Raw genomic sequence first — 72,089 nt, 5'->3', positions numbered from 1 at the left:
TTTTTGTCTACTTCCTAGTCGACACTTGTAACTGTGTGTCTTTGATTATAGCTATTCTAGGTGGTGGTGGTATAAAGTGGTATCACATTATGATTTTGATTTGCATTTCTTCGGTGATTAATTATGTCGAGCAGCTTTTCATATGCTTTTTGGCACATCTTCACTAGAGAAGTGTCTATTCAGATCCTTTGTCCATTTTTAACTGGTTTATTTATCTTCTATTACTGATTTGTAAGAGCGCATTTTATATTCTGGGTATTAGTCCCTTATCAAATATAAGATTTGCAAACTCTTTCATTCTGAGGTTGTCTTTTCATCTTTTATTCATGTCTTTTCAAGCACAGAGCTTTTTAATGTTGATGAGGTCCAGCAATCTATTTTATCTTTTGTTACTTGTGCTTTGGGTGTCATTTTGAAGATACCCAAGGTATCTAACCCAAGGTTATAAAGATTTACTCCTAAAGTTTCTTCTAAGAGTTTTATAGTTTTAACTCTTACATTTGAACTTCTGACCATTTTGAGTTGATTTTTTAACATGGTATGCAGTGGAGTTCTAGTTTTTTTTTTTTTTTTTTTTCTTTTGCACTGGATATCCAATCATCCAAATACGATGTTTGAAAGGACTTTTCTTTCTTGGGAATGTGACAGTCTCCTTGATTGCCAGAAGTGGTTTATTTGGGCATCATTAAATTTCTTTCCCTGATATGCCCATTAAGTTTCTGGCTGGTCTGCCTTTATTTATTGGTATCTAACCTAGATGCTGACTTCTGCTAATTGTTAGTTCTATTGCTTTGATACTATCTTGGTATAGTTCGACAATACTTCAGTATAAATTGTTCCATGGTCTGATCTGATTAAAGTCCTGTTTCTTTTCAGAGGTAGGGTGTTCCTAGTCTTTGGGTCTCACTCTGACTCCAGAAGGGCACTTCTTGGCCATCTCTTTCCTCAGTTCTCTCTGTTGAATGGCTAGCTGGTATACCATTTTCCTTGCTGCTACTAGCATCATGGAGCTACCAGCGTTTTCTTACCATTAAGATCTCCATTGTTTTTTTTTTAGATTAAATTTTGTATTCATGAAAGACACACAGAGAGAGGAAGAGACATGGGCAGAGGGAGAAACAGGCTCCCTATGTGGTCCCACGACCTCGGGATCACTACCTGAGCCAAAGGTAGATGGTCAACTACTGAGCCACCCAGGTGTCCCTCCATTTTTTATTTTAAAACAATGTCCTTAGGCATGCTCTTCCTAAACTATGTTATAAATGAAGTTAATTGTTTTAGGGAGAGATGAGGACCTCTGTGTTCTTAAAACCTGCTTCTCAGATCCCTGGGTGGCGCAGCGGTTTGGCGCCTGCCTTTGGCCCAGGGCACAATCCTGGAGACCCGGGACTGAATCCCACGTCGGGCTCCCAGTGCATGGAGCCTGCTTCTCCCTCTGCCTATGTCTCTGTCTCTGTCTCTCTCTCTCTCTGTGTGTGACTATCATAAATAAATAAAAAATTAAAAAAAAATCTGCTTCTCCTACTAGACAGAAGGTCTGTGTTACTAAACCAGAGCAAAGGCTAAGGATAGTAGCCCTCTTTTCCCTCAGAGACATCCCTGTTCTATGAGCAAAAGGCCTTATCGTCTTGTTCCTCCTGGCATGGGCCTTTCTTCTAAAAGTCATCTGAGGCAGGGGGATCAGGGCACTGTATCCTTGGCCCTATGAGTGAGGATTCAGTGGGAGAAAGGAGACTCAGTACCCTTTGGCATGGCTGCCTGGATCAGAACTCCTGTGGAAGGAAGCTAGGAAGGAAATAAAATTTGCTGACAACTTCCTCATTTTGGGGTGAAGCTGTAATCTTAGACTGAGATCTTGAGGAGACCCATATCTTCTTGGCAATACCCACCTGGAGTAGAGTTACTATTATACTGAGCTGACGGATGAGAGCTGGTTGTGACTTATATGCCACAAACTCTCACTGTTATTATTGAGATTTAGTAGATTTTCATGAACAAATATTTTTCATTTATGCCCTTAGGACAATCCTCAGAGACTTTAATAATTGTTTTATATGACATTCTCCAGTTGAATGGTTGCTTTGTTGGAAAGAGAGTCTACCAATGCTCTCATACTGCTATTTTGCATATGTTTCACTCACTGAAGATGGATCATACTCTGCCCTCTTCTCTATCTTTCAAATACCATTATCACACAGTTCCTCTATTGAATGTCATGGGTTTCTTCTCTGACATTATATGGCCTTAGAACTTTGTAGCTTGAATTTCACAGTTTTCACTTCTTCACGTCCCTTTGACAGCCAGCCATTTCCTTTTATTTCAATAGCCTACATGTCTGTCATTACCCTCTTTATGCTTTCTAATTTTCAGATTCAAAGCTGATCAGGAGACGGTCAGAGTGATGGACAATTCTAGTGAAAACATACTGACTGAGTGAGTGTCCAGAGAAATCACCTATGAACCAAATGTCTAAACTCTAACTCATGTCACTCCATGAAGACTAGCCAGAGTAGCCTTTGTTTAGTCTGTTGACTTCCTGGTGTTGATGACCTTCCAGCCAGGAGGGGCTCCTGAGGGACCTCATAGACTGCTTCCAGCTTTAGCAGTGATGATTGAGCCAAGCAGTCAAGAGGTGAGTGTAGTTACACAGTGACCATCAGAGAGAGCTGATCATTTAGGATAGAAAAGGAACACCTTGCCTCAGAGCTCATAGCATGCGACAATCAGTTCTGAGGTAAAGCAAGAAGAAGGGGAGACATTCTGTCCAACACTAAAGGGACCACCAGTGGCTTTGCTGCTGGTCCAGCCCATGGCTGGAATATTGTGACTCCAATAATCCAGCTGTTGCATTTTCTATGCTTCTGAGTACTGATATGAAAGATTGCTGCTTCTCAGAGCATTCACATTGTGGGGTGATATTTTGCCTTTTTAGTGTCCTTCTCAGAGATTTGCATGAACAGCATCCCACAGTTGGACCCAGTTATCAATGACAAGCTTTCCTGAGTTCACTGCCTGCTGTTCAACTGCATGAGGGTCTCTCATACCTATATCTGGGTTTTTTTTTGTTGGATCTCATCTGCCTTGTGTGTTCCACCAGCTTGCTGTGACTCTTGCCTGTGGCCTTGCATAGATCCTGTCTTACAACCAGTCTACTAGAAATTGAATGTGCGATGTCACTCGGGGAGTTTTGTTTTTGTATGTTGTTTTTTTTTTTTTTAAAGTCCTGACTTCTCCCAGCTTACTTATTCAGTGAGCAACCCAATGGAGCCCTGATGGTAAACAATCACCGTGCTTCTCAAATTTCAGCGGGCACAGAATCACTTGGAGGGATTTTTAATACACAGAGTGCAAAGCTTCACCCCCAGAGTTTCTGATTCAGTGGGTCCAAAGTGAGGCCAAATATCTGCAGAACAACTTTCTCGGTGATATTGTTGCTACTAGTCCAGGGATCACACTCTGGAAACCACTCATCTAGAAGGTAACATCCTCCAAATGGTTCTAGCTGTCATCCCTGGGGAGATCACTGAAGCTGATTCTTAATTTTTTTTCCTGCAGTTTTTAATTTGTATTTTTACTTTTTCATAATTAAAAATAATTTAAAAAGTAGCAGAAAAGAACACAAACACCTACTCCTCAAAATCCATGTCTTCAAATTCTCCACGTAACCTTTTCTCTCTGGCCCATTTCTCTCTCTTCCTTTATGAGAACATTCTTGTTCTTCCCTCGGAGCCTCTGCAGAAGCTATTTCTTCTGCCTGGAAAGGACCCCATAGAATGCCTTTGTTGTTCAGGTCAAAGGTTAAAGTTGACCTCCTCTGAGAAAACTCTCCTGATACTTGCCACTCTCTATTACCCGAGATTTTATTTTGTTAGAGTATTTCCATGACTAGAAAATCCTTTATTTGCTTATGAATTTCTGTTTCCTGAAATGTCCCTCTCCTTTCACCTCTGCTTCCCCACCACAGTCACTAGTCATAAACTCTATGAGTCTTCCTAGTTTATGCTGAATCCCAGGGGCCAGAAGCAATCTCTGTCATGTAGCAGGCACTCAATAAATAATGATAAGAGTAAAAATATCACTAAAAACCTTCAGATGAAGCCAGATCCTCCCATCTATTCTCAGCTATGACAAGGATGTATACATTAAGTAGGCTAGAATAGAACCGTGGGGAGATACTGCATCCAAGTAGGACATGGAGGAGGAGAAGGGACATGGCAGAGAAGGTGTCAGGGGTGGCACCTGGGAAAGACAGTGGACAGAGTCTTGCTTTAGAAGGCAGAAGGGTTTAAGCAGAGCTGGCTGATCTTGTCAAACAGAGCAGAAGCTCAGTCATGGAAAGAACAGAATCTTCTATGTACTTGTAGGTGGCTATATTAGTTTCCTAGGGCTGTCATAACAATGTCCTACAATATGGGTGGCTTGAAGCAATAGAAATTGATTTTCTCATAGGCCAGACATCAGAAATCATGGCGTTTATATTACCACGCTCTCTCCAAAATCTTTAGGGGAAGATCCTTCCTTGATTCTTCCAGCTCCTGGTAACCCCAGGTATTTTTGGCTTGTGGCAGCATAATTCTAATCTCTGCCTCCATAGTCACATGACATTCCCTCCCTGTCTGTGTGTCTTCTTTTCTTATCAGGACATCAATCAGTGGATTAGGGCCCACCCTAATGACCTCGTCTTTTTTTTTTCTTTTTTTTTTAATAAATTTATTTTTTATTCGTGTTCAATTTGCCAACATATAGAATAACACCCAGTGCTCATCCCATCAAGTGCCCCCCTCAGTGCCTGTCACCCAGTCACCCCCACCCTCCGCCCACCCCCCCTTCTACCACCCCTAGTTAGTTTGCCAGAGTTAGGAGTCTCTCATGTTCTGTCTCCCTTTCTGATATTTCCCACTCATTTTTTCTCCTTTCCCCTTTATTCCCTTTCACTATTTTTTATATTCCCCAAATGAATGAGACCATATAATGTTTGTCCTTCTCTTATTGACTTATTTCACTCAGCATAATACCCTCCAGTTCCATCCATGTAATGACCTCATCTTAACTTGATTATATCTGCAATGACCTTATTTCCAAATAAGGTTACATTCATAGGTATTAGAGGCAGGACTTCAACATATCTTTTTGGGGCCATGATTCAACCCATGTTAGTGACTTTTGTAGAGCAATTTCCAGGAGGTGGTACTTTATCTGTCAGACATCTATGACAGTGAGTTATACCTATCTAATTGAAGAACATTTCACTCCATATTCTCTGAAGAAAGGGTGACTTACTGAACTCAAGGAAATGTGCTTTAGTTCAGAACCACTCAAAATGGAAAGTACCCTTATTCCAAAGAAGTGCTTCAATCTAGTATCCTTCAAATAAAATACTGCCATTGGCATACACCCAGACATACCATCATCTAGGCCCATTAAGGCCAAGTTTGAGCCCATTTCAGGATGGACTGGGAGGACTGCAATATTCTTATTTCAGCTGTGTCAACAAGGCAAGCCTGAACTGTGTCTTTGCCAGGCAGGTTTAGACCCCTGGTGGCTTCAGTATCAGCTGATGTGGAGTACTTGGACAAAGTCCATTATTTCTAGGTGTGTGTTGGGCACTTTTCTAAGAACAATGTACAATAGATTCCTTTACACAGAGGGTAGGATAGAGGCTTAGAAAGGTCATGTGACTTTTCCAAGGTCACATGATTCATTAGTAGTAATGCCAGGTCTTTTGTACCATTCAAGTGTTCTCTGCATTGCAAAGTGGTTTTTTGTTTTGTTTTGTTTTGTTTTTGTTTTTTTGTTTTTTTTTAATCAGGATGCAGTTACCATCAGTGAATCCATGCCTGGACCCCGAAGACTGGAGTGTATCTAATGGAGGCTGAAGGGAATTCCTGGAGTCAGGAAGTGAACCCAAGGCTAAGGGCCCTTCATATCTCAGAGGGCCATTATTTCATATGTTTGCTGTTTATTAATGGTTGACTAACCACATACAAAGTGCATAAAAAGCATGACAAGAAAGCAATTCCCAAGAAACTTGTAATCTCATAGATACAGGCTTTTATATCCAGCATTGTGAGTGGAGGAATTCTGGGCGCAGCTACCTAACCCAGACTGGGGGGCTGTTCCCTGAGGATGTGACCACTGTAAAAAGTGCAGAAGGATTCTAGGAGTCAGGGACATCATGTAGAAAAGTCTGGAGGAGGCAAGAGAATGATTTCCTTGGGTTTGAACCATAGGAAACAAGGAACTCTAAAGTGAACCTGAAGGTTGGTAATCAGAGGTGCGGCCACGAAGAGCCTTGATACCATGTGAAGGAATTTGATGTTCTTCATTAAAGTCCTCAGAGTGTTGGGAATCATCCAAGAAAGATAAAGTTTAGATGTTCAGCTGCTCCCACACTGAGCAAAACTCACTGCGTCTGTGTTCCTGGTCACTGGCATTGCTTAGGTCACCTTGGGCCTCCCACCCAGACTGGAAGTGAAGCAACAGCTGCACTGAGACAGTACTCTGTCACAGCGAGGATGAGATTTTGTTGGGGCCATGTAGGATCCTGGCTTTTTCTCTAAGTCTGTGATCAGAGAAGGAAGCTGAGTCTTGATACCTCAGGACCCCAGTGACCAGGGGTATTCTCTGAGCCTCTGGATTTGTGCCTTACCTCATGGCTACAAACAAAGACCATAATGGCTTTGGGACATATATGACAAGAAAGTCGAGTCTACCAGACAGGTCAAAATTTAACAGAACCCTTAATTATAGGCACCTATTTCATTATTCACTCAGGTATCAAATATTTATCAAGCATCAACTGTGTACATGACCATCATCTTACCACAGGGACAAAGAGAAAGGAGATCTCCTGATTCTAATGAAGCAGACACCCAGAAAATGTCCTAGTATTGGGGTTATTACAATAGAGGTGGGTATAAATCCAGATCTGGGAGCTCAGAGCAGAAAGCAGTTAACCTAGATTCAGATACCTGAGTCTGGATGAAGACACAGACCGCAGAAGGTTTTGGCTCCAGGCCTATCTGAAGTTGATTGAATTGTTGCTCTCACAGGATCCTACCATGAGGAAGATCCTTCTCCCAATTCCTTAAAAGACTGTTTCAGACCTTTTCCAGATGCTTAGCTTTAATATTCCCACTTCACTCTTAGCTGATGACCAAGGAGATAAAGCCAGCCCTTAGATGCCAGTGCTCTCCAGTACCCATTCTTAACCACCTTCAGCCTTGGAGCCCCACCATCCTTAAGCTGATGACTCGCAGAAGGATATCCTTAGCTCTCACCCTTTCCTGAACCCTATATCTGTCCCCTCACATATTCCAAAGGTACTTCAAGCTCAACTTGTCTCAGAATCAATATTCAACAAATCTGTAGCTTCCCACACTAAAGAAACATTTATCTTTCTGAATTTCATACTTTGTTGATGGTGGGGATGCTTACCCAGCTCCCTGATCCAGAATTCTAGGGATTGCCCTTGAATTTCCCCATGTGCTCTTTTAGATATAGAAGTATCTGAATATCTCTCTCCTTCTCACTTTCAATGTTACAGCCACATCACCCCCTACCTGAACTAATGCCACAGCTTGGATGTGATTTCTTACTTATAACCTGCTCTTTGCTAGTTCACCCACCACATGGTCCCCACATTTTCTAAAAATGCAGAACTTACTGTAAAATCCACTATGACATTCCATATTTACAAAGCAGACACGATCCCTCAGAATTTGTTCCCTACCTATCTCTCCTTGCATGCTCATCAACTCTCCCCATCATCTTTCTATCTATGTTAAGCTTCAGCAACCCCTAATTGCTTTTGCTATGGACACTGTTCACTGCTCACCTCAATCCCATTCCTATCTCCCCTCTTTCCTCCTAGAACCCCATTGGATTATTGCCCTCCTCACAAGGGCAAGCTTCTTCAAGGAAGGCTGCTTTCCTTTAAACCTTTTTATGCATTGATATTCCCCTGCTCCATAATTGGTCCAGAGTAGACAGAGAGACTGAAGGGAAGGTGACTTTGTAGAGGGGCTTCATTCCCTTTCTGTCTTGCTGTGTGTGAATAATGAAGCCTATGGCTCCATTGCCTCCGATCACTATATTGAGAGTGGACACAGAGGCAGCCTTGGGATGAAACTAACAAAACACAGAAACATAGAAGAGGCATATGGGTCTTCATGTGGAGACATGAAGCTAGTGAATGGCACATCAATCATGTGAATTTTTTCTAAAGATTTTATTTGTTCATTAGAGACACACAGAGAGAGGCAGAGACACAGGCAGAGAGATAAGCAGGCTTCATGCAGGGAGCCTGATGTGGGACTCGATTCTGGATCCCTGGATCATGCCCTGAGCCAAAGGCAGACATTCAACCATTGAGCCATCCAGGCCCCTAATCATGTGAATTTTGGCAAGGGTTTCAAATAAATATTTGCAGCCCAAATCTGAAAGATGCTGATTTAAGCCTCCAAACCTATGTGTATACTCTGCCTAGATGTAGGATGAGTCTATGACCCAGATGGCTCAGGATAGCCTAGGTTTATGTCTATCAGTCAAGCACTGTTGTTGACACCATCCCCTTTCACTCTCCAAGGTTCTAAGATCTGGACAACAGAGTGTATGTATGCTCTCCTGGAATTAATCTGCATGGATATCCTCTGCCTGGAGAACTCCTACTCCGCAGTCTGCTTATGCATCGCCTTGATGGGGAAGCTTATCCAACCTCCCTCTTTACTTTTCTGGTTGCCTGAAGCTAATCTCCCTACCCCTTTGTAACAATCTCTGTCACGTGGACATGTCTGGTACTGCATATAATAATTTTCAGTACATTTCCTGAATATAAAAATATTTTTTCCTGAATGTAGAAATTTCCTAAAAATAATCATTACAGTGGTGAAAATTTATTTACTTAAATGATTTAATTTTTATTTTTATTAGATTGTGAGCTTAAGGTCAGGTGCCATGTGTGCGCAATGAATGATTGCTAAAGACACAAATGTGTTTCTCAAGGTATGTGATTTTCATACAGTAGATAGGAACATCTGAGGTCACAAAGTGGCCTCATACTTATTTATGAGTGATACAACTTGACAGAGCCTTGGGCTCCTCACCCCAGAGCACAGACACGCAGTGACCAGCATAGAGCAGTCATCATGAGGTATCTCCTGACCACACTTTTAGTCCAGGGAGCGGCCTGAAGGTACATAACTCAGTGTGGTGCTCTGGGTTTCCATCTGGCCTGGGGAGTCCACAGCAGGATGGCACTGAGAATGTTCCTAAGGAATCTTAACTGCTCAGCTGAGCTGGGTGGGGAACACTCCCCACTTTCAGAAGTCAAGGGTCATTGTGATGGACAGGATTCCTGGGTCCCCATTTCCCATCTCAGAATGCAGTGCCCTTTGTTGTTAGGCAGACTTCAGGTATCTCAGAATTGAGCCGTGGTTGTATTTTTTTTCTGGTGTTCTTTGTCTTGTGCAGAGGAAGGCAGCCCATCTGCCACAAATAGTTTCTCTATTGGAGAGACTAGAGTAAAAAGAGGCAGAGTATCTGTCTTCATTCCACTTCTCTGGACAGTCTACTAGGTCTGTGGGGTTCAGAGGAAGGTACTGCACAGCCATGTCCTTGGCCATCCTGAAAACCTTCGCATATTAGGAATTCCTATCATCTTAGAACTTCAAAAGGGTCAGGGAACACAGGGAAAGAGTTTAGCCCTTAACAAAGATCACTAGGCACATTGACAAGAGGAGTCATGCCTTTCTGAGTAGCAAGGGGCTTCAGGAAACAATTTGCAGTCAGGAATAAATATAAAATCAAGGAGACCAAGAAAGAGTTATCAAAGATACCCCACCATTCTCCTAAAGCCAGCACTACTAATGTGGGTAGCATAATAACCACAGCCACTGAGAAGCATATGTGTGGCCCATGGCCAGACAGCTCTGTGTCCAGTGGCAGCATCATGCCCTGCCTGCTCTGTGCATGGCTCCCTATATAGTTCTGAAAGACCAGGAGTGCAGGGGCAGGAGGTTTTTACAGAGAACTGTCGTAAGTGGAACATACTTGTCAGAATAAAGTGAATTCTGTAACAGGGATTTACACATATTGTTCTGAATGTCTGGGACACTTGCTGTCTCTGGGACACATTCTTTCAGTGCCTCAGCATCACCGACCATCACCAGGTGCCCACACAATTCTCAACCTCTGTGTCTTTGCACGTCCATTTACTTGGCCTACAATGTTTCTCTGTCTTTGTTATCCAGCAAAATTGTAAAAAACTTGAAATCCCAGTTGAAACAACCTCTCCCTAAGAAGTCTATCTTCTGTGAGCTTCCAAGACTAAAGAAGTTAGGTTTTGTTTTTGTTTTTGTTTTTTTTTTTCCCAAAAACGTTTGGACATACCTTGGCTTCAGATGTTAGGATATTGACACACTATTTGAGCATGTGTGTGTGTGTGTGTGTCCCACTTGCCATCTGTCATCCCATAGGGAAGAGGCACTGTCTTGCCCAGGCTTCCAGAATTCTCTCCATTTCACAGTTGATGCTCTGAAGCATTGAATGAGTTGATTGCTTGTATGTGGAGGCTGTGAGAATATAGCCATTTTGGGGGAGATAAACTTTAAAACTATGAGAAATTGTCTTTTCTCCTGGTTTGGCAAATAACTTTCATTCTGTAATGGAGAGCTTTAATTGGAACCTTGACTCTGTATTTGAAGGTAATGGGCCTTACTAAAAATGGATTAGAGCAGTTCATAAACTCTTTCCCTAAATGTTAACATATTGCAGGGCTTGCAAAGGTTACTTAGCTTGGCAAGAAAACTCACATTAAAGATCAAAATAACAATTTCCTGGATTCCTGTGCAGGCTTCTAACTTGTCCCAGTATCCTGGGGCCGCGAGTAAACAGCTGTGACATAATCAGTAATTGCTGTAAATGGACAGAAATCCCAAGCTCTTTGCAGTTGTCTTGGAGAACTGGAGGAGGGACAAGGCAGGGTGGACATGAAGGAGTAATTACTGATAACAGCCAATTTTTAGAGTGCTCATTCTGAGCCAGCTTCTCTTCTGAGTGCTTTGCCTAAGTGATCTTTCAAGCACTTCTGGTAGGTTCTGCCATGATTCCTGCCCAGAAGATGACTCACCTGGGACACAGAGCACTTGGGTGCCTTTTCCCAGATCATAGAGCTGAGATCCTAACTGACTGCATTTGATTTTAGAGCCCTGTTCTTAACACTCCCCCTAATTAGAAACAATAACCTATTGAGGTTCAAGTTCAGAAAGGTTGGCTGAGGGAGGCACAGAGATGTGTTCTGAAGGATCTCATGTCTTTCACTCCAGAACAGGGACCAGTGTGCCTTGGGGACAGCAAAAATGGGCTCTGGAATAGGGCCGGACTTGGATCTGAATGCAGCTCTTCGAGGATGGAGCCCTAAGTTCACGATTTCCTCGTGTGTAAAATGGGATTATTCTGAAGTTTAATTGAGATATTTCATTACAGAGCTCAACGTGGAGTGTGGGCACATGAAGAGATGGAAAAGAAGTGGGGGGTGGGGAGGGAAGGCAGCAGTGGTGGTAGTGGTAAGGGTCTGCTAGGGCATAGGATAAGTTTGTTCTCTTGAAATTGCTTCCATTTCTGTGGTCATAAGAATAAAAAAAAAAAAAAAAGATTTCCAGAAAGGCTCTTAAATATCTATTCCTTTGTGCCTTTCTCCTCTTGGACCTGGTACCCAGTCACCACTCCTCTTTTACCTCTTTCCCTCCTCTTCAGCCTTGTCCATTTTCTGGATTTTGGGATGGCCTTTCAGCTGCAAGCATCAGCCCTTAGGTCTGTGTGTGGTTCCTAGCCTGGGCTCAGGCACTCACCATTGCACAGCTATAGCTGTCACCTGGGGCCTGGCTGAGCAATATCCTCCCAGCCATATCTACTGAGGGATGGTGGGGGGTAGGAGGAGAGGACCAACTGGAGACATTCACCTGAGAACATCCTGCTTGTATGTCAGATTGGAGCCAACAGGTGAGGGCTTTCCCTCATTGAGGTGGGGCCAGTGAAGCTAGACTTCCCTTCTGAAAAAGTCATGAGGATGTTTCCCATATGCGAGAGGAGATTGGGGACTATTTCACTGAGACATCGCATTGACTTTAAAACCAGATGGAGAAATTTGTGGGTTTCAGGAAAAAGTCTCAGTATTAATGGCACTCAAACACCAGCAAGGGCTCTGGTGGTAGGCACGGCCCGTCAGTTTATCCACCCCTAGCTTGGCCATGTTCACATCCTGAGCCAAGGTGACTGAATTCCTCTCATAACCATAACACTCATTCATCATGTGTGTTTATAGTAACTGACACACTTCAAGGCCATTGACAAAAAGCAGCCTGCTGATGACCAAGAGTCTCACTGGTCATGCAGTGGGAAAGGACATTGGCCAAGCCTTGAGATCTGGGTAATATTTGACTTATCTCAGGAATGCCTGACTTTGAAAAATATACACAGAGCGACCCACAATGGACCCTTAAAACTCTATTTGCTGGCCTTATGCATTCTTTGCCTCATTAAAAATGTTGGTTGTTTAAAATTGCTGAGGGATAATTAAAACAGGCCTGCAGTTGATTTATGGGAGACAAACAGAGCGATGAATGCACAGGAATATTGTGTTGTGAGGGAGGTAATTTATGAAGATAAAGTTAAATGCTGATGGGGGAAACCCAACTCAAAGTTGGCGGCAAGAAGTGACATATCTTGAGAGTCCTTTAAATTCATGGAGGCCAAAAATATCCAGGTGAGCATCACATCTTGATATCCTGGCCTATATTTTGAATGGCAGCTTTTTAATCCTATCTTGAGACCTGAAGAAATAATGAAATCAAAGGGTGCACTCAAACACACATACACACGCACTCCCATATACATCATGTAACCACAGAGGCTAAAATATGGTTGGAATTTGAGGTGGGCTCAAAGGGAGTGGTTGTGATAACAGGGTCTGATGAGTGACTTTTTCTTTTCTTATGATTTTTAAAAAGATTTATTTATTTATTTTAGAGAGAGAGAGAGAGCACAAGTGGAAGAAGCAGGGAGAGAGGGAGTGAGAATCTCAAGCAGACTCTGTGCCCAGTGCAGAAGCTGACACAGGGCTTGATATCATAGTCCTGAGATCATAACCTGAGCCAAAACCAAAAGTTGGACACCCAACCAACTCTACCGCCCAGGCACCCCCACTTTCTCTTTTCAATGCTACTTTTCCTAACGGTGTATCTAATACTACCGTAGAGCTGTTTGTTTGTTTGTTTTTTACAAGTTATAGATTGGAGGGTGTGGGTACAGTTCAGAGAGTCTGAACTTTCAGTCTGGGAGTTCTATGGGTGAGGTGGAGTGGGGAAGATTTCCTTTGTATCTTCTCGGTGAAGCTCAGAATAAGAATAAACAAAATGCACTGAGCTGATTTCCATTGGGGGGATACTATCTTGGAAGGCAGAGATATCTGAGCTTTTCAAGCATTTGAGTTCTTCACTCCAAGAGCTCACTGTTTTTCTGGGAGCAGCCTTGGTCCACAGGTGGGCATCCGGACAAAAGTCCTACCTCCCTGTGGCTCCCAGCTACCACGGCAGCTTCCAGCAGCTGCCCTGAGGTCCGTGCTTGTGAAGTCAGAGGCTTTGTGCTGCCCTGTCTTATCACTCCAGTTTCTCAGCACTCAGTCAAGCCTGTGAAGTCCTTTGAAGGGTTTACTTACTCTCTTGCCTCGGAGGACAGCTCCTATTCTGAGAGCTAGTCCTAGCTCAGCTAGCACTCATCTGGACACATCTGTGCCTGACTCACTTCTGGGTGCCTTTACTTTTACCAGCAATGCCCTCAGCATGTTTCAGTTCACTCGAGAACATTTGCAGGGCTCCACCCAACCTGGAACCCCAGTGTGAGTGTGCTTTGATCTAAGGTCCAGCTCTACTCTCTCTGCCTGTGTCATCCCAGATGTGCACCCCAAATGTCCCATAGCTTCCAAGGGAAAAAAATTGAGCTCTAGAAATGGCCCTAGGTCAAAATAGTGCTCACTAAATGGTTTACCTACATGGTTCCTTTCTGGAAGGTCTTCCTAACAAAATCAGGGTGAGCATAAGGAAAAGGCCTAATCCCAGCTTGTTCTCATTTTTGCATTTTTGCTCTACTCTCCCTTCTGTATGCTCACCAAGTCAGGAATCCCATATCCTTTAGAATCTGTCTAGCTTTCTGCTTCCATGTTTGTTTAAATGTCACCCTCTTTTTTGGGAATGGCCTTCCTGTTGCTCCCATGAAAACATCACCTCTAACATTAAACTCTGCCTGTTTCCTTCTGTCAGAAACCACCTCAGGACCTGAGTAACTTCTTTCTGCTCAGAATCCCAGAGCTATCCACAAATCACCATTAAAGACCTCTTTGTTCTAACAAAGGAATATTGCCAACATGGTTTGAGTTACTGTGTGAACTTGGAAATATTTAAAATGTTTAAAATACTCTTGAATGCAGAATTAAGTTGATTTAAAATGTCCTTGTCCTCAATTTGTTTGAATTGGTAAATTTATTGCATGGAAAAATCAAAATCAATGACTAGATTTCTCCTTCTCAATAAACCCAAACCCAAATCTTAAAAAAATTGCAAATGTTTGTCTTATTCCATTTTAATGTCTCTAAGACTTGAGACAATCACATTCTTGAGCTTTTAGTGTTTCTGTCATATTTATCAGTAATTTAAACCTAAGCCCATTAACAAAGTAGAATTTGTTGTTTAGATTGGAAATAAGAGAGCCCCTGTTCTGTGAATCACCAAGGCAACTCCCCATTCCCATTGGTGATGTCTTGAGCTTTTACAACCAGATCCAGGAAAAGTTGGTTTCCTTTTTACATAAATAGGAAAGCTGTACTGCCTGTACATGTGATTCTGAGACTGGCCTCGGCATTGTACTCTGGTCTGGGGAAAATGTCATTCTCTTCTATGTAGAAGTTAAAATATTTGGATGATCAGTGAAAACACTACTAGAAGCCAGAACATGAAGTGGAGTCAGCATTATCAGTAAATAGAATCAAGTTGTTGATTCAGGCAAACTGACTCTGTGAAGACTTCAGGGGCAGCAGGGCCATCAGACCTAAAGCCTTACATTGAGGTAGGTTATTGTTGTGCTATCTTGCTGAGTCTGGAGATGGACAAGTGTTGTGTGTGTGTGTGTGTGTGTGTGTGTGTGTGTGTGTGTGAAAGGATGCAGTGGGGGTGGGGGTATCTGTAGGTATTAAGATTTAGAGGAAAAAAAAAACCCACATTGTCATCTGAAAGAAGATAAATGAAAATTGTTGGAGCAATAGGCCTCTAGGGACTAATTACTTGTCTGCTATAATTCAGGGACTGCTCCAGTGACTTGCATTGACTCAACATGTCAAATGTCAGTTCTGTGTTATGAAATAAAATACATGTTCTTTTAATGTAAACAGTACAGAAATGTTCTCAAATGTCCCAAGTCATTAGTCACATTGGACATATTCAGTGCCCTATGACTTGTCCCTATAGGTCTGTGCCTGGAGGTCACTTGGTGTGTAAAAAGAAAGGGTAGAGGAATTAAATGGTGCAGCCATATAATTGAAACCCACATAGGCACCCTGTTCCCCTGGGGTCTGAGGAACATCTAAAACAGCTGCTCAGGTTTTAATAGCACGTGGTGTTGTACATTCAGAATCTCAGAGTGATCCCAAGCAAAAGTCCCCCAAATGTCCCTATTTGCATTCTGCTTTCATTTTGTTGTATGTTGTTGCAGGAGATTAGAGGGAGGGGTTCGTCGTTTGGTGCCCTGGTAGGGTCCAGCAGTGGTGGTGGTGGGTAGTAAAGGGCATGGGCTTCCTAGCACTGCAGTATGCTGGGCAAGCCATCTCAGTTTCTCAGGTGTGTTGTGCAGCTCAAATAGAAAATTTACTTAAAGCATCCAAGAAGCTGCAAACAGAGAGCAAACAGTAAGTGCCAACATTGTTTAAATAGTCATTTAGGGACAAATACACATTGATGCTTAACTCTATGCCAGGCTCCGCACCAGGGTGAAGGGGAGTAAGACTGCATTCAGGAGCACAGGCCACTGTTCCGGCTGCTTCAGCTCTGTCTCCTGGTTCAAGGTCTCACAAATAACAGAAACTCAATGTCTTTTGGTTGAAATGAAGACAGGATCTCTATCTTCACACTTCTCTCTTTTCATAGTTTGGAAACAAAATCTTATTGATCATCCAAGGATCAACCAGGGGAAGAGAAACCACTCTAATGATTTATAACAGAGGGACCTGGTTGCCCAGGTGATAAAATGGCTTCAAGGCAGAGCACAGAGACATTGGAAGGACCTATAAATCCCCTCAGTTAGAGGAACCAAGGGGGCAGGTGTTGCTACTGAGGTTCAAGTTCAAGGGTCATCCTAGGAAACTGGGAACTTGGCTTACCTGGAAGGAGCTGGAGACCTAGGAAGATTGCCAGAGACACCACCTAAGTGTGAGGAAATGGTGAGAAAGAAATACCCTGGCTTCCACCTTCATGTGTTCTCTTTACTAGCATCTCTCTGTGGGTGAACCCTGCCACAGACCAGCCGGCACAAGAGTCCAGGCAACATAGCCTAAAGGGTCAATGCCTCCTGCCCTAAATTCTATCCCCATAAAGCAGAGAGGGAAAAGGTTTGGAATGGCTCTGAGGGCAGACAGGTCCAGGTCAGCTTATCTTGCATTTGTACTCGACAGCCTCGGAATTAATTCCCTAAATGTACTTTGTCTTAGAAATCCCCACAAAATCTCTATGAATGGTGCATTCTTATCTCATTTAATGTGTGAGGAAGCTAAGGCTCAGAGGCTTCCAGTAAATGGCTCTAGGCCACCCAGCTTGTGCATGGCCTAGCAGGACTCAAAGTTAGGTCTCCTAACCCCCACCTAGCAGCCCCCTTCCTCCATGCCACCCTTAGAAGTTTACTTTTCTACTCTTAAGAACTAAGAAGTTCCTTTCGCTGAGGAAAGTTTTGCATTTTATAGTGTTTTCAAGTTCTCATTTCCTTGCTGACCTCTTGCCTAGTTGTTCTGACCATTATTGAAAATGGGATATTAGAGTCTTTTTTTGGTAACATTTTGTGTCCTAAAGTTTGTCTGCTATCAATATAGTCACTCCAGTTTCTTATAGTTGCCTTTTGCTTGGTATATATTTTCTATCTTTTTACTTTCAGCCCTTTCATATCTTTGAATCTAAAGTATGTCTCTGATAGATAGCAATAAACTGTTTTATTTTTATCCATTCTGACAATCTGTCTTTGATTGATTATTTAATCCATTCATATTTAATATTATTGCTATAGATGGATTTATATCTGCCATTTTACTTTTTCAATTTCTATATGCCTATCTTTTTTGTTCCAGGGTTAGCATTTTAAAAGGGCATGTTACAAAACTATAAATTTAGGTTTTAGGTGCAAAATTTAATAACAATATTTTTTTGCTTTCCTTCCTTTATGCAAGAATCTCCCTCAAGTCTTCCTTATGAGGAACCCAAAAACCTCTATTTCACCTTGCAGGTCCTGGTGAGCTGCTCTGGGGAGGGGTTTGAGGGTCCCCAGAAAGGCTCCTGGGAAAGTCACATGCCTCTGGTAGGGGGGATGAGCTGTAATTAGGGCAACACCCACTAGCACCTCAGCCACCACTCTTCCTGTCCTGCACCTGTTTAGAGAAAGCTCCTCAAGTTTTCTCTTACTTCAGGCATGTTAAGAGGTTGGTACATGAGTGGCAAAAGAATTCTTCTGGACCTGACTATCACTGTGCAAAAGGATCAGCTGGAGAGCAAGCTCTCTATAAATCATGATCAGGCTAAAAAGCTCCTTCTCCCACAGCTACCAATACCAAGGCACCATTCCTCGAAAACTGCAGGCTTGTTGCAAATGATAACAGACAAGCCAATTCAGCAAAGTGGAAAAAATCTTTAGGATATTATCAAGCAAATAAGCAAAGTATGAAATTATAGCTCTTGTGTAGGGCACTAGGTACAACAGCAGACGCATGTGGACAGTACTGGTGGGGGTGGGGGGAGGGGAATGTAAAGCTTAGAAGACATTTTTTCTTGTCAGAGTTGAACGGCAATGTGTTTGCTGCTTTACTTTTGTTACATATCCTTTATGGTTATATTTTTTGGTTTTTGGTTTAAGAAGCAATAAAAACATGAAAAATTAACAAAGGACTGATAAAAAGGAGTGAGGGAGGGAAAGAGGTAGAAAGGGAAAGAAGACAAAGGAAGGGAGGTCAACCTTATCTGGGCTGCAGGCAAAAGATAATCCCTTCAAATTATAAGGCAGCTACAGTTGATGAATAATGAAAGGAGATCCGAGCTCCATTTGTGTTTTAATATTTACTTAGTGTAGTAAAAAATTGGGGAAAAATAAAGTAAGGTATCAGGGGGAGTTCAAGACCTAAAATGGGCTATCTGAAACATGATCTTAAAAAAAGATACTGTGATTCCAGTCCAAAGATTTTAATTTCACACAAGGGAGTAGGAAACTTCATGGCCTGTAAAACATTTTTTACGTCTGGTTATTTGCCCTGGGGGAGGAAGCAGGAGGCTCATCTCTGCATCCCTGGCCTCCCTGAGCTGCTTCTGCCCACTCCTGGCTCCCGTTCTCTGCTGCTGTCTGTGACTTGCCATAAGATCTGTCTACTAGGCCAGCTGCATCTGAACCCCCACATCCAGGAGCCCACTTCACCTCAGACGTCACCTCCATGGAGCCTTCTGACCCCTCTATCCTATTTTAAAAAGGCACTTGAATGCCACACAGTTGTGTCTCAGAGCTCCAGGACTCTGTCTTCCTAGAAGAAACGATCGCTACCTAGGTTGCATCATGCATTTGTGTTGGGTGGATTCATATTGTGCCACCTTAGCTAAGCTGGGCCATTATTCCTCAGAATTTTCCGCTCTGAATTGCTCTGGGTGAGCAAGGACCGCACTTGGCATGAGACATGGGAGGCTGCAGTGAAGGAGCAGCCTGGCTGTTTAGAGGTCGGTGCAGGCTGTCATCGCCCACCCACTGGCCCACCCATTCTGAGTGGGGCAGCCGCCAGCACTCTCTCTTCTTCCCCTGCCTCTCTGACTAGAGATCAGAGTGGCTCCAGTTGATCCTTCTGGGTCTGATGCTGCCAAAAAGGGGTTCTGGTTGTCTTTGCATCCCTCTCCAACTGCCTGTCCTGCACACTCCGGGCTCTGGCATCAGATGCAGGAACAGCACCCTCACATAGACTACATCTGGCCAGATCCCTGTGGTAAATATCTGACATAGGTCCTAGCCCTTCTGCCCAGCAGCAGAGCCCTTACTGAGGCCCACCTGCAGGTTGCCCTTTCTCCCTTTTGGGCTGGGCCAGGGACTAGGTTGGATTCTTCTTTGCAAGTTCAGCTACTTGCAGAACACAGGCTCATTTGGGGGCTTCATTATCTTCAAGCTGATATCCCATGGCAGGGTTCCTGTTGGGGTGACTCAGAGCCAAACAAGGCCTGGCTGGTCTCCCACAGCTGGAAGATGCTAGGCTTTCTGGGGGTTCCCTTTGTCATGAGACTACTTCTTAGGGTAGGTACTCAGGGATAGGATTCACTCTGATGGCTGTAACTTCTCTGATGCCTTCATTTGATCAGATGGTCTGGAGATGGGGTATGCCCCCAGGGGAAGGGCATGGAGATGGGGTATACCCTAGGGGAAGGCAGATCCTCTCAAAGCAGCTGTGGCTCTGCAGACTTGTGCGGCTTCTTGCTGGGAAGCCCTAGAAAGAGATGTGGTCTTTTTGCTCCCTTTTGGCACGGGTGTCTTGGCCTCTTTGGCCTTTCTATTCTGGATCCAGGTTCTTCCAACTGAAGGACAGACTTTGGCTGCTGCCTTGATTTGTGGGTCCTAATTATTAGGATCCAGCAGTGCTCTGGGCCCTACTGACATATACCTGGTCACCTAACATTGGCTGATTGCAGCCACCAGCTTCTGCTTCTGAGCATCTTTCCCACCTCTGCAGGGTTCTTTGTGTGGAACCAGGGCAACTCACATGGTGTCCAGTGAAGGAGGGAGGCCAAATTCTTCTTCCCATTGGTTCTCCCTATTAGAAATGGTCAGTTGGTTAAATGATGGCTCCTTCTCATCCGTCCCATCCATGAGAAATGACCAGGTCAGTGGAATGTCACATGGGGCATTTTAGTGAACTGATCTCCAGGCTTACTTTTATTTTTCCATAAAGTTCTCTCATCTGCATATTGCTGTGGTTATAGTCATAGACCCATTGGAACATTAGCTCTCCAAAAGAAGAGATATTCCACTGCCTCCCAGCAACTTGCTGTCACTTTCAAAGGACATTGGATGTCAGAGAAGGAGCATGGGCAAATTCAGGGTGATTTGCTGACCAGTGCTATACTTCTGAGTTCAGTGCCTCCAGGGCTGAATTGTGTACCCACCAAATTCATGTGCTGTGGTCTTATTCCCTCGTGACCTCAGAATGTGGCTGTATTTGGAGATAGGGTTTTTAGAGTGGTAATTAAGGTAAGACGAGGACATTCATGTGGGCCCTAATCCACTGTGATTGGTGTCTTTATACAAAGGGGAGACAGGACGCAAACACACATATACAAAGACCATGTGAGGACAAAGGAAAAAGATGGCCATCTACGAGCCAATGAGAGAAACCTTAGAAGAAACCAACTCTGTCAACCCTTGATCATAGGCATCTAGTCTCCAGAATTGTGAGAAAATAACTTTCTGTTGTTTAAGCCCCCCAGTCAGAGGGATTGTGTTATGGCAACACTAATGAATGGCCACAGGTGGTGACTTAACTTACCCTTGGTTTCCTCTAATGGCCTTCACACTGACTTTGATATGTTTGGCTCCTGCTGAGTCAGTGTTCATTTGGCAGAACAACACCAAAAGCCCATGGTTATCTTCCTTTTTCACGTTTCCTGTGTTTTTCCCCATGTTCGGAGCCTGCCAATTTTAGGATTTGGAGACCACGCTCATAGCCACATTGAAGGCCCCACTGTGTTGCCTATCCTACACCAGCTGCCTTGATTTAGGAGGTACAGTTTGGGGGGCATTTCCACAGGGAGGAGTCAAGACAGGATTGAGAGGTGCAGGACCCTGAGTCCCAGGCCTGCAGGTCTTGCTCCAGTGGAGTGTGTTTCCTGCCCCTTGGTGTCCCTGCATTCTGCTCCGGTGGCTTATCCTCCATGGCCTCCTCTTTCTTGGCCTCCACCTTGACTGAGGAATTCCAAGGGCACAGACACAGAAAGGGCAAGGTCACAGATATGAAGCAACTATGCCTTGAGTGTGGACATCATTGACTTGAGATCTCCCTTTGTCTTATTTAATTACTAGAGACAGCAAATTGTACTTACCAGCCTTAAAAATTATGTGTTGCCTTCCTTTCGGTATAATCATATGTGTAGAACAGCAGGACATTTTGTCTGCATGCAAAACAGAAGTGTCTCTATTTACCTCTGTTGCCCATTTGTTAAAGAGTTATTGCAGTAACAATCATACCTTCACTTATGGTCATTTACAGTTTCCTGACTACTTTCACAAGCTTTTTTGTTTCATTGCATTGTGTTATTGTCTCTGTTTCATAAATATAAAATTAAGATCCGGGAAGACCATATTCTCCCAAAGCTCATGCAGCTGTGCTGATTCCTAGCACAGGACAAAAATCCCCTTGGCCATCTCTTGCCTGTGTCATAGCATATTCCTAGTTGCCTCATTATCTCTGTTCTGCTGGCCCAGCACAAGGGACCCTGGGTAACTCGGCCCAGTGCACTATTCTATACCTGGGCAAGGGAAGAAGGGGGCTTCCTCAAATCCATGAGATAAAGAGAGTCCCTTTTCAGGAAAGCCTGTTTCTGATTTCCCTGGCTTTTCTGCTTTCCAGGATCTGAGTCTGTAGGGAGTAGCCACCATCTCCACCATCTGTAGACCTCAGCCAACTGTGGTCAAGAATATCAGTGGCTGTCTTTCCCAACCTGGCTCAGAAAATTCCACTGTCTTTCCAAGTCCAGGTCATGCTAACTGAACAATAGAGAGAAGTAGTCATTTTTGAGATTTATGATACCTTCTACCACTTATAACACTGAGAAATCATTGGTCTTCTATTCTGAGGAGGTTTGGTGATTATGTGTTGAATTTTAGTGTGGCTCATAATCTACTTATGCTCTGCTAGCTTCAGGACTCCCAGGCTCCTAACTAACCCTTGGTGGCCATCAACACCCACCTGTCTTAAGACTTGAGGTGGTGTGGAGCATCTGAGTTTTAGCTTACCTGCATTGGTTTAATGTAGAATTGGGTGCCACTTTCTTTCCCTTTTCTGCCTTCTGCAGAAGAGTTTGCCATTTGTCCTGGTCTGGACTCCAGTCAGTGCTGGGCCTGACATTTCAAACCTCTTCCTGGGGTTCTACATATGTAGTGAGCAGGATTCCCCGATATCCACCCCCTGGTATATTACTTGGCACCCCAAGTAATCTCCTCTTGAGCAATACTGAAAATGATGGGTTTAACTGCTCTGATCAGGTTTCAGGTGAAAGTCAATTTACAGATGAAGTTAAGTTCCCTAATCAGTTGGCTTTGATAATTAAAAGAGAGATCACTTAAGCCCTTAAAAGTGCCTGGGCCCTGTCTAAAGAGAGATTTCAAACATGAGAAAGATCCTATCACTGGCCTTGGGGAAGTAAGTCTCTGTGTCCTAAGAGGGTCTGTGGGTGGGCCACTGGCAGGAGCTGAGAGCAATCTCTAGCCAACAACCTCCAGCTGGCAAGGAATCTGGGCCCAGGATCATACAGTTTCAAAGAGCTAAATTTGGCCAATAACCATGTAAGTTTAGAAATGGATCCTGAGCTCCAGATGGGAATGCATCCTGGCCAACACCTTGATGCAAGATTTGTGAGGGACACTGCCCAGGCATTTGACCTACAGAAACTGTGAGATAATAAACACAAGTTGTTTCAAGCTGCTACATTAGTGGTGATTTCGTATATAGCAGTAGAAAACTAGTGTAGTGCCCCTACTTCTATCTCTACCCAGCATATAGGGGTTGTGTTTTTTTGTTTTGTTTTGTTTTGTTTTTTACCACAGCTATTAGAACATCGTTGTTCTCTCTGCCACTGTTTGACTTCTCGATTGGCTTGCATCCTGGAATGCCATCCTTCAGACACAACCTGAGCCCATGGTGTACATGACAAACACTGGGTCCTGGGCTATAGTTAATCTTCCCTAGGGTCAGCCTGAATGAATAGAAGGAAGGAGAAGGTTTGGATCCCATGTCTTTTTTTCCCAGTAGGCTCCAATCCACACAGCTATGCTCCTAGTTCCCATCAGATCATTTCTAGGAACTTACAGGAACAACAAAACCTAGCCACTTGAGATCAAGAACTCTCTCCCAAGGTTTCCCAAGAAGGGAAAAAAAATGTTGCTCTTTCTTCAAACCCAGACCACAGTAACTTGAGACCAGAGAGGAGTGAACATTTTTTTGAATTACAGTGGCTTCTCCCATCTGCAGGGTTGAGAAATTATCGACCATCATTTCTTAGGAGGCTTGGTGATTTATTTGAGAAATTCTTAGGAGGGATTGCAATGAGAGAAATCTCAACAAAGTCTTAGAGCTGCTGACCAGCCTATTTAAAAATATGCTATATAGTAAGTGAGCACTTAGGGGAAACCACAGAAAAATAGAGGAGAAAATTAATTCCCTGTCAAATACAGTTGGAAATGTAAAACACAAAAATGTATTAGTGAAGATAGAAAATGGAGCAAGATCCCTGCTTGATCTCTGCTTATCAAGCAAAATTGCTAGATTCGTAAAATTTTTATGTAATTGTAGACTCATAGGAACTTGCAAAAAATGGTACGCAGAGTCTCATGTGCTTTCACACAGCTTCCCACAATGGTGATATTTTATTAACTATAGTATAATATTAAATAGAGAATTGACATGATTCATGTTATGGGTTGAGTTGTGTCTGTCCCCTCCTCTCAAATATATGTTGGAGTCCTAACTTCCCAGTACCTTAGAATGTGAACTTCTTTTGGAAATATGGTTGACTGATATAATTAGTTAAGATGAAATCATATTACAGTAGGATGAGCTCCTAATCCACTAGGGCTTGTGTCTTTACAAAAAGATGGCCATATAAAGACAAAGACACCCAGGAAGAATTTTATATGATGACAGGCAGGGATTTAAGCTATGCAGCTGCAAGCAAGTGAATGCTAAGTTTTGCCAGCAAACCACCAGAAGCTAAGAAGAGGTGAGGAAAGATTCTCCCCTGCAGCTTTCAGAGTGAGCATGTCCCTTCTGACACCTTGATTTTAAACTTCTAGGCTTCAGAACTGTGTGATACAATGTTGTTCTAAGCCATCCAATTTAGGGTACCTTGTTAGGAAATGGATACAGTACAATACTAGACTGGACTACTGACTGTATTAAGTTTTCACCACTTTTTACATGCGTTCATTTGTGTGAACATATGCATGTGTGTAGTTTTTTTTTTTTTTTTTTTTACGATTTTATCTATTTATTTGAGAGAGAGAGCAAGCACATGAGGGAGGGAGAGAGAGGCAGAGGGAGAGGGAGAAACAGGCTCCTCGCTGAACAAGGAGCCCAATATGAGATTTGATCCCAGGATCCCAGGATCATGACCTGAGCCCAAAGCAGACATTTAAACGACTCAGCCACCCAATCATCCTACATGTATGTAGATTTATATAATTTTATCCTATTTACAACCTCAGGTAACCACATAGATATAAAATGTTAAAAGGATGAAAATACAAGATATGGACTGGGGTAAAATATTGGAAGCCACACATCTTAAAGAATGCGTATTATACTGCTTTTGGGTGTAATGTTCTATGAATGTCTATTAGGTTCTGCTGGCTGATGGGGTTATTAAGTTCTACATCCTTGCTGAGTTTTGTGTGTGTGTATGTGTTTACGTCTAGTTGCATGATGAACTATTGTAATCCCTGGTTATAATTGATATTTTGTATATTTCTCTTTAAAATTTTATGAGTTTTTGCTTCAGGTGTTTTGAAACTCTATTGTTTGGTGCACACACATTTAGAATTGCTACATCTTCTTGTCTACTTTTATCATTATATAATATCCTCCTTGTCCTTACAATTTTGTGTGCTCTGAAGTCCTTCTTATCGGATTTATATTTTCACGATACATCTTTTCTTATCAACATTTCAGGTACCTATATTGAGTTTCCCATGGACAGCATACAGGTAGGTTATGTTTTCTTATTCACTTTGCCAATTTCTGTCCTTTAATTAATGTATTTAGACAATTTACATTTAAAGTAATTACTGATATGTTAAGGCTTAAGTGTGCCTTTTTATTATTTGCTTCTATTTATTCTTTCTCCTATTCCTCAATTTCCATTTCCTTGACTTCCTTGAGGTTATTTAAGAATTATTTAGAAGAAGATGTGGTTTATGTACACAATGGAATATTACTCAGCCATTAGAAATGACAAATACCCACCATTTGCTTCAATGTGGATGGAACTGGAGGGTATTATGCTGAGTGAAATAAGTCAATCGGAGAAGGACAAACATTATATGGTCTCATTCATTTGGGGAATATAAATAGTGAAAGGGAATAGAGGGGAAGGGAGAAGAAATGGGTAGGAAATATCAGAAAGGGAGACAGAACATGGAAGACTCCTAACTCTGAGAAATGAACTAGGGGTGGTGGAAGGGGAGGGGGGCGGGGGATGGGGGTGACTGGTTGGCGGGCACTGAGGGGGGCACTTGACGGAATGAGCACTGGGTGTTATTCTGTATGTTGGCAAATTGAACACCAATAAAAAATAAATTTATTATTACAAAAAAAAATTCTAGTTCAGACATCTTACTTATATCTGAATTGATTAAGTCCCTGGCTGTGAGTACTACCTCCTCTTCTTTTTGGAGGCAAATTTCATCATATCACTATGTTTCCCAGAATACATGGAAGAAAGAAAAAGAAAAACAGGAAAAACAACAATAACCACAATCCCCCCCAAAATCTTATATCCTGTGTGTGTTTTAGGCTGCTTCTCAATTATCAATTAATTATTAAGAGAATCTAGATTGCAAAATAATAAAGAAAATTTAAGTACAAAGAAAGTAATAAAAATAATAAATATATGTCTTTAACAAATAAAATTAACACTTAATAAAAAAATTGACCAAAATAAATGAAACATAGTTATACAGAATAAAGTACAAAGGAAGCTAGATCCTACTTTCTCCATAGAGCTGAAGCCTTGCAGGCCTCTGTGATCAGTACTCTTGGGAGTCAGTGGTCTGTGCAGGTCTTCTGGGAGAGGGGCCCATTGCGCTGATTGTCAGGTGCACACTTGCCTTAGTGGAGATGCACCTGCTGTGCTCAGAGGCAGGGCTCCGTGAAGGCACATCTGGAAAAAAAAAAAGATTTACTTACTTGTATTTTTGAGTATATTTGTGTGGTGTGTGATTTTTCCTTTTTTTTTGTGATTGCTCTTAATATTATAACATGTATAAACAACTTCAAATTATCTATTGGTATCAACATTATGTCACTGAGTGAAGTATAGAAACCCTGCATCCACTTGGTGCCTATATCCTCCCCATTATTATTATTATTATTATTATTATTATTAGATAATGAGGAGAGGCAGAGGGAGAAGGAGAGAGTGAATCTTGAGCAGTTTCCATGCTCAGCACTGAGCTGCTCCTTGGGCTCCATCTCAAAACCCTGAGCCGAAATCGAGAGTTTGGCTGCTTAACTGACAGAGCCACCGAAGTGCCCCTATTCTCCCCATTTAAAAAATATGCTTTTCTTAATATTTCTCCTACATATATTGAACGCACATCAAATGATGTTATAATTTTTGCTAAAATCATCCATCATAATTTAAAAACATCATGAGGAAAAAGGTAGTCTACTCCAATTTTTACCCATTTTATAATTCATTGTCCCATTTCCTTCTGTTCTAATTTCCTTTGTGGTTGGAGTACATTAAGCCATTCTTTAAGAGTAGGTCTACAGATATAAAATTCTTTTAGTTTCCTTCATCTGAGAATGTCTCTATTTTCTCTTCATTCCTGGAGAATATTTTTACTTGGGATAGAATTTGGAGTAGACAGTTCTTTTCAGTCAGGAATTGAAAATGTTTTGTCATTTCTTGTTGGCCTCCACAGTTTTAGATGAGAAATCTGTTATCATTTGAGTCATTGTTCCCTTACTGGTAATGTATCATTTCTATCCACCTTTAAGATGTTTTCTTTTTCTTTAGTTTTCAGAAATTTCACTATGATGTGTGTTGGCATGAATTTCATTGAGTTTTCCTGTTTAGGGGTTTGCTCAGCTTCTTGAATCTATAAACTTATATTGTTCATCATGTAATTTTCAGCCATTATTTTTTTGGATATTTTTCAGCTCCACACTCTTTCTTCTCTCAACTGGGTCTTTGATGGCATGAATATTAGATATTTTTTGTTGATCCCATAGGTTCCTGAGGCTGTTGCCATTATTTTCCCAGTCTGTTTACTCTCTGTTGTTCAAGTTGGGTAATTTATATTTTTGTATCTTCCATTTCCTGATTCCTTCCTCCGTCCCCTCTGTTCTTCTATTGAGACCATCCAGTGAGTTTTAAAAATTTAGTTGTTGTAGTTTTTTGCTCTAAAACTCTCATGTATTTCTTCTATTTTAAAAAGGATTTTATTTCTTTTTATTTCTTCTACTTCTTTGCTGAGATTTTATGCTTTTTCATTTGTTTCAAGATGGCTCATAATTGCTCACTGAAGAGTAATTACTATTGCTGCTTTAAAATCCTTGTTGAATAATTCGAACATCTGAGTTATGTTCTTAGACTCTGTTGATTGCCTTGTATTATTCATGCCGTGATTGTTCTGGTCTTGTTATGATGTGCATGTTTTTAAATTGTATCATGGACATTTGGGGTATTATGTTGAGAGTTTTTAGATCCAATTTTGTTTTCTTTTTCTGGAAGGCACTCACCCTGTTTTTTTTTTTTTTTTCAACTAACTGCGTTCTTTTTATTTATAATAAATTTATTTTTTATTGGTGTTCAATTTGCCAACATATAGAATAACACCCAGTGCTCATCCCGTCAAGTGCCCCCCTCAGTGCCCGTCACCCATTCACCCCTACCCCCCGCCCTCCTCCCCTTCCACCACCCCTAGTTCATTTCCCAGAGTTAGGAGTCTTTATGTTCTGTCTCCCTCCCTGATATTTCCCACACATTTCTTCTCCCTTCCCTTATATTCCCTTTCACTATTATTTATATTCCCCAAATGAATGAGAACATATGTTTGTCCTTCTCCAATTGACTTATTTCACTCAGCATAATACCCTCCAGTTCCATCCACGTTGAAGCAAATGGTGGGTATTTGTCATTTCTAATGGCTGAGTAATATTCCATTGTATACATAAACCACATCTTCTTTATCCATTCATCTTTCGATGGACACTGAGGCTCCTTCCACAGTTTGGCTATAGTGGACATTGCTGCTAGAAACATCGGGGTGCAGGTGTCCCGGCGTTTCACTGCATCTGTATCTTTGGGGTAAATCCCCAACAGTGCAATTGCTGGGTCGTAGGGCAGGTCTATTTTTAACTCTTTGAGGACCCTCCACACAGTTTTCCAGAGTGGCTGCACCAGTTCACATTCCCACCAACAGTGTAAGAGGGTTTTCTCTGCATCCTCTCCAACATTTGTGGTTTCCTGCCTTGTTAATTTTCCTCATTCTCACTGGTGTGAGGTGGTATCTCAAAATGGATGAAAGATCTAAATGTGAGACAAGATTCCATCAAAATCCTAGAGGAGAACACAGGCAACACCCTTTTTGAACTTGGCCACAGTAACTTCTTGCAAGATACATCCACGAAGGCAAAAGAAACAAAAGCAAAAATGAACTATTGGGACTTCATCAAGATAAGAAGCTTTTGCACAGCAAAGGATACAGTCAACAAAACTAAAAGACAACCTACAGAATGGGAGAAGATATTTGCAAATGACGTATCAGATAAAGGGCTAGTTTCCAAGATCTATAAAGAACTTATTAAACTCAACAGCAAAGAAACAAACAATCCAATCATGAAATGGGCAAAAGACATGAAGAGAAATCTCACAGAGGAAGACATAGACATGGCCAACAAGCACATGAGAAAATGCTCTGCATCACTTGCCATCAGGGAAATACAAATCAAAACCACTCACCCTGGTTGTATGTAGTACATAGGTCTAGGTAGGGATAGATGTTTCACCCCACTCACTTCTGCTTATATCAGGATGGGGAGGGGCTAGAAATGGGGAGCTCCTAGTATTGCCTCGTTGCTGATGAGTTGGAGTGGAAGGTCAGCTCCCCAGTCAACTCTCTAGACACTGTGATAAGAGTGGTGAGTTGAGGGTGTTTTCCATTGATATTAGCTAGAGTAGAACAGTTATTGTTGGAAAGGCTGTCTGTTCTGTTAAATTGCCATTTTACCAGTCCTATAGCTATAGGAATCAGACTTTGCTTGGGGGTTTTTGTTTGCATCTCTTGGTACTTCCATGTTGCAGGCTTCTCCAGTGCCCTGGCTGAATTACATGGAAGCATAAAGAAAATCTAGGGATTTCACTGCTGTGCTGTTCCTCAAGTCCCAAGGTTCCTAAGAAGTTGAATTATTCTTTTTTAAGTGTATGTGTGTGTGTGTATGCGTTTTCTTTAGTTTTTAAGTAATCTCTATACCCAACATGGGGCTTGAACTCACAACTTCAAGATCAAGAGTCTCATACTCTTACTGACTGAGCCAGCCAGTCACCCCAGAAGTTGCATTATTCTTTCCACCTTTCAGAGTCTATGTTTGATTTTTAACTTGTGATAAAATATATATAACATAAAATTTACCATTTCTAAGTGCATAGTTCTGTGGAATTAAGTATATTCACATCTATGTGCAACCATCACCTCCATAAATGTCCAGATCTTTTCATCTTCACAAACTGAAACTCTGTACTCATTTAATAATGTCCCTAGCAACCACCATTCTCCTTTTTGTCTCTATGTATTTGATTACTGTATGTACCTCATATAAGTAGAATCATTGAATATTTGTCTTTTGTGATGGACTTATTTCATTTGGCATAATGTTTTAAGATTCATCCATGTTTTATATGTGTCAATAGTTTCCTCTCTTCTGAAAACTGATTAATATTCCATTGTATGTATATACTACATTTTGTTTTTCCATTCATCTATTAGTGGACACTTTGGTTGCTTCTACTTTTTGGCAATTGTGAATAATGTTGCTGTCAACCTGAGTATACATGTATCTGTTGAGACCTTGCTTTCAATTCTTTTGAGGATATGCCATGAAACAGAGTTGCTGGATCATAGGTAATTCTATGTTTAATTTTTATGCTTGACTTTTTGTGTTGGTCCAGCATTTTTTATTTTTAGGAGGGAGGACTAGGGAGGAAATGAGACTACTCTACCTTGGCTGGAACTGGCAAGCTAAATCAATTTAAAAAACCTTTTTCTTAGAGTTAACAGATAAACCACATTACAACATAACTGGCAAGGATCTCTTGAGGTTTGTGTCAAGATCATGAACACATATCTCCTTGGAATCCTTACCTCCTTCTGACTCTCAGGGAATTTTCCTAAAGAATAATTAGGTTCCAGGCCCTCTGGTCAACCATAGAGTGTGAGTCCAGTGAGACAAATTATTTTCTACTTTTCCAGTGTTATTTTTTTTCTTTATTGGAACTGCTAGCATGTAAGTCATACATAGGTATTAAAATAAAGGGCATAATAATCCTCTTCATTTTCCAAAAAAAATAACAGTGTTTTATTAGTTTCAGGTGTATGATGCAATGATTCAACAATTACATACAACATCCAGAGCTCATCACAACTAGTGCACTCCTTAATCCTCATCACCTATTTAACCCATCCCCCTACTCCTTTCCCCTCTGGTTACCATCAGTTTGTTCTCTATAATTAAGAGTCTGCTTTTTTATTTCTCTCTCTCATTTTTTCCTTTGTTCATTTGTTATGTTTCTTAAATTCCACATATGAGTGAAATCATATGGTACTTGTCTTTCTCTGACTCACTCATTTCATTTGGCATTATACTCTCTAGCTCCATCCATGTTGTTGCAAATGGCAAGATTTCGTTATTTTTTATGGCTGAATAATATTTCACTATATATGCATATGAATACACCCACCCACACACCAGATATATACCATATTTTCTTTATTCATTCATCAGTCAACCTATGGACTCTTGGGCTGCTTCCATAATTTAAGGGTGCCTATTTCCCTTCAAATTAGTGTTTTTTGGGGTAAATGTTTAGCATATAATTCTGGGGTAATAGGGTAGTTCTATTTTTGACTTTTTGAGGAATCTCCACACTGTTTTCCACAGTGGCTTCACCAGTTTGCATTTCCACCAATAGTGCAAGAAGGGTTCTTTTGATTTACATCCTTGTTTTTCTTGTGTTGTTGATTTTAGCCATTCTGACAAGTGTGAGTTTGTAGTTTTGATTTGCTTTTACCTGATAAGTGATGATGAACATCTTTTCATGTGTCTATTTGCCATCTGTATGTCTTTGGAGAAATATCTGTTCATGTCTTCTCCCCATTTTTAACTGCATTATTTGCTTTTAGAGTGTCGAGTTATAAGTTCCTTATTAGATATGCCATGTGAAAATATCTTCCCTCATTCTGTAGCTTGCCTTTTAGCTTTGTTGATTGTTTCCTTTGCTGTGCCGAAGCTTTTTGTTCTGATGTAGTCCTAATAGTTTATTTTTGCTTTTGTTTCTCTTGCCTCAGGAGACATATCTAGAAAAAAGTTACTTGAGCTGATGTCAAGGAAGTTACTGCCTGTGTTCTTTTCTAGGACTTTTTGGTTTCTGGTCTCATATTTAGGTCTTTAATCCATTTAGAATTTATTTTTGTTAAAGGTGTAAGAAAGTGTTCCAGTTTCATTCTTTTGCATATTGCTTTCCAGTTTTCCCAACACCATTTATTGAAAAGACTGTCTTTTCCCCATTTGGATATTCTTTCTTGCTTTGTCAAAGATTAATTGACCATAATGTTGGGTTTAATTCTGGGTTTTCTATTTTGTTCTATTGATCTATGTGTCTATTTTTGTGTGAGTATCATACAGTTTTGATTTTTATAGCTTTGTTATATACCTTGAAATCTGGAATTGTGATGCCTCCAGTTTTGCTTTTCTTTTTCAAGATTTCTTTGGCTATTGGGGGCCTTTTGTGGTTCCATGCAAATTTTAGGATTGTTCTAGTCTGTGAAAATATTGTTGGTTTCAGAAATTTTCATTTTTGTTATCTCACTGATCCCTACAACATCATTATGAAGGAAGCAATCAAAGGCAAGATTATTTATCTCTGTCTTATAGACAAGGAAATGGACTTGGAGAAGTAAATTTGAGATGAGAATTCTAAAACTTCTGATGTTTGAGCCACTGCTCTTGCCTAACATAATATCTATATCATTTGATTGAATTAATGATAGTAGGACCACTTCAGCATTTCATATTATCAACCTCATCTTTATTGACAGAGAATGTCCGTTAATGGACTGTACCTTGTTTCCTAGCCCGAGGACTGTGGGAGAAAGTAGAGGGTGGAGGGGCATGTTGGTGGATTGAGAACATCTGGTTTGCATTTGGCATTGGAAGGGATAATGACTCTGTTATGCAGGCCTGGAGTTTCTCTTTCTGATTAATCATCAGGGGCTGCAGTGGTATACTCTGAAGCAGGACATTAGCATTAGTACAAACTGAGACAGCTTTCTTGTGGATACTAGAAACTTGGGGTCACCTATAGAAGAGGATTGTGTGTGCAGATGGTTTAGTGGTGGAACAACTCACATCAGGCTGGGGCTAACAAAGCCAAAGGCAGCATGAGGTTGGCAGAAGAGATCTCTGAACATGTTTTCTGATAGATATACTTGAGTCTCAGACATGTATGGTCTTCCTGGGCCTGGGGTGTCTGGTGGGCTGCTTAGCAAGTTTTGTGATCCAATAAAACCCTCTAAATGGAAGATCAGATGAAGACTCAGAGCTTCACCCCACAGTGCACTATAAGGTTTGATTAGGATGTTGGGTACATCCAGCATGCTGCTGACAGGCAGCCTAAAGGGTCCTGTGGTCCGACAGCCTCTCTCTGAAAAACCTCTTTGCCTTCCTGGACTGCAAAGTCAAGTTCCCGTGGAATGTGCCCTAGTTATCAAGCTGACGCCATGTGTAGGTTTTACACTAACGTCAATGGTCTTACCCGTGTTATAATGACTGACACTAAACAGATGAAGTGGAACACCAAATCTCAGCTTTAGGCAGACAAGTAAGATGACAGGATTGCTGTGCAAGGGTTTTCTTAGCCAGCCCTCTGCCTCTCTAAAAGCCATTTACATACTTTCTCATGCTGTTTCCCCTGCTACAAGTGCAGTAGTTTTGTCTGCAACATGAGCTGGTTGTATGACTACCCCCTAATTTTTCTCAGCAGAATAATTTAGTTCTATCTTTAATGACTGTATTAAATGATCAGGTTTGGATTGATGTATTTGCAGTCCTTCTGCTTCCCTTGTAATCCGAAAGTGAAAGGAATTGACATTTAGATTTCTATTACAACTTTTAAACTTATCAGCAACATCTCAGGAAATTATGTTCTGCTTGTGAAAGAAGAAAATGCCCTTTCTATTTCTTCCATTTGTCATGTTTATAACCTCTAAAGTACCTCAATCACACATTCTGCTGGAAGCACCTGCTGGACAAACTCTTGCTCTGAGAACAGGGGAGTTGGCTGGCAGCATTACAGCCTTCATGCATTGGTATCCAGGTTTTGTCCTGGGAATGACACACAGACACTGGGTGGAAGGGCCAGCTTATTCCCAGGACAAGGCTCTGGGAACTTTACCTACCTCCCCCACCCCTACCCTCCACTGACCCTCTACTCTTGACAGGTCCCACCATGTTCCACTTCTCCTTTCTTACTCTGTTCCCCCAAGCTAAAAATTATGAATGTTCTGCAGAGAAGATTCCCTAGGACCTTCACTCAAAGCCTATTTTTTTTTTTTTACTTTTGTATACATCTAACAAGTTTAGAAGATTAGAATGGAGAAAAGAGGCTACATATTTATGGAAACTTTTAAAAAAATATCCAAAGTGATTAAAATATTTTTTAAAGAGCACCAGAAATGGTAACTATGGTAGGCTGAATAATGGCCCCCAAAGATGTCCATGTCCTAGTCCTTGGAAACTGAATATGTTATTTTACATTGGAAAGGGGAATTAAGGCAGCAGATAGAATTAGGGTATCTAGCCAGTAGGCCTTGAGATGGGAAGAGTGTTCTGTATTATCCACATAGGCCCAATGTAATTACAAGAGTCCTTGAAAATGGAGGAAGGAGGGAGAAGAATCCGTGTCAGAGTGATGCCAGAGTGTGGCCTGTCCGCTGTGAAGATAGAGGGTGTGGCTATGGGCCAAGCCTCCAAAAATGTTCCATATTTGGTGAGGAAGTGGGCTCCCCCCACCCCAGAAACTCCAGAAGGAACCAGCCTGGCTTGTTTTTGGTCTAGTAAAACTGATTTCAGACTTCAGACCTCCAGAACTATAAGATAATAAATTTATGTTGTCACTAAATCTGGGCTAATTCGTCATAGCAACAACAGGAAGCTAATACAATAACATACCCCCAAACCTAATTTCTCAAGTGTTGGGACTTGTGAGGTTATTACTCTAAGTTATATAGGGATCCCAGAAGCCAAGATCACCTGCAGGGGTGGGTGGTATGTGCAGGTGACTCCCACCCAGGCCTTTCTCCCTGCCTGTACTGGCTGTACCTCTCATCAAGGGCAGTACGTTTCCTTTCTTCTTTAATGACAACATAGCAGAGTTGGCCTAAACAGAACTGCCTGTTTCTAGCTAGGCCGGAAGAAGCCTGGCCATGCTGCCCTTAGCCCTCTTGAAAGTAGCTCATCCATAGAAAATCTGAGACCCTTGCTGGAGAATGAGGCCCGCCAAGTCCCCAACCATTCCAACTGCCTCACTGGGCATGTCGGATGTAAATGAAGCCATGGTGACCCATCAGCCCTAGGCAAATCGGTGACACCAGGTTGAATAGCTACAGCCATCCATTGAGTGTGGTGCACACTTTTGAGCAAATAATGCCAACCACGATTTTCAGATCATTTGCTGAGTTTCTCCCCTGTGCCAAGTGCTGGTTGAGACCATGTTTCTTGGCAAGAGAACAGGTTTGGTGCCTGCCTGTGTCCCTTCCAGTTTACTGAAGCAAAGCATGACAAACTAGTGAACGATGAAACATGTGTTTTATCATAAAAGGAGAAGCTGAAGACCAGAAAGCCCAAGTCACTGTCCCAAGGTCACACAAGTAAGTATAAATGTGGACTTGTACTGAAAGCTGGACTCCAAGCCTGCTGGATCAGGTTGGTTACTACTGCAAATCATGTCTTTTATCCCATGATTATCTCAGATAAGCACCAAAGGCTGTCCAAAGTTCTGCTTGACCAAGGTTTAATGAAGTTAAAGTACACATTTTCCACATACTCTATTTTTCCATTCTTTAAGGCTCTAAATTTTGTTGGTATAGCCTCACATAAAAGTCTATTACAGAGGTAAACCACAAAATTTGATTAGGTTTCAAAGGGTAGAAAACCATGTAGTCCAAATAAATGTGGAAATGATTGGTTTTGGGACGAATGGGTAATATGCTTCCAGCTACAGCTGCACGCATCCTTTCTACCTTCCTTAAAAGAATTTACAATGCAGAAAGAGGCTGATAAAGCATAAATGTCAATTAAAACATGTTTTCACTTCTGGGAATCATTCTGATTGAAACATATAATTCGGCTATGCTTAATTACTGTGTATAAGGCACTTTCTGAAACATTTTCTATTCTTTGGGGTATATTTTACTTTTTTTTTTAAATGGAGGATCAGGCGGTCCTTTTTTTTTTTTTTTTTTTTTTTCCCAAAGCTCACAGAATCCTTATTTATGATCTAACTTTGACTTTCCAACATTAAATATTCAATGCAAGGAGGTAAAGAAGACCTGCCCCTCCACATTACTGCAATGAAATGCACTACCAGGAGCAGCGATGGAAATGCACATATTGGTTCATGTGATCTGAGCTGCAATAGATATGTGCTATCTGAGATCACAGCCTATCTTTCCCATAATCTTTTATTTTATTTTAGAAAGATCAATTGGGATGCACAGTGCTGCATTCAGGTAGGTAATTCTATTGGGCAGGATTTTAAAGGAACCAGCATCTGGGCAGTTTGGTAACGTTTTTCTCTTTACATCCGCATCCAAATATGTGTATTTATTTCCTATGCTGCTGTGACAAATCACCACAGACTTTGTGGCTTCAGACAACTCAGATTTATTATCTTCTATTTGGTAGGTCAGAGGTTCTAATTGTGCTAGCATCAAGGTACAGGCAGGCCTGCTTCCTTTGGGAGATGCTAGGAGGAAGGATCTGCTTCCTTGCCTTTCCCAGGTTCCAGAGGCTGCCCATATTCTTTGGTGAGTGGCTCCTTTCTCTATCTTCAGGGCCAGTGGTTCAGGGCCTTGGAACTTCTCTCTGATTTACCCTCTTGCCTTCCACTGAGATTATAATTCGTGCCTCCTGCAGAGTCTAGGATCCTCTCTCCACCTCAAAGCCCCACCCTCAACTACAGCAGCAGAGTCCTTTGTGCAAGTAAGGAAACAGGTTCAAGGTGTGAGATTCGGATGCAGATATCTTCAGGGGCCATTATTCTACCTGCTGCCATGGAATTTTCATGGGTGGTTGTGGGGCTGCTTTTCTGACCCACCCTGTAACCACTTTTATCTTGTGCACCTTCTCTAGTGGGGGCTGAGGACTCTGTCCTGGTTGCCAGCCTAAGACCTATTTCTGTTGGCGACATTGGCCTCTTGGAACTGCAAGTGATGCCTTCTGGTGGTAGAAAGAGCCAGCTCCAGGCTCCACAGTGTTTCTCTCTGTCCTTCGATGTTTCTTCCCACAGATGGGGCACTTGTTGGGGGGCACTGCCTATTCTCGATGGTTCAGCGTCTTGTCAACCTTGCTGCTGGTGCACTTTGGTGTTCATCTCAGACTGCTGGGTTTTGCAATAGGTCCCTTCACCTTTAGAGGAGGGGTCTTCCAGGCCTATTGGGGACACGGCCTGCCCTGACCCTTCCCTGTCTTGGCTCCTCCCTAACAGTTGGTCTCTTTGGAGTCCCCACCTACCTGCCAGGATCACTGTCTACTGGGTGCTCCTTGGCCTCATGAGCTATGTTCTTGCACCCTGCCAAGACACTTACCATCCTCTGAGGGTGGCCTTGTCGAGGCTGATGACCGACCTCCATCAGCACACTAAGTCTCAGCTGGCTGAGATAGCCCAGCTTCCTCCAGGGTCTGTCTGGTGGGCACCTGGTCCAGGTTTTAGCCCCTCTAGACCTGGGACAGCTTGATGCTTCTGAGTCCTCACAGCTTAGGCAGCAAAAAACAAACAAGGTGTTTGCAATTCTCTACTGGAGATATAACATGATAGCATCACAAATTTTAATATCTATTAAATTAGAAATCATTAAAGAATCATCTGAGATGGTATTTCAAAAGTATCTCCCCCCCCCAAAAAAAAAAGATATTCCACATGGTGCAAAGAGTCAAATGTAGAAGTAAAGCAATGAAAACAATTTAGGGGAAGAGAAATGAATATTTATCAGATTCCAGAGTGAATGGGTGCTTTGTAATTGTAATATTTTGGAGAAAATTAATTCACCAGATGCTCCCCTGGGAAGAGCATGGCAATTGTTTGGAAAGATGTCCTTAGAGCCTGCGGCACCTCCTCTGGTGAAGGCTGAGGATCCTGTGTCCTGGTTGCCAGCCTGGGACCCATTTGGGAGGGAGGGAGACCCCAGGATGCTTAAGGAAGGTGAGGGCATTAAAACTGCTTTCCAGAAAGCTGGAGGACTTTCCTAATGAGCTGACATTATGTTCCGCTGAGTACTGGTAGTCAGTTCAGGGACAAATATGCGGCCCAGCACAACAGAGCAGAAGGAAGTTGAGGTTTTGGTAGTCTTAGGGGAGATGTCCTGGGGGATTGGTTTGAATTTTGTAAAAATTAAAAACCTCTGAGAAACAACAACAACAACAAGCTAACTCTGGGAAACGAACTAGGGGTGGTAGAAGGGGAGGAGGGCGGGGGGTGGGAGTGAATGGGTGACGGGCACTGGGTGTTATTCTGTATGTTAGTAAATTGAACACCAATAAAAAAAAAAAAAAAAAATGTACCACAAGCAAAAATAAAAGTAAATAAAGCACTGAGGACAATGTTTGCAGCAAAGATGATCAAGGTTTAGGTGGCATATTCTTGCTGCTCCCTGCGCTCCAAGAGAAACTTGTTATGGACTTTGGGTCAGGGTCCTCTGAGAGGAGCCAGAGATGGGAAGAACTATGGGAATTAGGGGAAATGAGGGTGAAAAGGAGCCAGGGAGCCACAGGAAGTCAGACTGGAGGGAAGGAGAAAGACAAGGTGGGGAGGAAGTGTCCTGGGTGCCCCAGGGTTCCTGAGGCCGGATTCTGAGGAGGAGTCCCCGGCTTCCAAGAGCAGGCCAGGCCTTGTCACCCTGCTGCCCACCTCATGGGTGGGAGGGGGCCTCTGCCCACGTGCAGCCTGGGCTGCTGAGCCAGAAGCTGGGGCCCTGGGCCATTAGGGTCCCTGGGCCATTATGTTCCCTGGGGTCAGGATCTGGATGAGCCTTTTCATGGCCAGCACAGATGTGACAAGGAAGTCACAAAGAAAAGCATGAAGACGGCCAGAAGGTGTTTTCTGTAGAGTGTCCTACAGCCTGTGGAGATAACTTCAGGGCTGGCAGTGGAGGTGGCCCTAGGATAGCTAGGAGGAGGCCCCCCTCGCTATTCTCAGCCATGGCTTTCCACTGTATACTCTCTGGGCAGAGGAATAGAGAAAATTTCCCCCCTCCCCCTCCCCGTCCCGCCCTGCCGCTGTCCTCAGGGCCTGAATTCGACCCCTAAAGAATCACGGATTTGTGAATCCCAGAGTGCACCCCCATGGCCTTCCAGTCTGTGCTTGGATACCTCCCGTGCCAGAGAACTCACATGTGTTTGAGACATTTCTGGAGAGGACTTGGGTAGTGCAAGTCAAAGCAGAGTCCATAGGCCAGAACTAGACATGCAGAGCTTCAGGCCCACTCTGGACATGCTGAGCGAGAATTTGCACCTTTCCACAATCCCACAAACATTCCACAGGGAAAGCACTGCCCTGGAGCGGGCTTCTGTAGATCGATCATAGGTCAGCTGTCCTCCAACACTTACTGGCTGGCCTCAGCTTTGCTTTGGGGAGTCACATGAAGTGCCGCTGCCCCCTCTTCTGCATGGCATGGGTAACTGATGGTGAACATCTGCTGTGCTAGTACGGTGGCCTGGGCTGCTGCTTTCTAAGCGGGAGGTGGGGTGGTGGGGGCAGCCAGCCATTCAGAGGTGAGTCCACACTTCAGGTAGCTGGAGATAAAGAAGGAATGGCAGGTTTAGGGGATGATGGGAAGGATTTTGTGCTTACGATTTAAGATTTGTGATGAAGAATGGCCCAGGTTGTCAAGGGCCTTAAATAGCAGAATGAGGACTCTGTGAACAACAGGACTTTATTCTGTGACTTTCTTTCTGGAAGATGCCTTTAGAGACAATGCAAAGGGCAGAAAACAGCCCTCCCCTCTCCCTCTCCTGTACCACCCTGCTGGTGGCCCTGAACCTGCTAGTCTCTCTGTCCTGTAAATTTTAGTCACTGCACATGTGCTTCCTTCACCCTGGAGTGTCCTTTCTTCTCCCTCCTCCTGTCTCACCATCCCCATCCCCATCCTTTAGCTCAGCTCAGCCAGGGAGCACCTCCCCAGCTCCCCAGACTCCTGTGGCTGTGCAGCACTTGAAATGTGGTCAGTGTGACCGAGAACTGAATTTCTAAGTTGTTAAGTGTAAACTACATGGCAGATTTAGCATAATTTTTATATCAATTCCATGTTCAAATAACATATTGGATATGTTTAGTTAAATAAAATATATTATTAAATTAATTTAATCTTTTAAAACTTCAAAAAAATGTGGCCACAAGAAAATTTGACATTACATATGTGGTTTGCATCCTATTTCTATTGGGCAACACTGCCCTAGACGGGTTAGCAGCCCCTCCCATGTGCTCCCAAAGTGCCCTGTCCTTATTCCCAGTACAGCATACTGCCCTGTAATTGCTTGACTGTCTTCTCCCATAGAGTCTCCTTCTTGAAGGGGTGTGCTGGATCCTAGCCAACAGAATCCCCGGCACCTAATACTTACACATAGAAATGCTAAAAAATGATTGGAGAGGGGAGCAAGGGAAGGAAGGAAAGGGAGAGGAGAGGAAGAGAATGTGAAGGAAGAAGGGAGGGAGGAGGGAGGACACGCAGATCCCAGTGCAAGAGCGATGCAACTCTGCACACCTAGGAGGCTCTGAGTGGGCAGCAAGGGGCAGAGGTTCTTCTCCAGGCCCAGGAGTGCAAAACTCTTACTGACCTGGCTCTAGAGAAGAAAGCAGGTGAAGACCATGATTCAGCTGTCCCTGAACTAAAGTAGGTTTTGTGGCTGAAATCCTTTTCCAATGCAGAAAGGAGCTAAGTGGAGTTAGAGGTTTACTCTTGCACACTCCCAGAAATTTTTCTAGAAGCAAAATGCTTTATCTCCCAACGTAATGCAAAAAAATAGTCTTTAGTCCCTATTATTTCAAAGGAAAGTACCTTCTCCCTCATCTTTTTGTCTGTATGATGAAAACCTAATGGATTGTAGGATTTATCTACCTGGCAGGCCTTTTTATATTTCTTGGCCCATAGGCCATAAAGAAACCTGGGTCCACTTAAACACAGTGAGTCTGGTCTGCAGGAAGGTGGTGCTCCGATGCAGCCTTTCCCTGCAGTTGTGTCAGGGAGGAAGCTCATCATGCTGACAGCTTTCACTCTGGACAGAGCATTCCATATGGTGTAATGAAATTCATACCCAGAATATGCAGGTAAGATGGATTGGGTGAGTTAAAGAAGTCTATGCTGTGGGTAAGACATCAAATAAAATTGTTATTTTAAATAATGGAACCAGTCCCTCCATGATTTATATAAAATACATGTCCTAAAATGAAAAGAAAAGATATATTTCAAACATACCCAAACCCAAATTGAATGATTCTTCTTCACTCTTCCACTATTTACAAATTGTCTAATCCACACATGGACTCCGATTATCATTATTTGGGAAACTGTTCTCTAATGGATTATGGAAATAAATGAGTATGTAGGTTTTTTTTTTTTTTCAGTTGGGGTTTAGTCAAGAATCCAAGTACCACGTTAAGTATTTTAAGGAATAAGATAGGAATAGAGGTTATTAGAGGCTTAGGCAAGCATCAGAAACCTGGACTGTGAAGGGTCAAGGCTGCTTTTGGAAAATCCTGAAGGGAGGAAGTTTCCATGGTCTTAGCCATCTGTAGCACCTGAGCAGGGCCTTTCAGAAAAATGCCTAGATGTTGGGGCTTCAATACAGATAGTCAGGGACAATACCCTGGAGTTGAGGACAACACCGAAGTGAGTTGTTTCTCTATGATGCCCCCTGGGAGAGGGAAAGTCCCTTGACCTCCATCTGCCAAGGCCCATGCCTGCCCTCAGCTGCTGTGGGAGAATTAGATGGCTTCTCCTTCTCTTCTCCTTCCAAATATTGTAGGAGACCTTCTAGTGGTGGGGACAAGCTAAGATTCCAAGGGAATGAGCATGTAGTTTGTAAGGTTTTACCCACTTTGTCTTTGGTGAGTGTGGTGGTGGGGATGGCTCTGACAGGTGGGTGTTGAGTATCAACAAGACATATCTGGAAGGTACCTGAAAGATACAAGTGGTTTCTGGTTTATTTATCCATAGCAGATAACCAATTTTTATGCATAAATTTGTTAAACTGATTATAAATCTTATATATATTTTTTACTTTCCAATTATAAACAGGGTTGTTAAGGCTAACTATGTTCAGAGACTGACCCAAAATAGTATTGGAATTTAAAACCCTTACTTAAAATTCAACTTTGCCGGGGGCGGGGCAAGATGGTGGAGGGGTAGGGTCCCCAAGTCACCTGTCCCCACTAACTTACCTAGATGACTTTCAAATCATCCTGAAAACCTATGAATTCGACTTGAGATTTAAAGAGAGAACAGCTGGAACACTACAGAGAGAAGAGTTTGCATTTCTAACAAGGTAGGAAAATGGGAAAAAAATAATAAAAAAGAATCCAGTGGGGGAGGGGCCCCCCCGAGGAGCTGGGCTAAGGCCGGGAGGCGAAAGGCTCCAGGACAGGAGAGCCCAGCCCCGGAGAAGCAGGAACTTAAAATATCCGCACCGGATTCTTCCCGGAGGGAAAGGCGCTCAGCAGGGAAATCGGGCGGAACCGCAGGGGGTCAAGGGGGCCTCCAGTCCCCCGGGGTCCCTAACAGAGGAGGGGCGCCCGGGGAGAGCGCGCCGCACACACCGCGGGGCCCAGCTCGGTAAAGGGCTGGAGCGCCCGGCGGGGCCCTGGGAGCAGCTCGGCGGCGGCTCCGGGCGGAGGGGGCTGCGCCCTGCTGCCTTGGGGAGCTGCGCCCCGGGAGTGCGATCCAGCAGCGCAGGCCCCGGATCCCAGGGCGCCGGGGGACACCGCCCACGATACTGGGCTCCCCCCTGGGACAGGTGGAGCAGGGGAGGGAACAGGACAGCGAGGACTCTCCTGCCGCCGGGAGCATCCAGGCCAGTGCGGATGGGAGACTGTGGTAGTTACTGCGGGAGCTGACTCCACGGCTGGAGAGCTGGCCGCTGCCAGTGTGGTTGTTCCTCCTGGTGTCACCCTGTGCCTGGGATGGAGTGGGGCGGCCAGGGAACAAGGGCCTCACAGGATAAACAGCTCCTACTGAGCCATGCACCTGACAGGGGGCGGGGCAGCTTCCCCAGGTACACACACCTGAGAATCAGCACAGCAGGCCCCTCCCCCAGAAGACCAGCTGGAAGGACAGGGGAAGAGCAAGTTCTTGGCTGAGCAGCGCTGGAAAGCTCCAGGGGAAGTGAAGGATTTACAGTATATAGAACCAGAGTATACCCCTCCTTGTTTTTTTTTTCTTTTTTCTTCCTTTTCCCAGTACAACTCATTTTTAGCCACTCTGCACTGAGCAAAATGACTACAAAGAAGAACTCACCACAAAAGAAAGAATCAGAAACAGTACTCTCTGCTACTGAGTTACAAGATTTGGATTACAATTCGATGTCAGAAAGCCAATTCAGAAGCACATTTATAAAGCTACTGGTGGCTCTAGAAAAAAGCATAAAGGATTCAAAAGACTTCATGACTGCAGAATTTAGATCTAATCAGGACGAAATTAAAAATCAATTAAATGAGATGCAATCCAAACTGGAGGTCCTAACAACAACGGTTAATAAGGTAGAAGGAATAGTGAGTGACATAGAAGACAAGTTGATGGCAAGGGAAGGAAGCTGAGGAAAAAAGAGAAAAACAGTTATAAGACCATGAGGAAAGGCTAAGGGAAATAAATGACAGATTCAGAAGTAAAAATCTACATTTAATTGGGGTTCCAGAGGGTGCCAAGAGGGACAGAGGACCAGAAAGCATATTTGAACAAATCATAGCTAAGAACTTCTCTAATTTGGGGAGGGAAACAGGTATTCAGATCCAGGAGATAGAGAGGTCCCCCCTAAAATCAACAAAAACCGTTCAACACCTCAACATTTAATAGGGAAATTGTAAAATCCAAAGATAAAGTGAAAATCCTTAAAGCAGCAAGACACAAGAGATCCCTAAGTTATATGGGGAGTACTATTAGATTAACAGCAGACCTCTCCACAGAGATCTGGCAGGCAAGAAAGGGCTGGCAGGATATATTCAGGGTCCTAAATGAGAAGAACATGCAGCCAAGAATACTTTATCCAGCAAGGCTCTCATTCAGAATAGAAGGAGAGATAAAGAGATTCCAAGATAGGCAGAAACTGAAAGAATATGTGACCACCAAACCAGCTCTGCAAGAAATATTAAGGGGGACTCTGTAAAAGAAAGAGGAAGTCCAAATAAATAATCCACACAAACAGGGACTGAATAGGTATTATGATGACACTAAATTCATATCTTTCAATAGTAACTCTGAATGTGAATAGGCTTAATAATCCCATCAAAAAACACAGGGTTTCAGACTGGATAAAAAAGCAAGACCCATCTATTTGCTGTGTACAAGAGACTCATTTGAGACCTAAGTACACCTACAGCCCGAAAATACAAGGTTGGAGAACCATTTACCATTCAAATGGTCCTCAAAAGAAAGCAGGGGTAGCAATCCTCATATCAGATAAATTAAAGTTTATCCCAAAGACTGTAGTAAGAGATGAAGAGGGACACTATATTATACTTAAAGGATCTATCCAACAAGAGGACCTAACAATCATGAATATTTATGCCCCTAATGTGGGAGCTGCCAAGTATATCAATCAATTAATAGCCAAAGTAAAGACATACTTAGATAGTAATACAGTAATACTGGGAGACTTCAACATGGCACTTTCTGCAAATGACAGATATTCTAAGCACAGCATCTCCAAAGAAACAAGAGCTTTATTTTTTTTAAAGATTTTTTATTTATTTATTCATGAGGGACACACACACACAGGGGCGAGGGGTTGGGGCAGAGATAGAGGCAGAGGGAGAAGCAGGCTCCATGCAGGGAGCCCAACGTGGGACTTGATCCCAGGACTCCAGGATCACGCCCTGGGCCAAAGGCAGGCACTAAACAGCTGAGCCCCCCAGGCATCCCAAAACAAGAGCTTTAAATGATACACTGGAGCAGATGGATTTCACAGATTTTTATGGAACTTTACATCCAAATGAAACTGAATACACATTCTTCTCAAGTGCACATGCAACTTTCTCCAGTATAGACCACATACTGGGTCACAAATCAGGTCTCAACAGATACCAAAGATTGAGATTGTCCCCTGCATATTTTAAGACCATAATGCTTTGAAATTTGAACTCAATCACAAGAAGAAATTTGGAAGAAACTCAAACATGTGGAGGTTAAAGAGCATCCTGCTAAAAGATGAAAGGGTCAACCAGGAAATTAGAGAAGAATTAAAAAGATTCATGGAAACTAATGAGAATGAAGATGCAACCATTCAAAATCTTTGGGATACAGCAAAAGCAGTCCTGAGAGGGAAATACATCACAATAGAAGCATCCCTCAAAAAATTGGAAAAAACTCAAATACACAAACTAACCTTGCACCTAAAGGAACTGGAGAAAGAACAGCAAATAAAACCTACACCCAGCAGAAGAAGAGAGTTAAAGATTCGAGCAGAAATCAATGAAATAGATACCAGAAGAACTGTAGAACAGATAAAAAAAACCAGGAGGTGGTTCTTTGAAAGAATTAATGAGATAGATAAACTATTAGCCAGCCTTATGAAAAAGAAGAGAGAGAAGACTCAAATTAATAAAATCATGAATGAGAAAGGAGAGATCACCACCAATACCAAGGAAATACAAACTATTTTAAAAACATATCATGAGCAGCTATACGCCAATAATTTTTTTTAAAGATTTTATTTATTTATTCATGATAGTCACACAGAGAGAGACAGAGAGGCAGAGACACAGGCAGAGGGAGAAGCAAGCTTCATGCTGGGAGCCCGACGTGGGATTCGATCCCGGGTCTCCAGGATCGCGCCCCGGGCCAAAGGCAGGCGCCAAACCGCTGCGCCACCCAGGGATCCCTATACGCCAATAAATTAAGCAATCTAGGAGAAATGGACGCATTTCTGGAACCCCACAAACTACCAAAACTGGAACAGGAAGAAATAGAAAACCTGAACAGGCCAATAACCAGGGAGGAAATTGAAGCAGTCATCCAAAACCTCCCAAGACACAAAAGTCCAGGGCCAGATGGCTTCCCAGGGGAATTCTATCAAATGTTTAAAGAATAAACAATACCTATTCTACTAAAGCTGTTCTGAAAGATAGAAAGGGACGGAATACTTCCAAACTCGTTCTATGAGGCCAGGATCACCTTAATTCCAAAACCAGACAAAGACCCCACCAAAAAGGAGAATTAAAACCAATATCCCTGATTAATATAGATGCAAAAATTCTCAACAAGATACTAGCCAATAGGATCCAACAGTACATTAGGAAGATTATTCACCATGACCAAGTGGGATTTATCCCTGGGATGCAAGGCTGGTTCAACACTCATAAAGCAATCAACATGATAGATCATATCCACAAGAGAAAAAACAAGAACCATATGATCCTCTCAATAGATGCAGAGAAAGCATTTGACAAAATACAGCATCCATTTCTGATCAAAACACTTCAGAGTGTAGAGATAGAGGGAACATTCCTCAGCATCTTAAAAGCCATCTACAAAAAGCCCACAACAAATATCATTCTCGATGGGGAAACAGTGGGAACCTTTCCCCTAAGATCAGGAACAAGACAGGGATGTCCACTCTCACCACTGCTATTCAACATAGTACTGGAAGTCCTAGCCTCAGCAATCAGACAACAAAAAGAAATAAAAGGCATTCAGATTGGCAAAGAAGAAGTCAAACTCTCCCTCTTCATAGATGACATGATACTGTACAAAGAAAACTCAAAAGACCCCACCCCAAGATTGCTAGAACTCTTACAGCAATTCGGCAAGAATTGGCAGGATACAAAATCAATGCCCAGAAATCAGTGGCATTTCTATACACTAACAATGAAACTGAAGAAAGAGAAATTAAGGAATCAGTCCCATTTACATTTGCACCCTAAAGCATAAGATACCTAGGAATAAACCTAACCAAAGAGGTAAAGGATCTATACCCTAAAAACTACAGAACACTTCTGAAAGAAATTGAGGAAGACACAAAGAGATGGAAAAATATTCCATGCTCATGGATTGGCAGAATTAATATTATGAAAATGTCAATGCTACCCAGGGCAATTTACACATTTAATGCAATCCCTATCAAAATACTATGGACTCTCTTCTGAGAGTTGGAACAAATCATCTTAAGATTTGTGTGGAATCAGAAAAGACCCCGAATAGGCAGGGGAATATTGAAAAAGAAAACCGTAGCTGGGGGCATCACAACACCAGATTTCAGGTTGTCCTACAAAGCTGTGGTCATCAAGACAGTGTGGTACTGGCACAAAAACAGACACATAGATCAATGGAACAGAAGAAAGAATCCAGAAATGGGTCCTCTACTCTATGGTCAACTAATATTTGACAAAGCAGGAAAAACTATCCACTGCAAAAAGGACAGTCTCTTCAATAAATGGTGCTGGGAAAATTGGACAGCCACATGCAGAAGAATAAAACTAGACCATCCTCTTACACCACACACAAAGATAAACTCAAAATGGATGAAAGATCTACATGTGAGACAAGATTCCATCAAAATCCTAGAGGAGAACACAGGCAACACCCTTTTTGAACTTGGCCACAGCAACGTCTTGCAAGATACATCCACGAAGGCAAAAGAAACAAAAGCAAAAATGAACTATTGGGACTTCATCAAGATAAGAAGCTTTTGCACAGCAAAGGATACAGTCAACAAAACTCAAAGACAACCTACAGAATGGGAGAAGATATTTGCAAATGACATATCAGATGAAGGGCTAGTTTCCAAGATCTATAAAGAACTTATTCAACTCAACGGCAAAGAAACAAACAATCCAATCATGAAATGGGCAAAAGACATAAACAGAAATTTCACAGAGGAAGACACAGACATGACCAACAAGCATGTGAAAAAATGCTCCGCATCACTGGCCATCAGGGAAATACAAATCAAAACCACAATGAGATACCACCTCACACCAGTGAGAATGGGGAAAATTAACAAGACAGAAAACAATGAATTTTGGAGAGGATGTGGAGAAAGGGGAACCCTCTTGCACCATTAGTGGGAATGTGAACTGGTGCCAGCCACTCTTGAAAACTGTGTGGAGGTTCCTCAAAGAGTTAAAAATGGAACTGCCCTATGACCCAGCAATTGCACTGCTGGGGATTTACCCCAAAGATACAGATGCAGTGAAATGCCAGGACACCTGCACCCCGATGTTTCTAGCAGCAATGTCCACAACAGCCAAACTGTGGAAGGAGCCTCAGGTGTCCATCGAAAGATGAAGGGATGAAGAAGATGTGGTCTATGTATACAATGGAATATTCCTCAGCCATTAGTAGTGACAAATACCCACCATTTGTTTCGACGTGGATGGAACTGGAGGGTATTATGCTGAGTGAAGTATGATACTTCAGTTGGAGTATTGGAATAATACTCAATTGGAGAAGGACAAACAGTGTACATTCTCATTCATATGGGGAATATAAAAAATAGTGAAAGGAATAAAGGGGAAAGGAGAGAAAATGAGTAGGAAATATCAGTGAGGGAGATAGGACATGAGAGACTCCTAAGTCTGAGAAATGAACAAGGGGTAGTGGAAAGGGAGGTGGGTGGGGGGGTGGTGACTGGGTAATGGGCACTGTGTGGGGGCACTTGATGGGATGAGCACTGGATGTTATGCTATATGTTGGCAAATCGAACTCCAATAAAAAAAATTCAACTTTGCCACTTATTCCCTAGATGTGTTATTTTACCTTTTCAACTCAGAGTTTCAATATTCTACAATAGACAGTGGTATTATTTCACAGAGGTTCAACACATATTAAAGCAAATAAAATGTTAAGAAACATTTTACAATGGCATGCCCTGTAAATTATGACTGTTTCCTTTTTTTGGTCTCTCATCCATAATGCACGGGGTTTTCATTAAGTTACAACATTTTTGAGTGTTGCAAGATGAGTAGGAGTTAGGGGAAATTTGGGGAAGGTAGGAGATCCAGTCGAAGAGGGTTATATACTCAAAGCATGAAGACATCATCGTACAGGGTGGAGTCCTGGGGAAAGTGGAGTCATAAAGATGTGAAGCAGATGGAGGGTGGAGCCTGGCATGCTTGGTCCAAGAGGGAAGGGTAGGTAAGGTTGGGAATCTTCTGCACTCAAGAGAGGGGAGTGGTGTCCAATGTCGATTTATTTCAAAGTGACGTTTGGAATTAGCCACTAACACGTCATTGGTGGCCTTCACGAGAACTGCTTTGGAAGTTTTTTTTTTTTAATTTTTATTTATTTATGATAGTCACACACACACACACAGAGAGAGAGAGAGAGAGAGAGAGAGAGGGGCAGAGAGACAGGCAGAGGGAGAAGCAGGCTCCTTGCACCGGGAGCCCGACGCGGGATTCGATCCCGGGTCTCCAGGATCGCGGCTGGGCCAAAGGCAGGCGCCAAACCGCTGCGCCACCCAGGGATCCCGCTTTGGAGGTATTTTGATGTGGGAAGGGTCACTACAATAAATTCAGGATTGAGAGAGGTAAGAAATTTTTTCTTTCAGAAGCTGGATGGTGAAGGGAGGAAAAAGAGATACTAGGTAGGGATGGTAGAGAGAAAACTGAGGACTTTTTTTTCCCCTTTTTTTTTTTTTTAATTTTTTTAAATTTATTTATGATAGTCACACAGAGAGAGAGAGAGGCAGAGACACAGGCAGAGGGAGAAGCAGGCTCCATGCACCGGGAGCCTGACGTGGGATTCGATCCCGGGTCTCCAGGATCGTGCCCTGGGCCAAAGGCAGGGGAAACCGCTGCGCCACCCAGGGATCCCCTTTTTTTCCCCTTTTAAGATGGATGTGGCTTGGATCCCTGGGTGGCGCAGCGGTTTGGCGCCTGCCTTTGGCCCAGGGCGCGATCCTGGAGACCCGGGATCGAATCCCACGTCGGGCTCCCGGTGCAAGGAGCCTGCTTCTCCCTCTGCCTGTGTCTCTGCCTCTCTCTCTCTCTCTCTCTGTCTCTCTGAGTGACTATCATTAAAAAAAAAAAAAAAAAAGGAATAACACCATGAGGATGAGCAAAGTAGGAAAAGAGGGAGACATTGAACTGGTCCAGCTGTATAACAGTTCTAGTTTATGTGTCCAGAGTAGATAAACCTCCATGTTTATCCTACAGGGAGCTCTGGTACTGAAATGGCCCTTCAGAGTAGTCCTGCCTTGAGCAAGGTGGCTGAGCTTTTCTATCCCTATGTTAATCAATCACTGGATTCAGGCCATTCCCAGGTAGAGGCCTTTTTGGATGGAGGAGTTTCCTAGAGAGGGATTCATTTGAGAGCCATCAGCTGCCAACACTCCTGGCAGCTGGAACAAAGAGTAGTTCAGCCTTGTAAAGGGGGTTGGATTGTAGATCACAGCCTCCACTACACCCTTTGTTTTCTCTGTAAGCTAGTTGGTTGTGGGAGTAATGAGGAAGACAGTGGGCCTCTGGGACTAATTTAAGTCGTGAAGATTAGAACAAGTTTTGTTTTGAATAAGAAAACCTTCCAAAGACCAAAAGAAGGGTGGCATGGGTTTAAGGTTGTTATGAACGCAAACTTGGAGACCAAGTGTTGTAACGACCTCAGTTTCAAGGTTGTATGAGTTCACCAACAGCTCGGCATCTCACATGTAGTTGTAATGAAAAGTCTAGAGGTGGGTTCATTTAATGTCAGGAGCTCCAAGACAGTGAGTATATTTGCAGAGGAACTTTAAGAGATGACTTACAAGACCCAGCTGAAACCAAGAGGGAGATGGTAGCTGGTGGCATCGTAATACATTCCCAGACTGTTGGGACTTTCAGTTTTGGTCCAAGTCCTCTTTTCTCTCTACACTTTCCCTAGGTGATTTTATTTTATTTTTATTTATTTTATTTTATTTATTTATTTATTTATTTATTTATTTATTTATTTATTTATTATGAGAGAGAGAGAGAGAGAGAGAGAGAGGCAGAGACACAGGCAGAGGGAGAAGGCAGGCTCCATGCCGGGAGCCCAAAATGGGACTCGATCCCGGGACTCCAGGACCACGCCCTGGGCCCAAGGCAGGCGCCAAACCGCTGAGCCACCCTGGGCTCCCCTCCCTAGGTGATTTTAAATAGCATCTATTTAAATATATTTCATTATTAAATTTGACCTCCAAATTTATATCTTGTGATTGAAGAATATCTCAAAATAATTCTTCTTGTACAGGACTTCTGATATAAAATCTCTCAGCATTCAACCAAAATGTATTTATTCTACTTACATTCTTAACAGATATTTTTTTGCCAGATATGGAATTCTAGATTGGCAGTCATTTTCTCTCAGCATATTGAAGAAATTATTCCATGTCTTCTACCTACCCTTGTCTTCTGCTTGCTCTTTTTGAAGTAGTTTTTCCTATTTTTCTTCTTACTTAAAACATCTTTGGTTTCTCGATTTGGTACTTTCCAAATCAGCCACACCACTTTTTATAATTTCCAGTTCTTGCCTGAAACTTTCAAACTTGTCCTTTTTCTCTTTGAGTGTTGGAATAAAATGTCTAAGGTAGGACCGTGCCAGTGAAGGGTACCCCCATCTGGACTACAAGAGTGGGCAGCTGAAGGAGGATGGTGGTGGGGGACTTTTGACTTGAATGTGTAGCCCACATGAACACTGAAGCAAGTGAAGACAATGATAAGGACAGTTGGTGGGAGTGAGGGAAGGAGAGAAAGGCAATGGTGCAGAGGTAGTCTTCAACCAAGGATGAAATGTGAAGAGAAGAGGAAGGGAGAAGACAGGGTGATGGCAGCCAATGAGTGAGATATGCTACAAAGAAGAAGGAACCATGGCCACGGCAAGCAGAGGGAAAGCCAATCTCTTGTCTGTCTCTGAGGTCAGGAGAGGAGTATCTCTCTGTGGGCTTGAGAGTATCCGGGAGGAAGTGGGTTTCTCAGCACAGTGTCATATTTCGGTGTAGGCCAGAGAGCTTCTTTGTTCTGTGAAGAGGCCAAGGACACAGTCGAAAGCACCTATCATAAGAAAGATACTCCAGACAAAGGATGCTCCAGTGGCAAAGATAGGAAAGAAGGGATGTGGTAGGCAGTGTGGCAGTGAGGAGGAGGGGCAGAGCAATATGGTCAGAGGAATTTGACCAGTACAGAGCCAGGGAGCAAGTTTATAACACAGACAGAGACCAAGAGCGCAAACAATGTGAGGTGTCATGGGGCTATTGGCCTTGACACTCCAAAGCTGGGTGGTTCTGGATTGCTATGAAACCAAAGCAAAGTTATCCTGAGCAAATGGGCTGTGAGTCCCTTGGCTCCAAATGCATTGACTTCACACTGGCACTGCCCCAGTCCCAGGTGAGTGACGGAGAAGATGCACTCCTTTCAGACTCTCAGCTCATTTTGAAAGCAGCAGCTGCAGCAGCCCCAGAGGCCTTCTGGAGATGAGATGTGACTCCAGGGGAGTCTCTCCTTGTGTGGGAAACAACTCTGAGGGACCCTGGCTATTAATGAGTTGGCAAATTCATCTTCTGCAATAAAATAGAAGATTAAATCCATGTCAGAGGGTGGTTGGGACCAAAAATTGAAATAACGTATATGAATGCACTTTAAAGATCGCATTACCAAAGTGACCAGAATGTTACCTTCTAATTTAGAAATGATGTGGTTCAACTGACAGAGTTTTGTATTAGTTTGAGGACAAAAGAGCCTTAGAAATACTGAATTCTTTCTATAATGTCATTTTAAAATTAGAATTTTTATTGAGAAAATATATACATAGATGGTTGGAAATACAAAGAAATACAAAAAGAATAAGAAGATAAATCCTGGGCGCCTGGGTGGCTCAGAGGTTGAGCGTCTGCTTTTGGCCCAGGGCATGATCCTGGGATCCTAGGATCGAGTCCCACCTCAAGCTCCCCGCAGGAAACCTGCTTCTCTCTGCCTATGTCTCTGCCTCTCTCTCTGTCTCTCTCATGAATAAATAAATAAAATCTTTTAAAAAAGAAGGTAAATCATCTGTCTCTTCAGAATGCTCATCTCCTAGGGTTCATTCCCAAAGCAGCTTCTTTCAGAGTTTTTCTTATTCAGTCTTCCAAAAATGTCTTAAAATTACATTTAGTCATCTTTAAGAAATGCATTTGGGAGCACTCTTTAGAGGATTTCACACTTCTCATTTTACAATCAATCTTGGTAATTATTCCATATTAGGACATATTGATCTTATTTATTCTTCTTCACAGATACACTCTATTTCATTGTGGGAATATACTGGGATTCTAAGTCCTCTGTTGATGGACTAGTTGTTTCTAGTCTCCACGGCCACAAAATCAGCATCAATAACATTTTACTTAGGCCTGAGTATGTGCAGAAATCCCATCGGTGCCCTTAGACCAGCAAGCTCGCAGCATGTGAGCAAGTTATTTTGATAAGGACCCATTGACCTGCAATGAGATCAGCTGGTCTCTGTATATTCTTTTAATTGTATATTATCAAGATTTTGTTGAGTGAACAATAGAAAAATTGCAACATCTTTTTTTAAAAAAGATCTTATTTATTTATTCATGAGACACACACACACACAGAGACAGAGGCAGAGACACAGGCAGAGGGAGAAGCAGGCTCCATGCAGCGTGCCCGACATGGAACTCGATCCCAGGTCTCCAGAATCAAACCCCGGGCTGCAGGAGGCGCTAAACCACTGTGCCACCAGGGCTGTCCGCAACATCTGTTTTTAAAAAAAGATTTTGTTTATTTATTTGAAAGAGAGAGAGTGTGAGTGAGGGGAGGGGCGGAGGAAGAGGGAGAGAGAGAATCTCAAGCAAACTCCTCACTTAGCCTGGAGCCCAACATGGGTCTTGAATTTAAGATCATGACCTGAGCCAAAATCAAAAGCCAGCTGCTCAACCAACTGAACTACCCAGGAGCTCCTAAACAGCAACATCTTAATTTGCCATTATTTAATGATGAGGGATGTTTAGCTTCCTTTCAACTATTTAAGTGCAATTTGCATTTCCATTAATGTACACAGCCCATTAATGTATTTTTCCTCACTTTTTCCCACAGTGTTTTTGTTTGATTTGTTGATTTGCAAGGGTTTTTTATATATTAAGAATTTCCCCCGATCGGGCAGTCTGGGTGGCTCAGGGTTTAGCACTGCCTTCAGCCTAGGGTGTGATCCTGGAGATCTGGGATCGAGTCCCACATCAGGCTCCCTGCGTGGAGCCTGCTTCTCCTTCTGCCTGTGTCTCTGCCTCTCTCTCTCTGTCTCTCTCTCTGTCTCTCATGAATAAATAAATAAAATCTTAAAAAAAAAATTTCCCCCATCTTTCTGCCTTTTGATTTTGATTGATGTTTTTGTTGCCACATTTATCAGTCTTTTTCTTTATGAGTGCTAGTGTCTGTTTCTTGCTTAAGAAATCTTCTCTAACAAAAGATTATATGTCTAATCTTCCTGTTTTTCTCTAATATATTTACATATAAAAAGTCAATTTGAGTCATTGATTCCTGGGATTTATTTGAATGTAGGGATGAAGTAAGAACTGAGCTTTGATTCTGCTATGATTGGAGGCACTTGTCCCCTTCTCACTTATTTAATAATCTATTTTTGTCCAGTGACTTAAAATTCTGCAATTAGAATGTGCTAAAATCCTTTATGTATTTAATTTTGGACTCTCTTTATAATTATCGATTTGTCTATTCCTACCTCTAGAACAAAACTTTTAATTACCAGAGCCTTAGCATATATTTTAATATCTAATAGACCTTGACCTCATTACTACTACTCTTCCTCCAGAATTTTCCTGCCTATACACAATAGCAATATTTCCAGATGAACTTTAGGAATAGGTCACATAGTTCCAGGAAATGTTAATACATGGGATGGAAGCTGATATTTTTTATGACATTCAAGTTCATAATATAACTTCTATGTATTTAGGTCCTTTATATTCCTCAGAAATTTTATAATTTCCTCATATAGCCCTTTACATTTTTCTTTTGTTTATTCACTGACATTTTTGTTGTAATTGCTTTTCCAATTCTAAATCAGATATTCTTTAACAGCTGTATTTTATAAATACCTGCTATATGTGTTTAAGAAATGCTCTTTGGGGACACCAGGGTGGCTCAATTGATTAAGTGGCTCACTCTTGATTTCAGCTCAGATCATGATCTGAGGGTCATGGGATTTAGCCTTTTGTCAGGTTCTGTGCTCAGTGTGGAGTTGGCTTGAGATTCTTTCTCTTCCTCTCTGGCCCTCTCCTTGCTCATACTCTCTCTCTTCCTCTCTCTCCCTCTATAAATAAATAAATAAATAAATAAATAAATAAATAAATAAATAAATTTAAAAAATCTTTTAAAAAGGAATGCTCTTTGAATGTTTTCCAATCTGCCATTTTCCTGAATGATTTTATTTTAATGTTATTGAATTTTATTTGAATGTTCATTGAATTGTTTATTTTGAATGATTAGATTTGAATGATCTTCTTGGGTGGAGGTTCTTTCTAAAGTCCTAAATAGTGTTTATTTGTTCTACCAGCATCATCATCAGTAATTAGCAAGACCAGAACAGAATTAATAGAAATAATAGTCAACTTTTCAGGACTTACATTAACCCTATTCTGAATGAATGACTACACTGAGAGGCAAGTCCTAATTGATAACATGGAAAAACAATATATTTATTAATTTACTCAACAAAACATTTATGGACTGTCTACTCTTTACTAGACATCTGGCTGTAGCCCAACATACACAGTTAGTCAAGATACAGGAAGAGAAAGGGAAAGATAAACCTTGACAGAGTGGGTCAATCACCTTATATGCATCTCACATAATTATCCCAAAGCAATTTATTGAGTGTATATATTTTTTTAATATGTTATTTATTTTATTCATGAGAGACAGAGAGAGGCAGAGACATAGACAGAGGGAGAAGAAGGCTCCTGCAGGGACACTGATGTGGGACTCAATTCAAGGATCCCAGGATCATGACCTGAGCCAAAGGTAGATGCTCAGTCGCTGAGCCACCCAGGTGCCCTATTGGGTATATATTGTTAATCCTGTTTTTGTAAATATGAAATTGACACTCAGAGAGACTAATTACCTTGCTCATAGTACTGTGACAGATTTGAAGTTGAAATCCAGACCTGTGTATTTCCCCAGTCCTCTTTTTCTTCTACCCCTCCCTATACTCTGTCATTCAGGAAAAGCCTTAGACTTGCATTCTTAGATGGTGCCCTGAGATAGCACTGTTCTTGAAGAATACAGCAATGCCCCTTCCTTACCAATGACCCAGAATCATCACAATTGGATGAGGCCTAATCCTAGAACCCTAGTTTTTTCCTGAAGCCAGAGTTCAAAGAATGATGCTTTCTCCAGTCAGCACAGAACAGGCCTAGTCACCCTGGGAAAACTTGAACTCTTCTGTGGGCTTGTGGTAGAAATGATCTTGCCATGTTGTAGTGAGACCCAGCAATAGGTCACACATGTCAAGGCTTCTTTACAGCTGAGCTCTTTGACCAGGAGGTTCTCAGTATCCTGGCCAAGCTTCAGTGGGTGAGGTCATAAGTAGACACATCATCTCCTCAAGCCTGACTTCTCATTTTATAGACAACTGAGGCCACGTGGGGCCATCCACACATGCATAATCCCAGAAATATTCCTCCTTTCTTCTGGAAAAAAGTTGACATACCACTCTTCTGCCTTTCTATGGCTTTGGTCACTCTGCTACTGACATTCTTATTTTCCAGACTTTAACACAAATTCTTTAATATGATTTCAGCCCTCCTGTGCAAAGTTTCTATGCTTTCCAGCAGAAAAACTCACATTCAATTACATATACTCTTTAAATAATTATAATAAACCTTTTCTTATATACATTGATTCTTTTTAAACTAGAGGTAATGAATAATACATTTCAAAAGGCCTAGTTTGGCAAGAAAAATTAATACTATAGATTTAATACAACTTAACACTTTGAGTTACCTCTTTCCTTTGCTTGTATTGTTTCCTGTATGTATATAGCCTCACATAGTCTCATTTATCATGGTTACTGCTCCTCTGGGGAGCTCCTATTTCCTGCCGCCTTAGCCTCTTTCTTGTACAAAAACATTGAAACAGGGACCTGAACCCCCACATTGAACAACTCATCGAAAGAAGAGCAATCAATCACATGTGTAAATAATCTATTGGTAATCAAGGTTGTTTATACAAGGGAATCTCAGTGAGGGAAAGGATAAAAGATTTGCATAAAATATCACAATAAGACATTCACCCTATCTCTATGCAAGTGATGACTGGAATTCTTGGAAGTGCTTTCTGGCTGTGGAGCAAATCCAGGTGGTAGTAACTGCTTCACCATGTGGCACTGGGGGCAAAGTCTTGGGGACCAGCATGAATTAATCACAGGCTTTTAGGATGTCATCACGTTCCTTGGGTCTGGCTTTGGCGAATTCCAAAGCAAACACTGGGAGAGAAAAACCCTTTTGGTTTCAGTGTTTTCTTTTTTAAATGCCTGCATTGCAATTGTAGGTTCCCTTTGATGTCAGGAGTCTAGAGTCTTTGTACAACAGGAATCCACTGCACCTGGCAGATGCGTTCAGTGTCTTATAAGACTGTATAAAAGGGGTACTGAGCAACAAACCTGTCTGAGATAAAGTCTCAACCAGTGAGGCAGCCAGCAAATGGGTAGGACCTCCACTGTTGAGAAGCTGGCCAAGATTCCTCCTGTGAAGGCATTTTGCTTGAAATATTCCCTAACTAGAGGTCCATTTACTCTTCTTCAGTCAGCCTTTAAAAGAGACATACTTCCTACCTCAGACCAACATGGTAATGGTCTGACATTAAGATCCCGACTTGCTGAGTGAACTTGGGTTTGCAAATTAAATTGTTGCTCTTCAATACATACCAGGAAGATATGCTCAGGGAGACTAGTCTGTTGACAAGCCAAGCAGAAGGCAGACTTCGATAATTTACCCCAATGAAAGCATTTAATAGAACCTAACAGAACTTGTATTACCTTAAAATTGTAAAGAATAGATATGGTGAAGTATATTTAAAAATTACTTCTGACTTTATTGAGCACTAGAGTCTTATTTCCCTGAGACCTGTGTGTTTAGTTTTAATCATTTTGTTGACATATAACATACTTCTTTCAATAAAATCTTTGATGCAGTTTACAAAAGCATATACCATGTAAAAGATAAAATACATGCAATAGGACGTGTCCACGTTCTGAATGAAATGTGGCATAGATATACAATGGAACATTACTTGGCCATAGAAAAGAATGAAATCTTGCTGTTTGCAACAACTTAGATGGAGCTAGAGACTATAATGTTAAGTGAAATAAGTCAGTCAGGGAAAGACAAATACCATATGATTTCACTCATATGTGGAATTTAAGAAACAAAACAAATGAACAGAGGGGAAAAGAGAGAGAGAAGCAAACAAAGAAACAGACTCTTAACTCTGGAAAATGAACTGGTGGTTGCCGGAGGGGAGGAAGGGAGGAGGAAGAGTTAAATGGAGGATGGAGATTAAGGAGGGCACTTGTGATGAGCACTGGGTGTTGTATGTAACTGATAAATTCTACACCTGAAACTAATATTACACTGTATGTTAGCTAACTGGAATTTAAATAAAAACTTGAAACTACAAAAAAAAAAAAAAAAGGAACTTGCTATCTATGTCTAAGTAAATTTCTTTCTTCTTCCACTGGAATTCCCGGGAAATAAAGAAGGTGCAAAGCCTCTAGTACTAGAAACAAGGAGTTTGATCACTGGGCCCAGTCATTAAACTTTTATAAATGCATCATAGCTCATATTTAAAGCTCTGATACAACACATGACTGGAGAGGAAGGAGGAAGTAGACTATTCACAGTCCCTCCATCTGTATGGTTCTGCCACAGAGACCTGGTCCCCAGGGGTCAAGCAGAAAGCCTGGGCACCAACCCCAAGTGAGAGGAATTGCTTTCTGAGATGCTTAAGTCTTTCCTTACGCAACCACTCCCCTGCTCTGGCCACCCAGTTGGAACTTCCCACCTTGCCACACAATTAAGGATGCTGCTACTTGGGTGGAAATGTTTATCTGGTGATTCGCTGCATTTTGGGATTGAACTCAACAGTAGAGATAATGAAGACAAGGAGGAGCAGGAGAACGACTCTCTCTGGGGACTGCCTCTGTGCATGAGTTGTCTCCAGTAGAGATGAATAGGAGCACACTTTGCTTATATGTAGTGCACTGGGCAATCTTAGCAGAGGAGACCTCATCCCAGTTCAACAGAGATACACAAGTTAGATTCCTGATACATAGGAGATTTTTAGTCCAAAGTGGCACACAACAACCTAAATTCAGTTTAAAATCTTACAATTGAGAAAAAGGGGACTAAATACTCCTCCACCTGTTGGCAAAGAATCCTGAGTTCTTTTCCTGTTTGGTTATGATTCTAATGAAATAATGTGAAAACATTGGTATTAAAGAGAGAAATGCTTTTCCTACATGAGTCATCATTCACAACAGAAGAAAATGTATATATATTATCTCTACATACTCTTTTTAAAAAATTTTATTATTTATTTATTTGAGAGAGGGAGTGAAAGCTGGAGCAGATGGAGAGGAGAGAGGGAATCTTTTTTTTTCTATTTTTTAAAAATTTTTTATTGGTGTTCAATTTACTAACATACAGAATAACCCCCAGTGCCCGTTACCCATTCACTCCCACCCCCCGCCCTCCTCCCCTTCTACCACCCCTAGTTCGTTTCCCAGAGTTAGCAGTCTTTACGTTCTGTCTCCCTTTCTGATATTTCCCACACATTTCTTCTCCCTCCCCTTATATTCCCTTTCACTATTATTTATATTCCCCAAATGAATGAGAACATATAATGTTTGTCCTTCTCCGACTGATGTGGTTTATGTATACAATGGAATATTACTCAGCTATTAGAAATGACAAATACCCACCATTTGCTTCAACGTGGATGGAACTGGAGGGTATTATGCTGAGTGAAGTAAGTCAGTCGGAGAGAGGGAATCTTAAGCAGACTCTGTGCTGAGTGCAGAGCCCGATGCAGGGGTCGATCCCACAACCCTGAGATCATGACTTGAGCTGAAATAAAGAGTCAGGTGCTTAACCAACTAAGCTATCCATGTACCCTTATACATTCTCTCTATATATTCTGATTACATGTATTCTATATAAACATTTATGCATTCTATAGCTGAATAAAATACATAAGAAATTATGAAGCATATGAGATAGAGATAAACATATGAAAGAGGTTAAGGTTAAGACTGAGATAAAAAATTGAACAAACATAAAAGAAATGTAGGGTTGCCAAAGACTCTTACAGAATTAGAATCTGAACTGTAAATAGTGAAGAAAAAAGTTGGCAAAAGGAAAAAAACCAATGACCCAGAAGCCAAACTATGTAGGCTTTCTAGGAAAAATGAATATACACAGTAGAATATAATGAGAGAAGATAATGGATACCAAAAAAGGAACATCCCATTTCTGACTCATCAGCATTCTGTGGAATAAAAACTAGGAAAAAAAGGGAGCAGAAAAAAAATCATCACTTGGAAGAAAATTTTCCCGAAGTTATAAAGAAAATATGGACTTTTCAAATACAATGGATCCTCTTGTGAGTAGAAATCTGCATGCATATGTATCCTGCCCAAATGTTTTAATTTCAACAACAAAGAATAATTATCCAAAATTGCCCTTGCAGGAGGAAAGGAGAATTGCAAAGGGAAATATTTGAAAAAAAATCTTCCAGAGATTTCAGAACATCTATTCTAACACTGAACATTTAAAGATGATGCAGGGATTCCTCTGGATTTTCTTGGGAAAGGATATAGAGATTCAAAATTTCTATATTCAGCCTGTAAGAAGGTATCAGAAAGGCTTGTATGGTTGTCCAAGACCCATGTGCCTTTCTTGGAAAACTTACTGGTAGAGTAAAAAATAGTTCAGAGGCAAATGTTTAGGAATGGTAAAAGATACACATAGATATAGATACTAAATAGTTTTATAAAGAGTCAAACTTGTTTGCAAAGTAAAAAAAATTAGAAGTTACATGACATTTCAGTAGTAAGTTAATAGAAAATAATCATACTGGCATAAGCAAATGGATCAAAGTGTGTAAAAATTCCTCATCTAACAAGGGAGTAAAAGATTATTATATTTTATTGAATTTGATGAGAGAAAACAAAAGATACATATTTGGAAAATCTTAAAGGAGACCAGAAGTAAATTTGGAATAGGATATATGCCTCCAAGTCACTGGGAGAAGATAACAAAGGAAATGTTCTTAGAAAAAAACACATAGGAGAGAGTAAAAGAATATCAAAAGAGAAAGCATAAGATAAGATGATAGAATTAAGAACAAAAATACAAATTATACATATATTAAATCACTGAGGTTAAGAAAAATAATTCAATTATGTCAACATAAAAGAAAACACTTAAAAAGATACAGAAACATCCCAAATGAAAGCTAGACACAGGTAACTTAATCCTTTTCCCTTGCAAAAAAATTAAGTAGTATGAAGAAAGTTATTGACAAAAGGTGCAATCAGCAATAGAGGAATGATAGGAAAAGACTTCTAGGTACTAAGTAAGACATCATGAAGGGTGCCTGGGAGGCTCAGTCAGTTAAGCATCTGCTTTAGGCTCAGGTCATGATCCCAGGGTCCTGGGATTGAGCCCCGTATCAGGCTCCTTGCTCAGAAGGGACTCTGCTTCTCCCTCTCCTTCTGCCCCTCCCCTCAGCTTATAGCTCTCTTGCTCTCTCTCTCTCTCTCAAATAAATAAATAAAATCTTAAAAAGGATCTATTTCTAAAAAAAATGCATATGTATGTAAGACATCATGAAAAATAAGGCAAAATTTCCTAGAAAGCTTGTAGGAAAGGTGCAGATTTACATACATCCCTTTTTACAATGCAGCCAAATGAAAAAGACTTCAATATAGAGAAAGAATCCTGGTGTTGATGAAACAACCAGGTTGGGGGACAGAAGAATATTTGTAAAAAAAATAATAAGGTAATAGATCAAATTAGAGGAAGATGTTAAGGGAAGATGAAATCTCTCCTAATCCAGAGGAAGATTTAGCTCCAGGGAGTTATAAGAGATGGTTGGTACCCGTGCAAACATCCCTTAACCTAGAGAGGGGGCACTGGGTATGAGTGGCTTAGGGTTCATTTCCATGACATAAAGGAATCCAGGAAGGCAAAGCTGAAGAGTAAGTCTTGTGGTCTTTTAAATTTTCTCTGACTGAGAGGAGTGACTGGAAGAGCAGTGGAACAGAGCAGAAGAAAAGTGGGGACATGCCTTGGGAGTCAGCTTTGCACCTGCTGAGCCAAGTCTGACAAACAGAAATAAGTGAGTTCAGACCACCTCCTCACCCTCCCCCCCCCCCCCACCCAAGCAAGATGTTTGCACTTTGTATTAGCTGGCTTCTTGTCCAGATAATCTGCTTGTCCAAGAGGAGATGGCCAAAATTGGAAGGGAGAATTTCCCCCATGACACACACATGCAACTTGCCAGAAGAACCAACTGGTGAAGCAGAGAATAGCGCATATTGAATGGGAAAAGCTCAGAGGTCATGTACAGAAAGCATCAGTGCTTAATTGCAGAGTCTCCAACCTTCAGGGTCTTCACCTATTCCTGCTGCCTCCTTCAGAGGCTCATCATGCCACTCCTACGAAAATTCCAGAAGGAACCACATAAAGCCACACTGCTTCTTCGGTCCTTCCAAAGGGAATAATAGGCAGAAGCTAGGGAGAGGTGGAGTTCAGGTAAACAAAGAGAGAGTCTCCTATAATCCAGAATTTTCAAAGGTAGGTTCTCCTTTGGAGAAACTGAGGTCCCTATGGCCAGAGGTTTAGAAGCAGAGGCTAGACTACCATTTGATGGGGATTTCCATTGCTCCTGAGCTTACTTTTTGCTGTGACTCAGAAGAAGGGAGCACAGAAGGTGAATGTGGCAAAAAAGCACCCTAGGCACCTCTGCTTGCAGCTTGGACAGCTTCCCTTTTTCTGTTCCAGAGCCCTGCGATGCTGCTTCCGCCACGGGGTGTGAGGACACATGTTTTAGCCTTCCCCAGATGTTGTCAGGAGGAGCAAGACTGCACTGCCCACAGTGCATGGGTGGCCCCACCTCTCCTGGCTCTGGAAGTCTACTGTCCAAGGTAAATTAGTGTCTGCTGAACCTTAAATGGCAGGGCAGGACCCCGAAATGCCTTTGCCACCAACTTTCTCCATCAGCTTTTAGGGCTAATGGGAAAGTGACTGTTTATTTTCTTTTGTTTTTACATTTTTGAGTTAGCTTTACTGCTATGGAAAAGTAAGACAAATGGTCCCACAGTTATGGAGAGTGATGTGCAAAGACTGAAATGGGCCAAGTTTATGAACGGGAAATTGAAGCCAGCAGTGCTTCTCAGTGACCCAGATGCTCCCAGCCCACAAGGTCTCTCTGTATCTGAATCCCCTCAGTTTTCTCTTCTGCCCCATGAAAGCACATGTGAAGAGCAGAGCTCTGTTTTATCAAGAAACCATTCTTCCCTTGTTTGTTGATATTACATCATAACCATCATGGTGGCCATCTGCATAACCTTTTATATTTTATCACTCATCAGAGGCAGGTCGGATCCTTTCTGCAGTACCTCCTCCTCCCTCTTCCTATTGCTGATTCTCTGGCAATGGCTTGCTTTGGCTGATTTTGTGCTGGTATGATGCCCTGGCTGGCACCTGTTCTGAATGGATGGTGCCCATGTCATTAGTGTCATTAGGTATTTTGAAGGCCTCTCCTGCCTGGCTCCAGCCCTCACTGCTTCTCCTCCTTTATACAACTACTGTTCTTTACCTGCTGCCAATCACCGTGTCATGAAATCCTTATTACAGTTGAATTTGACAATACTCCATAGAATCCTGAGCCGGCTCATGACATTTCCCTGTTACCTTCCAAACCTTTTGCTCATTCACAGACTGGCTTCAACCTACCTTTTCTAGTCACAGTGTCTGTGATTTCTTAACTTGACCCATTGCTTTAGGCAAACTGGAGTATTCCAAGTTTGTCTGCTACCTATTACTTATCATTCTCAACCTAGTTACTGCCTTGAGGAGATCCTCCTGACTTCTGCACTAACCTGAATTCTGCAGGGGAAGGAAGAACATCTGATTCATTCCCAAATCCCCAACCCACTGTGGAAGCCCAAATACATTGGTTTTTCTTTTTGATCCTTCTCCCCACAATTTCCTCTGGCCACTTGCAAAGCCAATGGATCCCAAGTATGACCTTTAGCACAGATCTCTCCTAAACAGCAAACCTGCTGTCTTCCTAAGGCATCTCTTCTCCGATGGTCCACAGGAAACCAAGCTTAACATCTGCAGGATGTACACCAAGCATCTCCTTGTTCTGCCCCCACCTTGTGTGTTTTTTTTAAATAATAAATTTATTTTTTATTGGTGTTCAATTTGCCAACATACAGAATAACACCCAGTGCTCATCCGTCAAGTGCCCTCCTCAGTGCCTGTCACCAATTCACCCCCACCCCCCCCCCTTCCTCCCCTTCCACCATCCCTAGTTCATTTCCCAGAGTTAGGAGTCTTCCATGTTCTGTATCACTTTCTGATATTTCCTACCCATTTGTTCTCCCTTCCCCTCTATTCCTTTGACTATTATTTATATTCCTCAAATGAATGAGACGATATAATGTTTGTCCTTCTCTGATTGACATTATTTCACTCAGCATAATACCCTCCAGTTCCATCCACGTCGAAACAAATGGTGGGTATTTGTCCTTTCTAATGGCTGAGGAATATTCCATTGTATACATAGACCACATCTTCTTTATCCACTCATCTTTCTATGGACACCGAGGCTCCTTCCACAGTTTGGCTATTGTGGACATTGCTGCTAGAAACATCGGGGTGCAGGTGTCCCGGCGTTTCACTGCATCTGAATCTTTGGGGTAAATCCCCAACAGTGCAATTGCTGGGTCGTAGGGCAGGTCTATTTTTAACTCTTTGAGGAACCTCCACACAGTTTTCCAGAGGGGCTGCACCAGGTCACATTCCCACCAACCGTGCAAGAGGGTTCCCTTTTCTCCGCATCCTCTCCAACGTTTGTGGTTTCCTGCCTTGTTAATGTTCCCCATTCTCACTGGTGTGAGGTGGTATCTCATTGTGGTTTTGATGTGTATTTCCCTAATGGCAAGTGATCCAGAGCATCTTCTTATGTGCTTGTTGGCCACGTGTATGTCTTCCTCTGTGAGATTTCTGTTCATGTCTTTTGCCCATTTCATGATTGGATTGTTTGTTTCTTTGCTGTTGAGTTTAATAAGTTCTTTATACATCTTGGAAACTAGCCCTTCATCTGATATGTCATTTGCAAATATCTTCTCCCATTCTGTAGGTTGTCTTTGAGTTTTGTTGATTGTATCCTTTGCTGTGCAAAAGCTTCTTATCTTGATGAAGTCCCAATAGTTCATTTTTGCTTTTGTTTCTTTTGCCTTTGTGGATGTATCTTGCAAGAAGTTACTGTGGCCGAGTTCAAAAAGGGTGTTGCCTGTGTTCTCCTCTAGGATTTTGATGGAGATGGAGTACTTCCAAATTCGTTCTATGAGGCCAGCATCACCTTAATTCCAAAACCAGACAAAGACACCACCAAACGGAGAATTATAGACCAATATCCCTGATGAACATGGATGCAAAAATTCTCAACAAGATACTAGTGAATAGGATCCAACAGTACATTAAGAAAATTATTCACCATGACCAAGTAGGATTTATTCCCGGGACACAAGGCTGATTCAACACTCGTAAAACAATCAATGTGATTCATCATATCAGCAAGAGAAAAACCAAGAACCATATGATCCTCTCATTAGATGCAGAGAAAGCATTTGACAAAATACAGCAACCATTCCTGATCAAAATTCTTCAGAGTGTAGGGATAGAAGGAACATTCCTCAACATCTTAAAAGCCATCTACGAAAAGCCCACAGCAAATATCATTCTCAATGGGGAAGCACTGGGAGCCTTTCCCCTAAGATCAGGAACAAGACAGGGATGTCCACTCTCACCACTGCCATTCAACATAGTACTGGAAGTCCTAGCCTCAGCAATCAGACAACAAAAATACATTAAAGGCATTCGAATTGGCAAAGAAGAAGTCAAACTTCTCTCTCTTCGCCGATGACATGATACTCTACATAGAAAATCCAAAAGACTCCACCCCAAGATTGCTAGAACTCATACAGCAATTTGGTAGCGTGGCAGGATACAAAATCAATGCCCAGAAATCAATGGAATTTCTATACACTAACAATGAGACTGAAGAAAGAGAAATTAAGGAATCAGTCCCATTTACAATTGCACTCAAAAGCATAAGATACGTAGGAATAAACCTAACCAAAGAGGTAAAGGATCTATACCCTAAAAATTACAGAACACTTCCGAAAGAAATTGAGGAAGACACAAAGAGATGGAAAAATATTCCATGCTCATGGATTGGCAGAATTAATATTGTGAAAATGTCAATACTACCCAGGGCAATGTACACGTTTAACGCAATCCCTATCAAAATACCATGGACTTTCTTCAGAGAGTTAGAACAAATCATCTTAAGATTTGTGTGGAATCAGAAAAGACCCTGAATAGGCAGGGGAATATTGAAAAAGAAAACCATAGCTGGGGGCATCATAACACCAGATTTCAGGTTGTCCTACAAAGCTGTGGTCATCAAGACAGTGTGGTACTGGCACAAAAACAGACACATAGATCAATGGAACAGAATAGAGAATCCAGAAGTGGACCCTCAACTTTATGGTCAACTAATATTCGATTAAGGAGGAAAGACTATCCGCTGGAAGAAAGACAGTCTCTTCAGTAAATGGTGCTGGGAAAATTGGACATCCACATGCAGAAGAATGAAACTAGACCACTCTCTTGCACCATACACAAAGATAAACTCAAAATGGATGAAAGATCTAAATGTGAGACAAGATTCCTTGTGTGTGTCTTGATTCACTTACATTCCTCACCTAAGTGGAAGGCATTGAAGCCAACATCCACATCACCTTATCCACCCATTCTTTTTTCCCTTCACTCCCATTTTTCACCAGTCACCATATCCTAAGCATCTCCCATCTTGACAACCTTTGTATTTCCCACTCTTCCTCATCTCCAAATCACATAATCCAAGTGGTCTTTTAATTTACTAAAATTATTCCACTTCCTAAAATGCTTTGGAGAATTCTAGTGGCATATAACTGTTCTTCTCAAACTCAGTTTGAGCACCCCAGAGGACACTTCTTTGGGCTCCAGGGCACTTGAAGCCTCTTGAAGGATGTGTTACATTATTCTGGAGTATCAATTGTATTTGATGCTTAGAATTATTTTTAAATATTAGAACAGGTATCAATGCTTTATTGAGTAGAAGCTCAGACTGGAATATTTTAAGATATTTAAAATAAATTATATGCACAGAGTCCCTTTCAGCTATGATGTAAGGTGCTTAGAGTGTATGAGATCATTCTCCTTAACAGTTTGAAGACCGTCCTATCCAATGGAATACAGCTTTCCTGGTACATTCTACGATGCCCCTGGGATCTGGCCCTCTATATCTAATCCTATTTTTTATAGTCTTTTCAAAGCACATGCTCTGGTCACACTTCATCCTACTATGTTTTTGTTTTGTGTTTGCTCATTGAGTTTTCTCTGCCAAGATTGCTTTTACCCCATTCCGTTCTATGTGACAAATGCATATTTATTCTTCTAGCTCTAACTATACATTAACTCTTCTCTGAAACCTCTACTCTTTCCTCCCTGAATGGAGTAGAATGAGTCCCTCCCTCCCTAATGTCCCCAGTGGCTCCCTTTCCCCCAGCATCTTAATAAATTCATTTTGGTAAAGCTAACCAAAATGGCTTTGCTATCCCAAACATTGGCAAGGAATTCTTTCACAACTGTGCATGTTTCTCTGGATTGAAGAAAGCAACTTCCAGCTAAGACACTTCCGTGCTCAGACCTCAGTGGTAATTTAGGTGGCCTTGGCTCTCCTTGGGTTACAGCTAGGGGCTACTTTCTGAGTTAAACCTCAAGATGAGCATTTTCTAGTTGCATTCCCTGGGATAATCACCAGAGGGACCCTGCCCAGGGCCTCCTAGGGGGACCTGCTTTTGCCATCCATCTCCTTTGATGAACATTCAGACCTGCCACTGGGGGTTCTTCCCCTCCTATGCCTGTCTCACTTGTTTTGGCTGTTCTTTGCTCCTTGGATTTGAGAAAACTTTTTTTATTTTTATTTTTTAAGATTTTGTTTGTTCATGAAAGAGAGAGAGAGAGAGAGAGAGAGAGAGAGAGAGGCAGAGACACAGGCAGAGGGAGAAGCAGGCTCCATGCAGGGAGCCTGAAATGGAACTTGATCCCGGGTCTTCAGGATCAGGCCCTGGGCTAAAGGCAGTGCTAAACCGCTGAGCCATCAGGGCTGCCCGGATTTGAGAAAACTTCTTAACAAGACCTCTTTTATCTTCCTTGAGAAGATTGCATGCTTCCAAAGTTTGGGAATTTTCTAGTCCTAGAACCTAACACAGCCTTAGCTACATACAGTGGATGCTCCCTACATTCTAGTTGATTGGATGGATGAAGAGATCACTGTAGTGCAGATTTTTAAAGTCAGCCTCAGAGAACCTATCTTTCTTCAAGTTCCTTCTCAGGGAAGGAGGGAGCATCTCGAATCCACAGTGCTTTCCCTTCTTGCTACAGCTTTGCCTTTGGAGAAGGGACAGTACAAGCAACCATGAAAAGCACCAGGCTGAGAAGTCAGCTCTTGCTATCCTTGGCCTATGTGATGTGGAAATGCATATGATTCCTTTTACCTAAGAGACCAACACCTACCTAAAATCCAACAGGACATTTTCCCTTTCTTTCTGGTCACTCAGTGTACTTTCTTGAGAAAGACTTGTTCACTCAATTGCCCTGATCAACCAACACCATGACTACCCCAGTCTCCCAGACTCTAGACTTTTCTCTGTCATGTGGCTTCTAAGATTAATGCTTTGTTTATTCCAGGACCAGCAGCCCCCCTATGGTATCAGCATTATAAGCCTTCATGAAGTCCTTAAGTGACTCCAGTAGTAGAGTTTACACAGATAATCAGAGGTGATCAATTTTTTGCCGTGGGAAATGAAACAAATAATAAAGCATTAGTTATAGAGAATAGCTCATTCTTCCTGGGAGAGAGAGGAGTGTAATGAATATTTTCATCAAAGAGGTGGTATTCAGAGCTATGTGAATAGCAGGAGAAAGCAGAAAAGAAGATGAAGAATTCCTTCTAAATAGAAGGGGGAAGAGTACACAAAAGAACAAAAGTATCCCTGGCCTTTATTCAATCCCAAATTATAAACAGTGTAGGTTTGTTTATATGCATTAATTCTTTTTCTCTTTCCAGAGGTAATTTTATACCTTTATGTAAAACTATTTAAAAGCCTTTTATTTATTAGAATTAAAAAGTCTATAAGAAAAAGATTAAAACAGTAAGACCAGTGTTATCTCAGGTAATTCAAAAGATTTAAATCACTATCTGGAAAGCCCATCAGCAGACAGGTCTTCCTGTGGCTCCCTTCTCCTTCCTTCTGCCAACACAGCTTCTGCTATCATTCAGACCCACGTGTGCATCCTCTGAGGGTGGTGGCGATGGTCAGCTTGCCAGCAGGCTGGACAGTGGCTAGAGATTGGCAATGGCTCCTAATGGAGACATGGCCTCTGACTTGGAATTCCCCTGAACAGAGGTCCTTGTGGGATGACATCATGCACATTCGGTGTTGTGATGTGTTTTGAGTGTGTGAGTGTGAACTTTCTTCATGAACAGGAAGCAAAGGAAGGAAAGTGAATTTGAGAAAACAATGGCAATCTTGAAAAATGGGTCAGATTTTAAAAAAAGTATGCCAGCTTGTTCCATATTTCTACTTATTTGGAAAGGCTCTCAAACTATCTTGACTGGCTCCCTCAGATGGAGCAGGCTCCTGTGACTTTTATGTGGAGCTCTGTGGTAAAGTTTGGTGAAATGAGACCCTTGGAGCTCACAGGACTACATACCACACAGAAGCCAGAGAAAACTCTTGACTTTTAAAGGGCTTGTGTGATTAGGGTAGTCCTTCTCAAATGAGCTCAGTCTCAGTGACTATATCATCTAGTCCCCACGGAGGGTTTGTTTCACATATTACAAAATACTCAGAAAGGTATTCTTTGCCGAAACTCTCAGCACTAGTGGTGGGGGGTGGGGGAGCAGAACCTTTCCTAGGGTCAACTGGGGCCAAATACCATGATAGAGAGAGGACAAAGAAGAAAGAGAATGGGTAAGAGGGAAGGAGCAGTGGGTACTGGCTTGGCGTCAAAGCCTGAGATTGTTCCTATTGTGGTATTGACATGTTTAACAAGCATAAGTTGATCCTCCCATAAGGGAGCTTGGGAAGATAGCGAGGGTAATAGTAGTCATATGGTAAAAGTGTTAGGGTTTGTAGAGGTAATGAATCAACAGAAGAAGAAAATGGTCAGGTTGCGAGAAGTGAAATAGCTTCCCCAACATCCAAACTCAACAAATTTGTTTTTGATTCAGCCTTCCACTCTTTAGTCCAACTACTACATCATGTCAGAATGTTCCTGTCTCGAAATGGTAATCTAATAATCTTCAAAACCCTGAGGGAGATGGAGCATCATTTGTTCCCCTCACCTTCTGCCCTTACAAAGTACAGTCTTTTGGAAAACTGTCTTTGGCTCCTTGGATTTCAGCACTGAGGCACCCTTGGTGTGGTTTGGAAAGGACACGTGTTCTTCTCCATCCTACTCAGTCCCAGCTCCAGGCAGTCACCTCTTGGCCTCAAGTTTTTCATCTTGGTGGGGTAAGCTGGACCCTTAACCTCCTTGACAAATCATGACGGGCATGTGAACAGAAAGGCGGTCCCCTGGAAGCTGCAAATAATGTTCTTGGCTGCTGTTTCTTCCCTTTCTATTTTAGTCCTAAGGGACTTTTCTTTTTAATTATTTTTTTTTATTTTTTACTTCTATGAGATTTAAGAGTTTTGAGGTTTTATTGGGAAAAGAAGAATTCTGTGTGGTTTTAGAAGGCGAGTCACTTTGAGTTACTTAAACCCCCATTTATCCAAATATAAAGGCTGAAGGACCACTTAGCAAACTGGGCCTCTTTTGATAAAACTTTTGGCAAAGATTTTAGAACTGTTCTTTGCAGTGTCCGTGTTTTTACCTAGCAAGTCCAATAGCCATCTTTCTCAATTGACTTGGCCCTGCTAGTTTGTCTTCATAGGTGTGCATTTTGTGCACAAGAGTGCAGACACATGTGGACGTGTGTGTATGTGTGTGTGCACGCGCACATGCATGGGGTCACAGAGAGGGAGGAAAGGCTCTGGCTGTTTATAAGCCTGTAGCAAATGAGGTTCAAGGATAATTAAGAGAAATCTCCCTTGGCAGAAAAGTGCCTTTTTGGGTCTGCTTCTCATTTTGGACAATTGGAAAAGGCAATCACTCAAGTTTTATTGATGCCAAAGGGTTTTTCACAGTCATCAATATAGGCTACAAAAATGAAGTTGTTGACATCTTATTTCTGGGGATTTTTCTTTCAGATAATTGTGAGCCCTCAAGCATCATATATTCTGAAACAAGGCGGTTCCACTCCATAACTGAGCACTTCCAATGCATTGCATGCAACGGATCTTACAAACATACCGCCAGATCCCAGGTCCGTCACATCTGTATTCATCAAGCCATACAAATTTCTCCTTCAGCTCAAAGTCTGATCTCTAATTTTAATTTCACTCAAAGGAGCTTGAGATAAAGTTTAAAATGTATGTAAATGCTTTTAGCCAGTTATTAACATTATGTGTACTTTTTGAATTTGAATGTCTAGGTTGTTGGAAGTAGACTTTGGCCTGGTCCCATGAGCCCCATTTCACTTGGGCCTTCTGGACAATTTTGTTTTCTCATTTGGAGTGAGGGAGGCTGTGAGCACAGTGAAGAGCTCCTACAGGCCCATGGGCTCTCAGATATTCCTTGAAGATTCCCAGCAAGTGCTCACCTGTCCCAGTGGGACTGGAGAAGTCCCCCTCCATCCTATTTGCAGAGTGAAAGC

At 42.0% G+C, this 72,089-nt stretch overlaps 1 long non-coding RNA gene across 3 annotated transcripts; it reads left to right on the top strand.

Annotated features, from left to right (window-relative positions):
* The first annotated feature begins 20,285 nt into the window (after positions 1-20,285).
* On the top strand, positions 20,286-71,780 carry LOC102155499. Of its 3 annotated transcripts, XR_005380371.1 has the most exons (5): positions 20,286-20,514; positions 25,205-25,239; positions 62,224-62,324; positions 62,990-63,132; positions 71,584-71,780. It is a non-coding gene; the product is annotated as an uncharacterized LOC102155499 (long non-coding RNA). The 3 variants fall into 3 exon arrangements; XR_005380369.1 differs by lacking the exon at positions 62,224-62,324; XR_005380370.1 differs by lacking the exons at positions 62,224-62,324; positions 71,584-71,780 and adding an exon at positions 65,527-65,575.
* The last annotated feature ends 309 nt before the right edge of the window (positions 71,781-72,089 follow it).

The sequence above is a fragment of the Canis lupus genome, chromosome 28, assembly GCF_011100685.1.
Source record: "Canis lupus familiaris isolate Mischka breed German Shepherd chromosome 28, alternate assembly UU_Cfam_GSD_1.0, whole genome shotgun sequence".
NCBI lineage: Eukaryota > Metazoa > Chordata > Mammalia > Carnivora > Canidae > Canis > Canis lupus.
Note: the sequence above shows the minus strand (reverse complement) of the source record. Positions and strands in the feature narration are given on the sequence as shown.